The 72,089-nt window shown below is 37.8% G+C and overlaps 1 protein-coding gene, 2 long non-coding RNA genes and 2 pseudogenes across 3 annotated transcripts; 3 read left to right on the plus strand and 2 right to left on the minus strand.

The window, feature by feature from the left end:
• Positions 1-20,635: 20,635 nt before the first annotated feature.
• On the minus strand, positions 20,636-21,853 carry LOC113353630 (Werner syndrome ATP-dependent helicase homolog). The gene has a single exon (XM_026597169.1). The coding sequence runs from the start codon at positions 21,759-21,761 to the stop codon at positions 20,778-20,780; it is 984 nt and encodes a 327-aa protein (XP_026452954.1). The 5' UTR covers positions 21,762-21,853; the 3' UTR covers positions 20,636-20,777.
• A 4,450-nt stretch (positions 21,854-26,303) lies between these two features.
• Positions 26,304-36,100, plus strand: LOC113351488 (annotated as a pseudogene).
• An 11,793-nt stretch (positions 36,101-47,893) lies between these two features.
• Positions 47,894-51,481, plus strand: LOC113351489 (annotated as a pseudogene).
• Positions 49,355-50,898, plus strand: LOC113348184. Its single transcript, XR_003359531.1, has 3 exons — positions 49,355-49,509; positions 50,556-50,626; positions 50,707-50,898. It is a non-coding gene; the product is annotated as an uncharacterized LOC113348184 (long non-coding RNA).
• A 15,645-nt stretch (positions 51,482-67,126) lies between the features above and the next one.
• Positions 67,127-70,554, minus strand: LOC113353631. Its single transcript, XR_003361425.1, has 4 exons — positions 70,147-70,554; positions 69,328-69,658; positions 67,455-67,504; positions 67,127-67,366 (listed from the first exon to the last, which is right to left on the minus strand). It is a non-coding gene; the product is annotated as an uncharacterized LOC113353631 (long non-coding RNA).
• Between the last annotated feature and the right edge of the window lie 1,535 nt (positions 70,555-72,089).

Consider the following 72,089-nt stretch of genomic DNA (forward strand, 5'->3'; position numbering starts at 1 on the left):
AGAGTGTTGTCTCCGGAGGGCTTACCAGATGTATACCCACAAAACCTTTATACTCCAGACCCTAGCTATCTACACAGAACCTTGGAAGGCACTAAAGAATTTCCTTGGTTGGCATACTTATTGACTACAGGAGGAAGTACCCTGATGCAAAATTCCAATTGTGTACACGAGTTCGTACTCAAGCATACTAAAATTCATATAAAGTGACAGAGATCTACTCAGATAGTCGCATCCAAACTCAGAATCAAACAAATCACATGGATAGATTAAGAAGATGGATATAGAAAAACATATATGGTTTTGATGTTGACTAAGGTGAACGGTGTTTCTCATATCTGTCTGAAGGCCACTGCCATAATGAACCTATCCTAATGGAATGAGATATCGGTCTGACTAATATCAACACACTGGCATATACAAGGGTACCAGTGGTCGATAATCCTAACTCTAGGTCAACACAACTGGCATATACAAGGGTTCCAGTGGTCGACTTTATTGAATTTATTCCATTTGGTCTGATGGTCTGGTCTCAATTTTTTTAATCATCATCAACAACAAGGAGTTTACAATTATTGGATGGAAGCCTGGCAACAAGCTGTGCTCCAATCCCTTTATTGAGAACCACACCTATCCTATGAAAGAGAAAATCCCCGATAAAGACATTCTCATCATGACTAGCCATATAGTTTCGCAACCTATTCAGGAACTCCTCGGTATCACTCCCCAACCCACCTAAGGTTGTGAAGGCAAGAACTCCAAACCCCAGCTTCTGACCCTTGCATTTCTCCAAATACTTGGCCCTTTTTTTTATGGCTATCTCAATCACTCTATTTCACCCTAGCAATCGTAACAACTTGAATCGTGAGCCCCACCTAATCACTTAGAGAAACATATTTTAAAAATAAAAAAATAAAAATAGAAGTGAAAAGGACTCAATGAGACATGGAGAAACTACCATGTTATTTCTAACACCTGAGCTCTGTGCTTTTATGAATAGACTCTTTAGATGTTTCCATCTAATCACATTGGTCCCTCAACTCCTACAACCAAAATGCTTCCATCCACTTAGATTGGGTAGTGCCATCCTTAATAAGGATAAATTTCTAGGCTCTGGAGTTTATTTATTACAACGAAAAGGTAACAAAAAGTTCTACCCCACCCCGAAACTTAAATCTAACATTGTCCTCAATGTTTATAATTAAAGAACAGTACCAAAAATATAAGTAACATGAGGAAATAGTAAATACAGAAGTCGGAAAGATAGTACCTGGGTGAAGTGTAACCAAAAACCTACAAAAATAATATACAACATACAAAATCGCCTCGATGGTCAATCAAGGTAAACAGGGTCCTCCAGAGGGACCTCCTCAACGTCACCTGTAGTAAAAGGCTCTAAAAAGGGCTTCAATCGATGACGGTTAACCTTCGAAGAACTACTACCATCTGGTGTCTCAATCTCAACATCGCCATGAGAAAAAACAGTACGGACCACAAAAGGACCGGTCCATCGAGAGCGCAACTTCCCGGGGAATAGATGCAACCGAGTGTCATATAGAAGAACTTTTTGACCTGTAGAAAATGACTTTCGTAAAATATTCCTATCATGCACAAGTTTCATTTTGTTCTTATACTCCTTACCACTATCGTATGCATCTCTACGAATCTCGTCCAACTCATTGAGCTGGAGCTTTCTTTGAGCTCCTGCCTTGTCAAGTGAAAAGTTTAAGTTCTTAATATCCCAATAGGCTCGATGCTCTAACTCAACAGGCAGGTGACATGCCTTTCCAAACACTAAACGATAAGGTGACATTCCAATGGGTGTCTTAAACGCAGTACGGTAAGCCCATAAGGCATCAGTAAGCCTCGACGACCAGTCTTTCCTATTTGGATTAACTGTTTTCTCTAGAATACGTTTAATTTCCCTATTGGAAACCTCTACCTGACCACTAGTCTGAGGGTGATATGGGGTTGCTACTTTATGGGTAATACCGTATTGTTTCATTAAAAATGCAAACGGTCTATTACAAAAGTGTGAACCTCCATCACTAATTATAGCTCGCGGCGTACCAAAACGTGTAAGTATATTCTCTTTCAAAAACTGAACTATGACCCTATGGTCATTCGTTTTACACGGAACCGCCTCAACCCACTTAGACACATAGTCTACAGCGACATGTATGTAAAGATAACCAAACGAAATAGGAAATGGACTCATAAAATCCATGCCCCACACATCAAAGACCTCAATCACTAAAATAGGGTTCAAAGGCATCATATTTCTACGGGAAATGGTTCCTAACTTCTGGAAACGCTCACAAGAAACACAATGACTATGGGAATCTTTAAACAACGAAGGCCAGTAAAATCCACACTGCAAAATCTTAGCAACAGTCTTCTTAGCACTAAAATGACCCCCACATGCATGTCTATGACAAAATGAGATAATACTAGACTGGTCACTCTCAGATATACATCTCCTAATAATCTTGTCCGGACAATACTTATAAAAATAAGGATCGTCCCAAAAGAAATGCTTAACGTCGGCTAAAAACCTAGAACGATCTTGCTTACCCCAATGTTGAGGCATTCGAACAATAACAAGATAATTCACTATATTTGCATACCAAGGTGATTGGGAAACAGAGAACAATTGTTCATCAGGAAAACTAACCCTTATAGGAAGGGAATTATTAGGGGAACTAACAACTAGCCTAGACAAGTGGTCTGCTACTACATTCTCTGCACCCTTTTTGTCTCTAATGTCTGGACAAAATTCTTGTAACAAAAGGATCCATCTAATAAATCTAGGTTTGGTATCCTTCTTAGACAAAAGGTATTTCAAAGCAGCATGATCAGTATAGATTACGATCTTAGAACCTAATAAATACGATCTAAACTTATCCAAGGCAAACACGATGGCTAGAAATTCCTTCTCGGTAGTTGTATAGTTCATTTGGGCATCATTCAGAGTTTTGCTAGCATAGTAAATCACATGGAGTAATTTGTTTTCTCGCTGACCTAGCACAACGCCTATAGCATAATCTGAAGCATCACACATAATTTCAAAGGGTAGGTTCCAGTTAGGTGCCTGGACTATCGGGGCAGTAGTGAGTAAAGTTTTAAGCTTATCAAAAGCCTTTAAGCAAGCATCATCAAAGACAAACTTAACATCTTTTGCAAGCAAATTGCAAAGAGGTCTAGAAATCAAGCTAAAATCCTTAATGAATCGACGGTAAAAACCTGCATGCCCTAAGAATGACCTAATATCTTTACGGTTTTTGGGACCTGTAGAGTCTTAATAAGGTCAATTTTGGCTTTGTCTACCTCTATACCCTTTGAAGAAACGATGTGCCCTAAGACAATTCCTGATTCAACCATGAAATGGCATTTTTCCCAATTAAGCACTAAATTCTTTTCCTTACACCTAGTCAACACTAATGTCAAATGATGCAAGCACTCATCAAAAGATGAACCAAACTGAAAACATCCATAAAGACCTCTAAAAACCGTTCTACCATATCAGAAAATATGCTCATCATACAACGCTGAAAAGTCGCAGGGGCATTACATAACCCGAAAGGCATGCGTCTATACGCAAAGGTACCAAAGGGACAGGTAAAAGTGGTTTTCTCTTGGTCTTCTGGGGCAATAACGATCTGATTATAACCGGAGTAGCCATCTAAGAAGCAATAGTGACTATGTCCAGCTAATCGCTCTAGCATTTGGTCGATAAAAGGAAGGGAAAGTGATCCTTCCTTGTGACCTTGTTCAATTTCCTATAGTCAATACACACACGCCATCCCGTGGTCACTCGGGTTGGGATTAATTCATTATTATCATTCTGGACTACAGTGATACCTGATTTCTTGGGGACAACCTGAACAGGGCTGACCCACTTACTGTCTGAAATTGGGTAAATAATACCCGCATCTAACAACTTAAGCACCTCTTTTCGAACTACCTCTTTCATGTTAGGGTTCAGTCGACGTTGCATCTCCCTAGAAGGTTTGGAGTCTTCCTCTAAATGAATCTGATGCATACACACAGTAGGACTTATACCCTTAATGTCTGCTATAGTCCACCCTAAAGCTTCCTTATTGTCTTGAAGTACTTTTACTAGCCTACTTTCCTGATCACTATCCAAATCGGAAGCTACAATCACAGGTAAAGTCTCAGATGGGCCTAAAAACACATACTTTAGAGTATCGGGTAGTGGTTTAAGGTCCAACTTTGGGGGCTCTTCTAAAGAAGGAATTAGGGTAGTCTCAGAAACTGGTAACGGTTCGAACCTAGCTTTCCATCTATCAGTGTCTAACACAGGGGTAGAATCTAATAGAGCATTCACTTGTTCAATAGTGCTATCGTCATCAAAATCTAAACCAAAATGGGATAGACAACTTTCTAATGGGTCTTCAAATAAAATGTTTGGTAATGACTTCTGAACTAAGGCTTCTATCATGTTCACCTCTTCAACACATGTGTCATCTAGCTCATAAGGTAGCTTACTGACATTAAAAATGTTCATCTCTATAGTCATATTACCAAAAGATAAATTCATCACACCATTTCGACAGTTAATGATCGCATTCGACGTAGCTAAAAAGGGCGACCTAAAATCACAGGTATCTGGTTCTCTGGGTCAGGGACAGGTTGAGTATCTAGGACCACGAAATCCACTGGATAGATAAACTTGTCGACCTCAATAAGGACATCCTCAATAACACCTCGAGGAATTTTAACAGACCTATCAGCTAACTGCAGTGTTATCTGAGTAGGTTTCATTTCACCAAGTCCTAGCTGTAAGTACACATGGTACGGAAGTAGGTTCACACTGGCTCCTAAGTCAAGTAAAGCTTTTTCTACCCGGTTTACCTATTGTACAAGCAATGGTAGGGGAACCTGGGTCTTTGTACTTTGGAGTTGTAGTGTTTTGAATAATTGAACTTACGTGACTAGCTAAAAAGGCTTTCTTATGGACGCTAAGTTTTCGCTTTCGCGTACACATATCCTTAAGGAACTTGGCATAAGCAGGAATTTGCCTAATTGCATCTAATAAAGGAAGGTTTATGGTAACTTGCTTAAAAACCTCCAATATGTCATTAAAGTTCGATTCCTTCTTTGTTGGTACTAATAGCTGAGGAAATGGGGCTCTAGGCACAGAATCAGACCTCTCAGGAACTGAGTTGGCATCATCAGAAATTTTATCAGTTTCCTTAGCTAGTGGTCCTGAGGGGTGAACTACAGTATGTTCACTATCGGGCATGGTTACCTGATTGTCTACTATTCTACCACTCCTAAGGGTTCTAATAGCATTCAATTGATTCGATGGTTTTGTACCTACTTCATGAACTCCTCTAGGATTGGGATTAGTCTGACTAGGGAACCTACCATTATCTCTCTCACTTAAGGTCTTAGCTATTTGGCCGACTTGAAGTTCTAACTTAGCAAGGCTCTGAGCATTAGTTTGAAAATTCTGCTTGGTTTCCTGTTGAAAACTAACATGGCTCTGTGCTAACATTTCCTGAGTTTTTGCTAACATCTTAATAGATTCCTCTAAGCTAGTCGTTTTATTTTCTGGGCCTGATGTATTCCTAGTGTAGCCAAAACCTGGGGGAGCATTAGAATTATTAGACTGACCCTGACTCTGGCCCTTAGACCATGAAAAGTTCGGATGGTTCTCCAACCAGGATTATAGGTTTCTGAATATGGGTCAAACTTCTGACGATTATCAAACCTAGTGTTATTATATAGAGCATTGGCTTGCTCTTCATTATTCTGGCCTTCCCAAAAAGGCTCCAATCTACCACTAGTGTTACCCACTTCTAAAGCTTCTAACCTTTTCGCTATAGCAGCAATTTTGGCATCTGATTCATAGCCTCCTTCTACCCTATTAACGTTTCCTCTGCCGAGAAGAATTGTTTTCTGGGGTCCCCTACTACTTTCCCATTGTTGGGTCTTTTCGGCGACTTCATGCAAATATGTCATCGCGTCATCAACTGTTTGGTTCTCAAATCCACCAGTACACATAGATTCTACTGTGGTTGTGGTGGGATAATCTAAACCCTCATAAAGGATCTGAACTAACCTAACCTTCTCTAAACCATGATGAGGACATTGGGCTAATAAATCATTGAACCTTTCCAAATACCTATACAAAGTTTCTCCCTCTGTTGAGAAAACGTGCAGATTTGCGTCCTAATAGACGATGTTTTTGCCTAGGGAAAAACTTGTTCAAAAAGGCAGATGTAAGTTGTTCATACGTTTCGATTGACCCGGAAGCCAAACTATATAGCCACGATTTAGCTTTATCTTTCAGGGAAAAGGGGAATAACCTAAGTTTCAAAGCATCATCATCTAGGTTTCTAATCCTGAGGGTACTACAAATTTCCTCAAAGTCCCTAACATGGAAATAGGGGTTTTCATTTTCTTTCCCTAAAAAGATTGGGAGCAGCTGTAAGGTCCCAGGTTTAAGTTCATAAGTTGCTTCCGTCTCAGCTAACCTGATACATGAGGGACGAGTAGTCCTAGTTGGATTCAACAAAGCTTTCAAAGTTGCCATTTCTGGCGCTATCGGAGCAACAGGATTCTCTCCTCAGTCAAAGGACGTTCAAAAACAGACTCTTCAAAAGTCGGACTCTCTAGATTAAGGTAATCGAGACGCTTCGAACTACTAGGTTTCTCTTTAACAAATCTACCTAGTGCGTCTCTTTTACGTTCAGGCATACAATAGAATTTTCTAAATTGGAAGGGTAAGCAAACACAGATCAAGGCCGACTCAACCAAATCAAACCTATTGATTTCTAGCAAACAAAAAGCATGATGGCTCCACTTAGATTGTTTCTAGACCAGCTTCTAATCCTTCGAACGGGAATTCGTTACAATTTAAGCAAACCCCTCTGGAATCAATCCGAGTTAAAGTAAGTTGAATAGAGGCGAGGGAAGCTCGGTGGAGCTTTGATACCCAAGGCCTCACCGGTATTACAAGGCGGCGCAGTCACGCATTCAACTTACAGAAACCGTCAAGAACTTCAAAGTATGCTTAAAAGAGTAACCAATATTTTTCGAATGACTTTCCTGTTAAGCTCGTTACCCTATCGGTCTCGTTCTAGTCAAAATTTTAGGCTTAGGTTCGCGTAGGTTACGTGTTCCTAAAGCGGGCAAGAAGAGAACGGTGATGAAATCCGAACCCTTATCTTGTATGGCCAGGCCTTTCCCTTTACTAGAAAAATAAATGTCCATATTCAGTCCTTAACATATATGCATACGAAGGAGTCCAGTAACTCGCTGACAGGGGATTCACGAGTTTTTAGAATCTTACCTCCCGTTCCAGACGGGGAATGAATCGGTTGTAGTCGACTCGGGCCACTGAATCCGATGCCAAGTGTACGAACCCAAGGTGCAGAGACAATATCGTAATTGTCCTCCTTCTCTGCAAACAATTTATATTTAAAGTACCCTTCCGTAGGGTAATAAAAAAAATAATGTCCCAAAGTCCAAAAGTCCAAAAAGAAAAGAAAAATTACAAAAATAATAAACCCTAATACTTTTCTTTTTTTTTTTTTTTAAAAAAATAAAATAAATAAACAAACCCTAAACTAAAATTGTCTAAAATAAAATTGTCTTCTTTTCTGTTCTTTTTGCTTTAATCTTTATCTCCAAGTCTTTATGAAATCACCAAACTCTTTGGTTCAATTTTCTTTATGATCCAGAACCTGTAGACATAAGATAAATACCCAAAAACATAAAAAAGAACAAAAATAATAACAAAAATAAAATAAAAGAAATAATAATAAATCTAAAACCCTAAAAACAAGTCCGCGTCGGCGGGGACAAAAATTGATGTGATTTGTAGGTAGTGGTAAAAAGTGATTCGATTCTCGAACTTGTGAAGGATAACTTTAGACTTAAATTCAAAACTAAATAGAAAACTCTCTAATAATTATAACAAACACCGAAAAAATTGGTATCAATATTAAAAGAACACTGAGGCCAAGATTCCACTATTTTCCAAGTTCAAAGTGATGTGTCCAAATATTTATATTCATGCAATTTTCTCGTTTAATGTGATTCTAAAATATTGCAACTAATAGATTTTCAAAAGTAATAATTGTAAATACCAAGTATGAAGCATCAAGAGTATATAATCTAAGCATACTCCATCAAAATAGATCACAATCACTCAAATAAAAATCATATTCAATAATAGTTCAAGGCAAATAATCATAATAATAATTGCAATAAATTAAATAAAATAGATTGTACTACCGCTTTTTGTTGGAAAAATAGCTTCCTCTATCGCCTCAGCAATGGGGTTTATCTCCTCATATTAATCATGATCTCAAAGTAATTGTTTATGGCTCAAAAGATGATTAAAAAGATGAAAAGTGATAATACAGACGATTCACAACAGTTTGCTGGTGTTGCAGAATCACTGTTACAGGGAGAAATAATAGCTAAAGACCTAATGCAACATATGTGATGAACGACACATAGGTACTGTTGTGAAACAATGATAGTTTGCTGCGACAATTGCTTGTGCGTCAATGTTCTTCGTGTTCTTCCTCTTCAGCAGCAACAACAGAATATTGTATTTTTCCTGCAACTCGATCTCTGGAGCCCTCTAGTCTCCTCTAAACTTGTCCTAAGTTTTCGTACTAACCCCCAACTACTCGATTCCCTTCCTTGACTTCCCAACATCCCTTATATACACGACAAGACCAATCAAATCTCGAGAAAATCCAAATTTTCTTCAAACTAAAGTCACGGGATTTATATCCTCTTCTGTTTCTTCTCTATGCGGCTTCTCTGTTTTATCCAACCTCCTTCCCAAGATAGAATACCACCTGGATATAGAAAATATCTTCCTTTTCATCTACGAAATCTTCCAAAAATAACAGAGAATGATAACCTGAGAATATTCTGCCATGTTTCCTTCCGAGTGGCGTCTCATCCCTTCTTTATCGAATCCGATACGATTACCTGCCCTGTTTAATCCTAACAGGGTACTTCGAATCAATATGTATCAAAAACTCCGATGAAATCTCGTTGCAATTCTTCCCAGAAAATATCGCCATTTCCGATAAACTTTCTTACTCTGTTTTGTTAAGATTAGACAAAACCTTCCCCTTTTTACATGAACTTATATCTTACCAACCTTGAATCCACCTAACATGCCCAAAATGCTCCAAGTCCGTGTCAAAATCCATCAAAATCTCGTCCAACTTCGTTCTACGGAATCATGCAGACGGAGTGCAAATTTTCCCGCCAATTCTGTCTCTTCAAAAGCAAGGGATGGAGTGCCCCTAACTAGTACATGGGTGCGAATAGCTGTGAAGTGTAAATAGCAATTAGGGTGCCCCTTATTAGTGGAGTACCCCTTATTAATTGAAGTGCCCCTTATCCAAACTGAGAGTCCGAATAGTAATTTTCTCCCACGAGCGCAAATACCACTTTTCGAGCCAATTTTCCCGCAAAAGCTTATTTCTCCAAAAACACCTACAAAAACATAAAATACCAAAATAAGTACAAAAATGGGTACTAACAAAATAGAAAATCGAGATCAAAATAGACACATAAATGCGTCTAACAGTTTTACGGAAACACACTTCTGTCATAAATTGATCACAACCATCCATCTTCACCAGCCTAAACGGACGGTGTAGGTCTAGATTCAAGTGGTCCCAAAGGTGTTAACGTGATCACCATCGACCCACCTTTACATGGACCGTCCGGCCTATGCAAACCAGGGATCGATGCCTCGAAACGCACGCCCAAAGGGTGGTGGCTCACACGGTTTTCAAACCCTAAATTGCATCAGCGACAATGTGCAACTGTCGTAAATCATCTCATCCATCCAAATTTGCATGCATAGTTGGATGATGTAGATTTATTTCCAGCAAACTCGCAAAGCAGCATGACAATCACCAGCCACCTTTCTTCCACGGGGAGCGATCGACCAAATGATGGCTCTCCCATGCGGCCTTCAAACAATCACCCGAAGGTGGTCAGACATGATGCTATTTTAAGACGCTCAATCCGTAACTTATTCAATCAAGCTTTAAAACAACGATGCTTCATGCATATCGATTGTCTTGAGCTGCTTGCTTAAAAGCGGTGCATTACATGCATCTAACACATGCAATATGTTATGAATATCGACTCCATAAACAACTTAGTTGTTTCACCTAATACCACTGTATGCTATTCTTTGCGGCAAATCCAACGACTTGACCCACTTACTCGAGACATCATACATGTTGCAAACTGGGGGATACTTATTGGGGTATTGGTCTGGCGGTTTACAGCGTGCGGCGTGCAACGCGCCCAATACGAGAACGTGTCAGGAAATGATGAACGGTTAACAACGATGAGAGTAGTGTGTGAAGGTGTGACCACGTGATGATCACCACCTCTTACACAACCCCACTACTCCACTACTTAATCTTCTCCGCTTCCTACGATACCAGGGGTACGCTCAAATGACTTGTATAAATAGGTTTTTAACCTATTTCGACAACAAGAACACAAGTATCCAGAAAACACCAAGAACTGATAACTTACGTTCTACAAGCCAGTTCAACATTCTGATACAATTCGTAAACAACCACACCTTAATAATTCAACATTCTGATCTCAAACACCTTCTTCGCTTTCCTCCCTAAGATCAACCCCTTCTCCTTCACTTTGTGACCGAATTGAATCTGGAACGACCATTTCTTGGTTTAGGCCAGAGTCGTACAGATTGATCTCTCGAATCTAAAAGTACTCCCATGCAGTGCATTGTTTAGGATTTGAATTCGTTTCTCATCAACACACCGAAATTTACTAAAAACAGCGGAACCAGTTTTTACCCTCAAACAGATAGGCCACGAAATCTATTAAGTAGTTTGTTGGATATTTACTCCCAATAATTATCCGCGTTTTAAACCTTTGGTAGGAGATCTCTTACCACTAGATTTGCGGGTTATTACTTTAATGAGACAGTCTTTCCGAGTTAGGGGAGATAAGAAAAAGTATTTTCTAAGGAAAGTAGTAGTGTGTTCCCGCAGTTTCTCATATTGATTCTTGTACTCCACAAATGTAAATGTGAAGTGACAAAGAATAATCGATTTTCAGTATATACACTGATGTCTCTAAAGTGATGAGATCACACATACCAGGCGCAAACCTACCTGCAAGGTTACGAATCCTCAATAAGGGATAAACACCATTGACTAAGGTGTTTCAACTACACTTAGTGGAAGTGTGGTTGAGGCCGTGGCTCCCTAAAGGAAGTTGGAAAGACCACTTGGTTCGATCAATCTTCACCTAGAAAGGAAGTGGGTGAGTAAGGAACAACTTATTTGTATCATTAATGAAACCATCTCAGTTGATTGTCTCTGACTATGTCCATGAATCAATACTGGAGGACGCTCCGAAGTTTAATGATTTCAAAGAACAATGACATCTAAAATGGATTATGAGAATGTACAGGAGTCAATAGAAATATCACGCGAGCATATTATTGATTAATTTCGTATACACTTGCTTAAGGAAATAGAGCAAGATAAGATCGAACCAATCTCCTTGTTGCTTAATGTCAACAAAGAGCATATTTGTCCTATACAATCCAGGTAGAACTTGGTTCTTTGACAAATATACAGGTATTTGGTGTGGTAGTGCTAACCAACCAAGTGTAAATCCTATTGGACATACATGATTAATTTTTCACAAAGGATAATGAGAAGAAATCGGTCTTAAAATATAAAGACTCACCTTGTGGCGCGAGGTTTCTCACAAAGCCCTAGAATTGTTCTCTTGTAATGAACTTTATAGTGTTTCACTACTTAGTTAGCTTGGTAATTCCAAAAGGACTTGAAATGTAGCATATGTATGTGGTTGTTACGTATCTCTAAAAGAATCAAGAGATAGAAGATATTTACAAAACTACTAGATAGCATTTTGTTACCCAAATCAAGTGACTCTAAACCACATAGTGCATTTACAGTTAGATAGAATGCTCACTTATAGATAGAAGCAATCAGACGGATGTGGTATACCCTTCTAAGTGGATATTTGATTTGGAGGGGATAGACAAGTAAATTATTTTCCCTGCATATTCACAAGAAAGTTCCTGATTTGGAATTGTAGCTATCTATGTTGATGGTACAGACATGATGGGTACACTTGATGTAATAAGATACCTTAAAAGCTATTTGAAATCCGAATTTGAGATGAAAAATCTAGGGAAAGCTCGACCGAATACTGAGCTTGTGGTATATTATTCCACCAGTTTGCATATGTCTAAAGTTGTTAATAAAGACATGCATCCTGATATCACTCCTATGATTATTCGAGGTTGAAATGTAAGTAAGTGACCATTTCGTCTAAAGGAAGATGACGAAGATGTGTCGGGGATGAAATTCCCATATCTAAGTACAATATACACATTGTTGTACTTAGTATAATAATATACTCGATTAAATTTTACATCCTCAGGGAACTTGTTAGCTAGATATAGCTCAGCGCCAACGCAACGTCATCAAAATGGTACAGTGAATGTAATCATGTACTTAAAAGTAACCACTGACATGAGTTCGTTTTATCCCTGCAAAGACATAAAAGGAATGCTAAAGGAACTGCAATCCAAAGGTTGTTGATTATGAAGGAACAATAATCTCTTCTCCAACGAAAATAATCAGGGGGAGATATGGTAGACTATTTTCTAAGTTATTACTGGTATTCAGTTACGAAAAGTACATGACTAAAAGAACTATCTGAAACAACTCTGAAAGTAATCAGGGGGAGATGCCGACATCAGGGGGAGGATCCAAGGATATGACGTCGACATATTTTACTACAAAATTGAAGATGTGTTGTACTATTTTTCCCTTCGATCGAGAATAGTTTTTCCTAAAGGGTTTTGTTACTCGACAAGATTTTTAGCGAGACAAGACTAAAAACATCAAGTATGTTTAACGTTGAAGACATAAATATCGCGTTGATATTACCGAAAATATCTGAATGAAAGAAATGAAAAGTGCTAGTATGTTAAGCAAAGTAACTTCCAGAATCAACAACAGGGTCTTATAAACATTCAAGTCACCAAAGTAAAGTGTGATAAACTCCTTTTGACTGCATTAGTCTAATGAAAATTATATGACATCAGAGGGAGCATCTAATGGTGTGTTGAACTATTTTCCTTCACCGAGGTTTCTTTTTCCCACAGGGTTTTAATACTCGGCAAGGTTTTTAATGAGACAACAACAAACACCGGGAATTTAATTTCCCATCTAAGGCTATTGTCTTTCCCACGCGTATTTTCTTCCTTTCGAGTTGTGGAGCAACTAGTCAACGTCAACGAAGCAAAGTGATCATCTGCAACGTTTCACCTTTACTTGCATCTGTCACGTTGTACTCTTTTCCTTTCATCAAGGTTTTGTCCCACTTGGTTTTTCCTTGTCAAGGTTTTAATGAGGAAACATATTCAATTCCAACTATGCTCTAATTTTTCTTAATATTGTACTCATTTTCTTTAGTTCAGGATTTGTCCCTCTGGGTTTCCCTGGCGAAGTTTTAACGAGGCAATTAACTTAGAATAGTCGGTCCTTGGAGATCGTACAACATGTCAAGTACTACATGTAAAATATGAGATAACATGTGAAGTACTACATGTGAAGAGCTGTACTAAGGTTTTGTCCCATTGGATTTTTCCTTGTCAAAGTTTTAATTAGGAAATTGATTTCGGCACAAGTCATCAAGGAGAGAACGAAATTTCAAGAACTATATTCAAAGCACAATATGTGAAGCACTATGTATAAAGCTTTGTTATTGAACCACACAAGGGGGAGTGTTATAGGGCCTATGGCCCATGGATGTGCGGTCCATTAGATGACTAGGTTTTCCCTTTCCCATATATAAAGAAAATTGTATGTATGTAATCCATGATGCCTTTTTATCAATAAGAAGTTCTTCTCCTTCTCTATCTCTTGCTTTAACCCAATTGTTACTCCAAAAGACTCGAAATTCTTGTCTATGCTTAATAGTCTAATTAGTTATGCGACATCGTCTCAATGATAGAAAAGTGAATATAACTTGAGAAATAGGTGGTTCATTCTTCAGTTACCTTTTTATGATGAAGTTCTCCAAAATATTTGGTTGATCCCCGCCTTCAAACGGTAGAACGCAATGATGACTGTCGTGATCCATTGTTTCTCAACTACATTTCTATCATAGTCCATACTTAACTAATTATAGACCAGAAATCAAGATATAGTTTTGACAACTAAATTTGACAATAAGCTTGAGATAACAACACTTGTGAGTTCGACCGAGCAACGCTCTAATAGTAATGTAATACGATCCTCCGATAGTTGTTAGAGACGGAAACACTGTTGTGAATGATTTAACAGAATATAGTGAAACCGAGATAAATGCTGCAAAGCATAATTCTGACAGGTTAAATTCTATTATCCATGCCATAAGACAAGATCTTCAGCATCATGTGACATCATGCACTAAGTCAAAATATGATTGGGATATCTTAGATCCCGTATTCGAAGGAGATACCTCAGAGAAAGAAGCTAGGATTCAAAACCTAATTCTGACTGGGAAAGTATTCGTATGTATGATGAAAATTGTTTTGATGAGTTTAACCAAAAGGTGTCTGAAATTTTTAATGCATGTTATGTGTTAGGAAAGACTAGTCCCTAAAAGGACATTATGATAAAAATTCCCCGATCTTTACCGGACATATTAGAATCTAAGAAACCTGCCATCATGGAAGGAAATAACCTTACACCACTTTCCAAAAATACCTTAGTTGGAAAGTTAAAGATCTTTTATCATGAACTGCAATCCAAAGCCGGAAAGGATATTGCGTTCAAGGCACTGAAATACACTGTAACTCTTAAAGTGAAAGTGTCTGTGAACAATCTTCTTGATCCTGATTTTTAGGATGAGTATCTTGATAACTCAGTTTCATTGATCACAAGACAGTTTAGAGAACTTCTTAGGAAGAGAAATAAACGGGTCACTAGAGAAAAGCCTCATACGCCAGCTAAGCCACATAATCACATTTCTGTCATAAAAAGATACTCTAATGATACTTACAATGAGGATATGCCACCGTGCTTAAGTGTAAAGGGTTCGGTCACTTTTCCAATGAGTGCCCAAATCGAAAGAAATACAATGGAAACAAGAGTTTGGCTGCAACACTTGATGAAACATCTGAGCATTATGATTCTTAAGAGGATGAAGGGTCAAGTGTAGCACTCTTTGGTGAAATTATCAATTTTGAGCAATGTAGCAATACTCATATCAATCTTGATAATTTGGTTGATGATTCTTCATCAAAATCATTGGAGGATGTGATGGAATTTTCTTATACTAATGAAAACTTTGCTAATGTTTCAGGTACTCTTTGTTTAGATGCTAATGTTGTTCCTGAATCAATCTCCAAACCGACATGTCCTTATTTGTACCATTGAGGGTCATGGACTCACACAATGTTTCAAGTACAAACACAAACTAAGGTATGTCAACAAACTGCAACGGAGGGCTAGTCGTTTGGAAAATATGCTTAAACTTGTTCAAAAGTCAAATCTTGAGGTACACAAAGTTAACTCTTCTTCTCATGAAAGATTGATTGATTCAAAGGTTAAGGTAAGATCTCAAACGAAGAGAAGAGTCCGGGTTAAACGTTCCATAAAGAAGTATATTACAAATTCTGTGTAGGAACCTAGTGGTGAGCACTCTAATACTCACCTCAAGACAATTTAATTTTGTTGAAATATGCATCTTGTCTCATGTGCCTTTAAAAGAGATAAGAATTGTGCACATCAGGGCTCTGGATCAAATTTGAATATTATTACTTGGATGTCCATCATTTATTTGTTCATCTTAATATATGTCTCAAGTAAAAAATTTTGAAAATTTTGATCTATGTAGAAACTTAAGTAAGGATAAAGTGACATTTCATTCTTCTTAGGTTTTATGTATCTTTTCTAGTACGTGAACTTTTGCAGTTCTGAAGCTCTGCATGGTAGATATATTCTTCTTTAAGACTTACATCTCTTTCACAAGAAGTCTTGCTTGTTGAGCGATATATTTGTGTTTCACAAATCCATTTTATTCCTACGAATTATGGATACTCCAAGAACAACATGTTCTCGTGAAATCTATGCTCCAATTATTGTTGATATATAATCCATTTTTTTACTCTGTGATATCATCTAAATTAAAGTTGATATATAATCCGTTTAAGTATTGAAATGTCTTTTGATTGAATTCATTATGATCCCATAATTTTCGTACCTTTGCCAATTTTTATTGACAAAAAGAGGGAAAATTAATTAGTAGTTTCACACTACATATATATGGTTTACGGATCATCATGTAAGGGGGAGTGAATAAATATCTATAGGTTTCACCTATTATGCAAAAGATGTACCTATATATTAAAGGGGAGAAACATATCACCGTAGTTTTACTTTGAAGTTGTGATACAATTGAAATTTGGAGAAGATAATAATACTATGTTTCCATATACCGACGATTGAGAATATCTGTTTTCAAAGTTTTTACCGCTATGGATCTTCGAAAACAACAATGCTGACATGAACATGTTCAAAATCATTGCAAATTTATGTGACGAAGAATTCAAGGAGTTGAAGAGACAAAGAATCAAGCATGATGGATTCTGGAGTTTTGAAGCTTTATTTTTTAATCCATATGTATTGATAGTTTTGTCATTAAAATTGACAAAGTGGGAGATTGTTAGAGCATTGCTTGGTGGAACTCACAATTGTTTTTATCTCAAGCTTGTTGTCAAATTTAGTTGTCAAAACTATATCTTGATTCCAAGTCTACATTTAGTCAGGGATCGGATTAGGATATAAGTGCGTAATTGAGAATCGGATATCACTGCGTTCTACAGTTTGAAGGCGAAGATCAACAGGATCTTTGGATAACTTCAACATCAAAAGGTAAGTGAAGACTGAAACACATATATCTCAAGTTTTCACCTTTCTATCTTTGAGACACTATCGCATGACTAAATTCAGACAATACATGCATAATAGAAATTTCGAGTTAAGTTTAATATCTTCTCGAAATATGACTATATAAGCTTAAGAACATCTGTTCATACTTGATGAATTTGGTTTAGAACAATTTGTTATTTATAACCTAATTATGATTCAAGATTTAATTATTTGAAAATAGCCTGGAACAGTGATATGTTTCATTGATGTTATTCGGGAATGTTTCATATATTATTAGAGAGATATATAACTACTTTTAATCTGGATATAAGACAATATGCATACCATCTGTGTTTAAGGTTCTTAAATGTTTAGGATTGAAAATAGTAGTTCGGAATGTTTGGACTTCATGGTACACATACCATGTATGCATACCATCATTGAAAATCAAAATCCATGGATTTTAGTTCGCGTACCCGTTTGCATACTGCTCCAGGTCATGAAAATTCTTTTGCAAATCGGTATAAGTCCATATCCGTAGTACATGTACCCAATACGCGTACCGGCGTAACTATAGTTCATAAGCGACTTTTTGGTATGCATACCCGGTAGGCATACCATCAAAAGTATGTTGAATTGTACCTAGAGTCTAGACTCACCATTTACACGTGACATTGTTTCTCATAAGGATTTTACCACCTTCTCTAGGTTGATAAGTAATAAACCATTCTCTATAAGGACACATATGAAAGTACAACCGGAATCAAGAATCCACTCACTATTCAAGCTTTCGTGATAAACCGTAAGAATCGTACGATCATAACTTTCTTATTCAACATTTGATGCAGTGCCTTGGTTTGTATTTTATTTCAGTATTATTCCTTTCCCTTCTAACTTACAGTGAAAGCATATGAATTTACTTAGACTTATACCTTGATTTACTACTATCTAAACCACCCTTTTGCTTCGATCTTCCTCTTACAAACAATCAATCTCTCGAAACCTTTCTACCATCGATATCGACCTTCTTTAACTCCTTAGAGTTTAATGTCGCTTTAGTGTCTTCCATGGAAATTGTAGTTTTTCCATACATTACAATATCACCAAAGTTTTTATAAGATTGTGGTAAGGAACAAAGCAAGCCTAATACTTGTTCGTCATCTTCAATTTTCACATCAATATTTGCCAAATACATACAAGAGAGTTTAATTTACTTTTTCGCCATTATAGACCACTCCCACCCGGGTACTAATTTGTTAGATCAAGTAGTGCAATCCAGAACAAGCAATCAACATATGAAATAAATAAATAAAATCAATGTAAGTCACCCACACACAACACAAGATTTATAATGGTCGATCAAGATGGTCTACATCTACTTGCGAAGATGACGAAATGATGCCACTATGATCAAAACAAGATTACAAAGATTACACTCAAGAACCCTAGCCTCTTTTGTGCCTCACATTCTCTTAAGATCTAATTCTCTCACTACAAGAGGAAACTCGTTTTCATATTATCCTATGACAGGTTACAAGGGACATTATTGGATAGTTGGGCCAAAGAAATAAGCAAAGCCCAAATAAACTTTTAAACTCAGTATTCAAGCTTGGCTAAATTGGGGCCTATAACTACATGACAAAATAGGGTCACTAAGAAGTAATTCATAGAAACCCCTTAACCAATTATTTTTCAAATGGCTAATTTACCCCTGATTAATTAGTGCTTAATTCAGGTGATTAGTGGTAAAATATCTTGTTAGATGTGAAACTAATCTGTGTTAATGAATCATTTGAACATGAAAAATTTTGAAATTTTGAAATTTTTTAAAGAACACCAACTCAGAATCGGTATATGTTGTCATTAATATCAACTGATTGTAACCTCAAAAACATACAGAACTTGCTTATACCCAGAATCGGTTTATATAGACATGAAAATCAACCGATTATCCAGAATTGGTTTATATGGGCATGAACATAAACCGATTGTGGATAAATATATTTTTTTTATCTGTGAATTATGTGTTGTTAAACATCAAATAGAATTAAAATTCATTCTATACTCGAGTTAAGAATGAGTATGACTTCCTACTCGGTTTCAAATCGTTTAAGAAGTTGTACTCGTTTTCAATTCGATTATAAAGTTATACTCGTTTTAAATTGGAGTACAAAGTTATACTCATTTTAAAATTGGGTAAAATCATATAGTTTTCATTTTCATTTGTAATCGAAATGCAATCGAGTATGATTTCATCCTCATTTTATGATCGAGTTTAATTAAAAAAAATTTGGTTAACCAGAATCGGTTTACACGATACATATATAAAAACTGATTCCTGACATTGAATAACAGGAATCGGTTTATAAAAATGATCATGTAATCCGATTCTAAAAAAAAAATACACAGAAAAATTCCATACCAGAATCGGCTATGTGGGCATTAACGTAAACCGATTCTGGTTCAATTTCCTCCAACCAGAATGCCATCCAGGACAAACGGTCTTTGTGGGTATAAACAACAACCGTTTCTAAATGAAATCGGTTTACAAGTGCATTGACGTAGACCGATTGTTATAAACCCAAAAAACTTTGATTTAAAAATATTGGATTGTTTGAGTGATTACATGTTATTGAAACCTATTCTAGGGGATTGGGTTAAATAGAAAAATATATGATTCGAGTTAAACGAAAAATTACCCATTTTAGTGAATTTGGTGATTATCGATAATGTTTTCATTTGATTTTGAATTCTTAATTTTGATGGAAATGGAAATGATTTTGATTTGATTTAGTTCTTTTTTTTTGTTAGGATTTAATGAGGATAAATTAGTAGTATTGAAATTTTATAGAGGGTAAAATGGTATCTCATCAAACTTAGATACTCCTTATCATTCTCTATGGGGTGGATGAAAAAATTCATAAGCCCCAATTAATCACCATAAGCCCCAATTTAGCCAGGTATTCAAGGCATACATAGCAAGGGACCATTGTACTCTACAAGTACAAGATGTGTGTCACGGTGCGTGTAATGATTTGAGAATTGGCCGTGCCTAAAACTTTGAAGGATGCGCTGAAATTGGCCGAAGTACACCATTGTACTCTACAAGTACAAGATGTGTGTCACGGTGCGTGTAATGATTTGAGAATTGGCCGTGCCTAAAACTTTGAAGGATGCGCTGAAATTGGCCGAACTACACCATCGTACCAGAAACTTCTATTATTAGTCTTAATACTGAACCTGAAATTGGCCGTGCCTAAAACTTTAAAGGCGGCCATCAATCAAGGAGGAGGAGGAGACACTGCCATGACTCCAGGTTTATCGTTCCTAAATGGTTTCAATTGAAATCATAAAGAAGGACAAACCTGGAGTCATGGCAGTGTCTCCTCCCTTGATTGATGGCCGCAGAAACTTGACATAAAGTGGGTCGCAGAAATTTGAGACTCAGAGCCATATTTTTTCGTTGCACGTAATCTTGATTATTATCAGCTTTCGTCGCTGTTTTATGGAAAATTTTGTAAGGAAAATTATTGAGCTTAATTTGCAAAACAATGACAGTCTGTGGCTTGCAAAAATTATAAACACTGACAGTCTGTGGCCGGTTTCGCAGCGCTTAGGTTAGGTTGTCTGACTGACTTTGATGTCAGGGTAACATACAGTAATTTTGCCCCAATTTCAGTTGATTTTAAATTTCATAAGAGAAAAAAAAATTAAGCAAATTCAGATCTATATTTATTAATGGCCTCATTAAAACAGATGAAAAATTTTAGGATCTAAAGATTTGAGACGAATAAATCAAAAACCCTAATCTAATACCTAAACACGTTTATTACTTTTGGTTCCATTAGTCTTGGACGACCCATTAGCCTGCTTCTTGTCAGAAACCTGCTTAGTTTCTTCTTCCACATCCTTTTTGGGAGCGTTAAAATCCTTATAAAACCTCCTTTCGCCGCGTCGATCATCAGTATGTACTGGATTAGAACGACCCATCAAATTGACACATATTTTAAACGAAACATAAGCATCTAAACAAGCATATTCAACCTGATTATCAGTTAAGAAACCATTATCCCAGTGGCTCAACTGGATATCTCTTCTCTTCCGTAATTCTTGGCTGAGAACAGCGTTTGACAAATTCCTCAGCCCATCTTTGTATAGCCAACTTTCTCTATACTCTTTGACTGTAGTGGTGAGTTTAAAAGCAGCCAAACTGCCAAGTTCTTCGGTTCTAGCAACATTCAAACCATGATCAGTCCAAAGCTTGTGCGCATCTCCATCGATTCCAGCTCCAACAAAGGTAAACTTCTCATTACCAAGAAAATCAGCAAGCGAATCAGGAATGTGATCGCAACACAAGATCTGAAATATGAGACACCGTTTTAACGTACACAGTTGCAAAACAGCAACCGGGTTTCTTGTGCTATTATCTCTTATCCGTCTCCACTCGATATCAAGACCCACAACAAGATTATTCAATTTACTGGGGAAATCGCTGTAGATGCTGGCAATCCATCGATCCACCACAGAAGCTGTATGAGTAACAGTTGTTTGGATTTTATCTTTGTGAAAATACACGGTGTATTCATGATGTGTAGATTTAGTCTTATCAACAACTTTGATAGATGATAATGGTACATTATCACCACCGTTCTGGCTGTTGCTGCCATTAGTACTACTGTTGCTGCTCATCTGATCACTCCACTTCTTGGGATCAGCGATAGAAAGACCAGACAAGCCATTCTGAACTTTCTGAACTGATGAGCCATTCTGAACTTTCTGAACTGCTGATCCTCCTGCCATGGTTTAAGTTAAAAAAAACAGAATTTCTGAAGAATTAATGTAAATAAAACTGAATAAATCAGAGCCAAAGAGAGAGGCGAGAATTGAGAAAGTCTAGTGTATTGTATAGAGTTTGGTGTGTTGAAACGGTAGAAAGAGTAGGTTATTTATGTGCGCAAAAGACTTGGCGACCAAGCATTGTAACTTCCCAAATTAAGGAAAACAAAACCTAGTATAATTAGGAGTGATATTAGCGTTCAGTATTAAGACTAACAATAGAAGTTTCTGGTATCTTAGACCGATCGAACTTTCTGGAATACTTCATGGGTAAAATCGTCTTGGCAGGTGATTAGTGGCGTGGTAATTCTTTACGTGTTATTACTTTGTTTTAGGGACGTAAATTCGGGCAGGTCAGGCAGTCCGGCCCAAAAACTAAGACAGGCCGGGCATGCCAGGTTTAATATTTGCGAGTCCGTAAAAGAATGTGGAAATTGTATAAATACTTTCCTTTTCATGGATTTCACAAATACCCTTATCCATCAATAATCATACCCCTCATCTTCTAAAATGTAATCCATTTAATTTTGAATCATACAAATATCCTTTCAATATTAATAAAAATTTAGATGAAAGTCATTTCATTTATTATCTCACATGCTGGAAGTGGTGGTGATGGTGATGCCGGCGATGGAGGTGGTGGTGCCACCAGATTTGGGATCAACTTTTGTTGTTGATACCAGATTTGGATCAACTTTTGTTGTTGATACCAGATTTTGGTGTCAACTTGGGTTGTTGACACGTAATCGTGACCTAACTAATTTCCGAATTTTCAATTTTTGTAAAAACTTGGGTTGTTGACACCGGATATGATATCAACTTTGGTTGTTGACACCAAAATTTGGTGTCAACTTCGGTTGTTGATCCGAAAATCCGGATCAACTTCGATTGTTAATACAAAAATCTGAACCTATTGTTATCAACTTGGCGCCAACGGTGGTGGATTTGTAGGAGATGGTGGTCGCAATTGCGGTGGCGGTGATGACGATGAGTTGTGGTGGAGTTGTGATGGTGGAATGTTGGTGATGGTTGTGAAGTGGTGGTGGTGGTGGTGATGGTTGTGGAGTGGTGGTGGCAGTGAATTGCCGTCGGTGGAGTTGGAGGATTACTAAAATAGTTATGTGTTTGGTAAATTATTGTTTTTTGAAAAAGAATTTTTTTTTATGTGTAATAGATTACTAAAATAGTTTATTTTTCAAAGGATAAGCTTTATATATAAGAGGAGGGGTATCTATTCCATTATATAAAGGGAACTGTCCCTTGAATAGTAACTTGAAGCTGCACATTATTTTGGACTATTTTGCCCCTATATCACTCATTCAAAAAAATGTGTAAAAATAAAATTGAGGATATATTGGTAATTTAGTTTATTAACAGGAAAGAAAAAGTTGACTACGTTGAAAACGGACCCAGACAGAGTTGAATGAAGCCAATTCTTCTTACACGTGCATTTGCACGTGCCGAATATTCTAATATTTATAATGTGATAGGGGTATTTTTGAAGGGTTCCAAAACCAAGGGTATTTAATTAATATACCCTAAAAAAAATTCAGGCCGGACATGCCGGGTAAAAGTAGATCATTTGCTATCCAAAGTCCGCCCAAAGCGCGCTTTTTATACGGACAGGCCAGATCGGGTCGGACAGGCCATTGTTTTGAAAATATTTTTTTGTTAAAACTTTTTAAATTTTCAAATGGATGGTATTAAATTTATTTATTTTTAATACAATATCATTTTCTTTTTAACATTGCATATCATAAGTGATGGTATTATGTTATATTTAAATTACAATGACAAATTTCTTATTTTAGCTAATAATAAATACTCCCTCCGTCCTAGTTTACTTGCCAAAATAGGATTTTGCAAAAACTTGGAACAAATTCAAATTACTTCCACATACACCATCAATCTTTCAAATCATTTGTTTAATATACACGTTTTTGTATCCTAGTTTTTATTTCTTTCTTGATAATTAGATAATTTTAGTGGGAAATATAGTAATTTTTTGGTACACTTTTGTTAAAAAAAACTCAATTTTGGCAAGTAAAGTAGGACGGAGGGTGTAATTAATTAGAGTAGAATAAACTTTTTAAATAAGAAAATATATTACCATTAATGTTTTGAAAAGATTAATCTTAAGTAAAACCAACTATATATTTTACTTTTATAGATACACAATTGACAATTATAAAATGGTAAATTTTAAGTCTTTTTAAGAGGATACTAAATGACTGATGGTATAAAGAAGGCTTTCAGGTCGGGCACCAGGCCGGGTATCAGGCCGGGAATCATAATTAATTGCAAAGCCCAAGCCCGTCCAATAAATTAATACAGGCCAAGAAAGGCGGCCCGCGACGGGCCATAACAGGCTTTGGGCTACTTCGGGTACAGGCATGCCAAGTATTTTCGGGTATTATTTGCACCCCTACTTTGTTTAAAGGGTAATTTAAGACTAAAAGTTTAATTTTGTACAAGGAAATGGATTCCTCAAGGCCAAAAGAGAATTTCGAACCACTCATTTAAAGATACTACGATACTCTTCAAGGTTGGAAAGTAAAGTTGTTATAACAAGCGGGCTGGACAGCTTTAGTCCAATCAATTTTCCAAGCCTACCCAATGTATCAGATGTAGATGCTAGCCTTTCCAAAAGAAACTCTAGATAAGCTTGATAAAATTCAAAGAGATTCTTGGTGGAAGAAAGATAAGCCCAAAGGAAAATGTGGTTATATAAAAGCATGGAAGGGTGTAAACCGAAATCGCAAGGAGGATTAGGAATTAAAAATCCTCACAATTTCAATATAACCATGCTAATGAAGCTAGCTAAGGTCTTAATATTATAAAAGGAAATTTTGTCTGGAAAGTAAAAGATGGATCTAATACGAAGATCTAGGAAGGCAGTTATATCCCGAATACGGAGATAATAAATAAACCAAGCGATAGAGGTGATCCTATGCCTCAAAAAGTTCAAGAGCTAATAAATATAAACGGTTCCTGGGATATTGGGAAAACTTGACGAGTACTTTACACCAGAAATTAAGGAATTTTTATAGAAATTACCCCGAACAAAGATAAAAGAGATCGGATTAGATGGAGGCACCATATTTCTGGGAAGTTCACGATGATAGTTACTTACAACTATCTTATCAATAGAAATATTAATAATGAGGAGGATATTGATTTCCCATGGAAAAATCTTTGGAATACTATTCCTCGGATAAGACTATTTATTTGGAATTTGGTTCAAAAAGCAATTCTGACCAATAACAGACTAGCAGCTCACAACCCAGAAATCTCTCCTGAGTGTCCTTTATGTGATAATCAAATGTCGGAAACAGAATAATATCTTTTTAGAAAATTTCATTTCGCTAGATCGATTTGTTTGTCTGCAATTTGAACATGGTTAACTCACAGATTAACACGGATTCAATTGTTAAGTGGGTTGAAATTTGGATATACGATCCTAAATTCGCAAAATTATGTGAACAAATTGCAAAAATCATCTGGTTTTTATGGAAATATAGATGTGAATTAATTTTTAGAAAAACCAACCCAGATCCATATTCATTAATTCAACAAATTAAGAATTTCATACAGAATAACCATACAATGAAGAGAAAATCAACAAAGGTATTCAGTAAATGAAAGCAACTAAACCTGCTTGGAATAATCTCAAAATGGATTGAATAATTTTTACACATGCGTCGTTTAATAAGGAGAACTTATCCATGGGTTATGCCTCCATTCTATATTCGATCAAACAAGAAGCTTTTATGCACCTTTCTGCAGGTTCAGATTCGGCGTCCTCGGCTTTACATGCAGAAGAAAAATCCCTCTTAAATGCCTTAAAATGGCTAGAAGACAATATTCTCTCTAGTGTTGTTATTTCTACAGATTGTAAAGTTCTGGCGAATAGCATTTTAGAAAAAGGAACATATACTTCATGCGCAACAGAGAATACTATAGAAGAAACAAACTCTACTCTAGGAAGACTACCACAAGCTAAGGTAAAATTTATAAATAGAGAAGCTTCAGTGGAAAAATAAGCAAGGATCAAAAGACTACAAGACATGTGGAAACATTTGCATCAACAAGTGCAAAAGAAAGTATTATTTCTAACATTTTCGGAAAAAATGAAATTGTAGACCTTCTATATTATATTGCTTATTTAATATAATCTCTTTTTCTAAAAAAAAAAGAAAGAGATTCCTTAGGGCAGTTCCTATAGTAATAGGAAAATGATTCCTTAATGTATCCAGAAAATAATACTAGTAACAAGCTAAATAGGTTTCGTTGTTATTATAGGACAAGGATATATACCGAGTAGTATTAGTATACTTATTTAACCTATAAATGCAAGCTATTAACCCATCAACCACATCCCATACTCTGGTAAGCTATTAGTCAAAATTTCTCTCTGCGCTAGCATCATTTACACAATTTTATTCTCTTATGCTCATCTTTAATCAAAATCATCATTCAGTCCCCACTTTTTTTTTTTTTGAAGGAATGGTTTCATTAACGAAGAACTTGGTTTATGTTTTTCTGATGTTTTCCCTTCTCCCACTTACAATTGCTTCCCAAGACAACAAGGTATGCAAGTTTAACGCTATATACCAGTTTGGAGACTCCATCTCTGACGCTGGAAACTTGATTCGCGAAGGTCCTATTGGTTCAAGGTCTTATGCTGCTCGCTATCCTTATGGAGAGTCCTTCTTCCGTAGAGCCACTGGTCGTTTTTCCGATAGCCTTTTGATGATTAACTACTTCGTAAGTGTCAATCGCAGCCCCTTCTTTTAAGTTTCTTGCAGGTAATATTTTCAAACATTGTTGTTGGAGATTAGATACTACTAGTAAAATTGCATGATATTTTTTTCTCTTGTTTTTTTCTACAGCTACGGCTCATGGTCTTCCACTTCTGAACTCTTATTTGGAAAGTGGCGTTTTGTTTCATCAGGGAGTGAATTTTGTTGTAGCCAGAAGAACAACCCTTCCTCCCTCATTTTTCAGAGAAAGGAACATTCACGTTCCTTCCACTGATAGTCATCTTAATGAAAATTTTTATTGGTTTCAGAGACATCTCAACTCTTCCTGCCATACTGTTGGAAAAATTGTTGAAATATGCCTGCAAAACAATCAAAAAATACAAACAAAATTATGTTATGGCTGAGTCGCGGACTAGGTCGCTTTCTTTAAGAAGTGTCATGGATCTGCCCAATATTGTTCAAGCGGTTATTCAATGTCTCGTCGTCTCCAGGATAAAACAACCGAGTTCAATCTCTTACACAATCACTCTTGCACGATGAGAGGATGTGAAACTTCTACACTTCATTCTTGCTCAGAAACACATTTAGAAAAATCAAGGATGATCATACACTTGTTTTTCTTTCTAACACAAATTTATTTTTCTTTAAAACTCATGAACATAAAAGAAAACTTTCCATGATAAAAAGGCTTCTAAAACTCTTGTTATTCTTTTTCATAAAAATATGATTTTTAATAAACAAAGAAATAAATATAATCTTAAATGAAAAACATTATTAAGATGTTAATTAACATCATTAACTCATTCAAGAAAAAATGGTTTTTGACGTTAACTCAAAAAAAAATTAAGATGAAGAATAATTTTCATATTAAAACCATTTTAATGAGACACTAATTTATTGTTGAATAAATAATGTTTTTAAAACATATAGTATTCCCAACAATCCCCCACTTATATTTTTCAAAACATTTAGCAATAACGTACAGAGTTGTGCATAAGCAAAGGTGTCTCGCGACTTGAACCTTTACATAGTGTGTTAATAGGCTCTCTTAAAATCTGACCATAGAGTGAACATAAGTATTAAACTCTAGGAGATAAAAAGATTGCTTAACACACACGACTATACTAGTGTAAAGTCTAAATCCAGCAGATTACGGCCCTGTGATATCCCGGTTTTAATGAATGATCTAGAGAACTGCCCATATTCTCAAAGAAAGCGGCCACACTTTTACATTCGTATAGGTGAGTTTATCAGTACTCCTGAAAGTACCCCACTCTAAGTAGAGATATAAACATCATTAAGAGTTTAAAAATTAAAAATTAAAATTAAACTCAACCTCTACTCGATTCAGGATATCATGCAGTGGGATGAATTCTTCAAAAGCATAATTCTCGCATCTCCATATTATCTATGACTTGGTGTCCCATTTGAACCTGTATTTTGGGATCTCACTCCATAGGTAAAGGTTACCATTTTGAACCTACTTTTGAGATCTTGAGTTATAGGTTGGTAACCGCATCATAAATAACTCAATCTCAATGATTCTATCATTTATGACTTCGTCTAGTCCCTTTGAACCTATTTCTAGGTTGGGTATCCATCACAAAATGACTCAATCTTAATGGGCATCACCCTCATCCCTAAGATGTATTCACATCTTCTTATCAATCCTTTTGTCAAAGGACTAATAAAAATTCTTTTCAGACACTATATAAAATCAACTCTTATAGTTGTCATTACGTTCTCAATTCATGCAATAGCCGCGGTACCATCACATTGGATTAATATGTCTGTTACTTTATTTATTAGAGGATTGAATCGCTCCATCCCTTAAAGGATTCAACTAAAAGGATGTCTAATCATCTTCGCAATAGCCTTAAAGGATTTCGGTAACCATTTAGATAGTGTATGTCTAGGTTTAAGGTGTGTTTGAAACACCTCATAACTTTCTCAATATTTTACCAATTTTCCATACTCGGGTTGGTAAATTTAAATATAAAACCCCCATTGCGAAGTAATATATTAAACCTCCACTACAAAAAATACTTATACATAGTCAATCACTTAGCAAAGAAACATAATGAGCTACCATACTCATGTCTAGTGCAATCATACACAATCTCAAAAGCATTAGCACTAAACCAAATGGTTGAAAACTAATTTACAGTCAGACTATATATATTTTTATCTCTTTTAAAATTCTAATTTTATAGAAATTAAATAGATCCAAAGAAATAAAAAATTCATTTCAAAAACATACACCATCTTCACCCAAGTCTTTCATGTCAAATAGTAAACTAAGCATGTTCTCAATTTCATTTTCATCCTATAAGTTGGAATAAAAATTCAATAAATAACCTATGCATACAAAATAAAGAGTATTGTGCATTTCACTTTCATCAATTCTGAAATCATTCGAATGAATCATAAATTATTTTAAAGTTGTTTTCAGAATATAAATGATAACTTATCCAACTTATATGCTTTCTTGTATTGTAGAAACTACACAGTTTTCCATGCTTGGTTTACATATATTCTCATCTTTAACTTACACAAAAGTATATATTTCTACTTATGACTATAACAAATCATACACCATAGAAACAACATCAACAAAACAAGCATGTAAGTTAATTAGCGACATGAATGCAAGTGTCGACAAAATTTTGTTTGCTTGTCTAAAGATAATAGGTTCATGGATTTATTTTTCAAAAGATTAAATTTTTTTGAATGAGTAAAGTTACTTTTTTATGAGAAGTTATCTTCTAAATTATAAGCAACAAAATATCCATGACTACATTTTAGTCTCACTATACATATGTTTTTTTTTTAAGGATCGTTCATCTTCATTTTTCTAGTTCCTCTATTTTTAAATCAAAGCTGTTAAATCATACGATATGGAACCCCCACTATTTTTTTGACTCAAACAAGAATTTTAAAACAATATACAAAGTTCAAAAATAGTGAAAAGCTAATGAACCAATGATTTAAATCCAAGACGTTTTACACAATATAGAGGATAAAAATTCAAACAATTTTCATAAAGTCCATATCTCCTAATTCACGACTCAAACATCATATTTGATATCAAGACAAGTTACTCGAAGCATCTTTATAAAACTCTCAAATACTTTACTTCATCCAATATCATTGCAAGTTGTGTAAGATTTGAAAATGTACATGCTTTTATGAGTTAGGTAAGATTAAATACATGTTACTCAAAAAATTCACCAAGTTTATAAGAAAATATAACATGCTCATATTCATCAGTAATTCATTGATTTCTTAAAAGCATGACAAAAACTCATATTTCAAATATTCAAAATTCAATTCATGTTATGATAAATTTGTAATATTATATTCAAACATTTTATCCATAAATTATCATTTATAGTAGTGCAATGATCAAATTCAACAAATTTCAAATCTCAATCTTGTTAATAACAAGATAGGCGGAAACTAGAATTCTTTTTCATTTCGGAAGTATGAACATCTTTAATAAGATTGTTCTACCCAAAGTAAACTTTGAGATCGTACCAATACCGAATATCCTAGTGATGTGAGTATATCTCAACACCACTTTCTTTCAAACGAATTGGTTCAACTTTTGAACCATAACCTATCAAAACAAACATGGTGTAAAACACCAATATATACCAACCTCTCACCGTATCCACAATTGATACTAACTTATCTTTGAAAGCGTTGTTAATAACATTTGATATCCTTGCAATGCCGTGCAAGAATATCAAATAAATTCATATTCAATATTATGTTCATTTCTTGGTGAGAGTTAATATGCACATTAGTTTTGACTAGGTTTCTAATTATTTCGGTGTTGGGTTCGTATAAAATTCCATCTCATAAGTTCCAAACTTATATGAGTCACATGTTTATTGTCATACACAATAATTTTGAATATCTTGTTTCCTAAATTTATTCTAAGATTGAACAATCAATTTATTCAATATAGAATGTCATTATTTGATCACTACAATAACTGCAAATAGTTCATCAAACATACCTCAATTGCTTATAAACCATTGTACGTTCTTAGCGCACCAACCATTGTCCGTTCTTTGTGCAAGCAGTTATTCAATGTCGCGTCGTTCCCAGGATAAAACAGCCGAGTTCAACCTCTTACACAATCACTCTTGCACGATGAGAGGATGTGAAACTTCTACACTTCATTCTTGCTCAGAAACACATTTAGAAAAATGAAGGATGATCACACACTTGTTTTTATACACAAATTCATTTTTCTTTAAAACCCAAGAACGTAAAAGAAAACTCTCCATGATAAAAAGGCTTCTGAAACTCTTCTTATCCTTTTTCATCAAAATCTGATTTTTAATAACCAAAGAAATAAATATAATCTTAAATGAAAAACATTATTAAGATGTTAATTAACATCATTAACTCATTCAAGAAAAAAATGTTTTTGACATTAACTCAAAACAAATTTATTCTTTAAGATGAAGAATAATTTTCATATTCAAATCATTTTAATGAGACACTAATTTATTGTTGAATAAATAATATTTTTGAAACATATATTCCCAACACATACACTTACATGTAAAACCTAAGGAAACTTTCTTTTAGATTAATTTGAAATTTTTTTGTTATTTTTATGAGCGATGTAAAATCATGTATGTGTATTTTTAATTCTTGCAATAAACTAAAATTTCTTGTTTGTGAACAATTTGCAGAGTGTCGAAACAAACTTCAACACTCTCTTGTATTCATGGGAGAGATCGGTGGGAATGACTACAATTATGCGTTCTTCCAAAATAAACCCATGGAAGAAATCCATACTTACGTTCTCCGTGTTGTTGGAGCTATAACTCATGGTGTTAGGGTAAGTTCATTTGATCAATCTTATCTCTAATCTTATCAATCTTAGCTTCCAAGTATATGTAGATATGCAATTCTATATAGTATAGTTAAAATCATGTTTTTATATTTGAGCAGGAAGTCATCAAAGTTGGAGCTAGACACATAGATTTTCCGGGTAATTTCCCAGTCGGATGCATACCAATATATCTCTCTTCATTCCATAACCAAAACAGAAGAGCATATGATGATATCGGATGCTTAGTGGGTTTAAATGAGTTCGCGAAGTATCACAACAATTATTTAAAGGGTGCGCTACAAGGGCCGAGGCAAGAGTTTCCCAATGTTGTTATAGTTTATGGTGATTATTACAACACATTTCAATCGGTCCTTCGACGGCCTCGTTCCCTTGGTTTTGATCGGTCTTGAGTGTTGAGAGCATGTTATGGAGTCACTAGAGATCCTTATAAATTTGATGGAAGTCAGATATGTGGAGGTCTAGGAGTTCCAGTTTGTTCGGATCCTTCTCGACACATCAATTGGGATGGAGTCCATCTCACACGAGCATCTTATAGGCACATGGAAAGTTGTCTCATTAATGATTTCCGTTCAGCTAAAATCCAATGTTAAACTAGATATAATTGTTTGTAAGTGTTTTTACTTTAAATTTAATTTAAGTTAAAACAACACATTAGCTTAATTTTTCTTTAAATCTTTTTTTTTTTTGAACAATCAACATATTTCAATTCATTCAAATCAAAACAGTGATTACATGTTCGCCTACAAAAATAACAAAAACATCAAAATACAAGATAATCAAGACCCTAATACAAATAAGGACATCAATTACAAGTAGATCGTGAAGAAAAAGAGCAATAAACTGCAAAGGTATCCAATTTTTTTTTATGTATAAGGGAGAAATGATGGTATAGTCGGAAACGATTTTCGACCATTTAATCAGATTGTAGTCTTCTTCGATAAGAGATGCTCCTAAAACAAAGGAGTAATTTTCCCATGAATATGTCGATCCATAAAAACACGGATGCTGATTGAGAGCGATGTAGTGATGAACCGTCGATGTTTTTCAATCGAGATAAGCAAGCCACGAACAAGCCTTCAAAATTTGAAGAACTCTCCCCACAACGACGAAGAAAAATCGCCCCAAAGCGGCGAATAAATATGTCAAAAGACACCAGAAACGATGTAAAAACATCTTTTCTTTACCTACTACTAAAAACTTTGAAAGAAAAAAAGAATTCTTACTCAGATCTGGTCCTTTTGGACAAGATCTGAGCAAGGCAGCTCAAATTTTTTTTTCTTTTGAGAAAAAGAGGAGAAAGAGAAAGAAAGAGAGAGTAACTATAAATAAAAAAAAATTAAAAAAAAGAGGAGAAACGAAAAGTTCAAAAAACTCTTCCGAATAAATTATTAAATTATAAATTTATCTTTAGTAACTTATTATTTTGAGGGCCATTTATAGAATGGTCATACTTTTTGTAATTGGGTCACAAAATGGTCGCACTTTTGTAATTCGTTCACAGAACAATCATACTTCCATCCGATTTAACACTTTTGGATAAAACAGTGTTATCTTTTCCTAAAATTACCCTCCTTCAAAATACCCTTCCCATCTAACAAATTAGTTGAAGTCGTGGTGATGAAGCGGTGGTGGTGGTGGCGGAAGCTTAAGAATCTTCATTAAACCTCAAAGGGGAAGGGGTGAATCCTTTGGGTGAATGCGGTGTAACGAACCTGAATGTGGTATAACGAACCTGAACGTGGTGTAACGATCCTGAGTGCGGTGTAACGGTGTGTAACTGGCGGCCCCACCACTTACAAATAGCACCACCGTCAAAACAATTACAATGAAGACAAATTTTAAAATTGTGTAGGGAGGGATAAGTAGGGAGGACACATAGGTCATTTGGTTAACATATATATTTAACTGTGAGTCATCACTCAACTCTCTTTTTAAGAGAAGTGTGACCATTTTATTAATAGTTTGTAACAGTATGATGGTTTTGTGAATCAGATCCTAATACTAGGACTGTTTTGTATATTTTCCTTATTTTGATACCTTTTGGTGACTTATTGATGCAAGAATGAGTCACACTTTTTTTTTTTTGAAGGTAGGAATAAGGAAAAAAGAAAGAATTGAGATTTTTTTTTTGATATCCTAGACTAGTGGTCCCTAAAATACATACAAACTCCTTAAATTGGAGTGGATTTCAACAATTTACAGGGTTCGAACCCCTACCTCCGCAGTGCGAGGGAGCATGCTAACCACCAGACGACTTGGTGATTGGCAGGATTGGGATATGAAAAAAATAGCTTAGAACAAGCAAAGTTGGGCTTGGGAGCCAGCCCGGCAGGGTAGGCAGTTATGGGTTCGCTCTGCAACTGAACAACGGTAACTTACACTGATATCAAACCCGACGGACAATGGAATGAACATAAATACATTTCCAAAAATCGATGATTTTAATAGATTGGACGCCGGTGGATATTGTTACTCACCTCTAATTGTGACCTCTTGGGAACGAACACGACCATGGGCTTGGAGAATCATACCCAGAGCCATAACTGGTGCACTGTTAAAGCACATGCAGTAACAATTATACATCGTTAAAAAGTACAAACGAGCAAACCTCATGCTTCCCACCCAAAGCTTGGAAACAAGATTTCTGTGAAACTTGAATCACTCTTGTCTATGGAAACATGTGAAGAATTCTAAGATTCACAAACCCGCAATCCTAACAGGCACTTACAAAGTCCCAACAAATCGTTGGTTGGGAACTTGGGGATACGAAAGACTTGGTTTGCACTTTGCAGGATTAACTGGATTTCATTTTTCCGACACCGGTGCCTGAGACATAATGAAACGACACCTAACTACAGATTGATCGCGATCTAACTACATTTGGAAGTGCCGTTGACTAAAGTCAAATTGTTGTTGTGTGAGGACTTTTGTTGACTTAAACAACGAGACTTAAACAGACTGAAATTTTACATCAGTTTCTTAGTTCCCACACCAAGATATCGAAAAAAGCTGGTCCTTATCTATAAAGCCAAAGAATGAAGTTAATCTCCAACATTCTAGCAATTAAAATGATCAGAAATCTTGTGTGGATCGTACGCATCTATGAATGGCAAATTGTGTTAGTTAATTGAAGACTAATTATTTCCTAAGTTAGCCGTGACAGTTTCGGAAAAGGGGTTTCCTAAAACGGCTAGAATTCTTGGTGGCCAAGTTTGTAATCTATACAAATTGGTAATTAGGCCTTGTAGAATTGTGTGGAGAAATTGTGAGCGAATACAATTGTAGAGAGAAAGAGAGTTCTTTCTTGTATAGCTTTTAGGGCTAAAGTTAGGGTTTCGTTGTGATAGCATATTGGTGAGGAACAAGAGACAAAGTCGTCGTCTCGGGTAATTGTTGCAATGTAACCAAGGGTTTGCTGGGATTCACACGACGTTGTAATTGTTTTTCTTCATAGTGGATTTAAGTTGGTGCGACTCAAAGTGGACGTAGACAATATATACACATTGTATGTATTGGCCGAACCACTATAAATCTTGTGTCTTGTGAGTTGATTTATCTTTCTCGTATTATTATAGTTGCTTGTGCGTGGTTTACTTATTATTCATCATAATATCTCAAGATCCGTTATTTCGCAGTTGTCAGTGATTCCATAAGAAAATCCTGACAACTGGTATCAAAGCTCGGGTTAGAGGTTTAGGGTTTATCGTAGTACGATTGGAGTGAGAGTTATGGGTGATAATAACGGAAGTACGGTATCTAGGGTTAAAGTTATTAATGGGAAGAACTTTGTGTTTTGGAAGTCTGAGATGGAAGACTACCTATATGAGAAAGATCTTGCTGATCCATTGTGTGGAGTTGCGAAAAAGGGAGCACACAAAGACGATGAATAGACAACTCTTGATCGCAAGTGTATAGCCGTGATCCGTATATGTCTAACGGAGGAAGTCTACAATAGCGTACAAGAGGAAACTAGTACGAAGGATCTTATGGATAAACTTGAAAAGTTGTATCAAAATTCATCAACCTAGGGGAAGATTATGTTGTGTGAACAATTATTTGATCTGAAGATGCAAGAAGGCGAAGCGATTTCAGCACATCTTGAGAAGTTTAAATCAATTATTTCTCAGCTTTCAAAAGTTAGTATTACTTTTGATGATGAAGTTCAAGCTTTAAGGTTGTTGTCTTCATTACCAAAGAGTTGGGAAACCGCAAGAACAAGTATTAGTAATTCTGCAGGGAGCGAGAAGTTGAAGCTTGATGATGTGCAACAAAGGTTAATTACCGAAAAGTAAAGAAGAATAGAACAAGGTTATGGTTCTAGTACTTCAAGATCGGCCTTAAGTTTGCAGGAAAGAGATAGAGGAAGGAGTTTAAATAGGAACACCAACAACAAATCCATACGGAAGTCTAGAGGGAAATCTAGGGGAGATCTCAATCCCGGCCTAGAGGTGTTGTTGAGTGTTGGGCGTGCAAGAAAGTAGGACACGAGAAACGCGATTGTCCGGAAAAAAAAGGTGCTAATAATAGTGGAAACAAAGGTAATCAAGAAGAGGTCAACGTAGTTGCATCTGCGAAACCAGTGAAGGTCTTTGTTGATAGCAAGAAGGTGATACGGAAGGTTTTCTACTACTCTCTGAGGACAAGCAAGATGAGTCTTGGATTATAGACTCGGGAGATTCTTTCCATGCAACGGGTGATAAGAGTATTATGATTTCTTATAAATAAGGATACTATGGCCAAGTATTCTTAGGTGACGGTGAAGCATGCGACATCATTGGTTTGGGTGATGTGATCTTGAAATTCAACGGTTCAAGATGGAAATTGAAGGATGTACGACACGTTCCAAATTTGAAGAAGAACTTGGTGTCTGTGGGCCAAATTTGTGATGATGACTGTGAAGTTGTGCTTACGAAACACAATTGGAAAGTGAAGAAAGGATCTATGGTATTAGCTCATGGAGTTAGATTCGGTACTCTATACCGGACTTCAGATGAAACTACTTTAGCAGTGGTTAATACACTAACTTATGGCATAGAAGATTAGGGCACATGAGTGAGAAGAACATGAAGATTCTATGTTTGGGAGGATATCTACCTAAGGTGAAGTCTGTTGATATGAGTTTTTGTGAAGACTGTGTTCTTGGAAAGCAAAAACGGGTTAATTTCAGCAGAGGTGGCAGAGCCTTGAGAAGTGAGAAACTTGATTTTGTTCATACTGATGTATGGGGACCAATTGATGTTGCATCTCATAGCGGGTTCCAATATTATGTCACCTTTATTGATGATCACTCAAAGAAGGTGTGGCTTTACTTCATGAATAATAAGTTCGAGGTGTATGAAGTGTTTAGGAAGTGTAAAACTTTGGTTGAAACAGAAATTGGTCTGAAATTGAAGTGTCTAAGGCCAGACAACGGTGGTGAGTATGACAAAACATAATTCTTACAGTTATGTGCTACAAATGGAATTCGTTTGGAGAGGACAGTTCCAAGGACGCCACAAGAGAATATAGTAGCAGAACGAATGAATTGGACGTTGAATGCACGTGCTAGGTGCGTGAGGTTGCAGTATGGTTTGCCCGAGACCTTCTGGGCACATGCAACAGAGACCGCTGCTTATCTAATCAATAAGACACCTAGTAGTCCATTAGATATGAAGATACCAGAGGAGTTTTGGACTGGCAAAAAGGTAAAATTTTCATATTTGAAAGTTTTTGGTTGTGTTGGTTATGTTCATCTTAGTCCAGGTGAGAGGTATAAGATAAATGCTCAAGCAAAGAAGTGTATATTTCTTGGTTATGGAAATGACGCTTTTGGGTATAAACTTTGGGACTACGAGGGTCACAAAGGTATTAGAAGTAGAGACGTCACTTTTAATGAGAATGAGCTGTAGAAGGACAGGAATAAAATACAAGTTGAAGATGTCGTATCAAGCAACGTCGATAAGGAGTTGTACATCGATACTGATGATGTTTCTGGAAAAAAGTGTAGTACAAGAAGAACACGATGTTGTTGATGGCGTAGAAGTACAAGAAGGGACTTCTGCTGCAGTGGGAGTTATTCCTACAGTTCCACAAGAAGTACGAAGATCGTCAAGAACTCCGAAATCGAACCCAAGGTATGCTCTGAATTATCTATTACTTACGGATGGAGGTGAACCTGAAGATATTAAAGAATCACTAGCGTCTGATGATTCAGGCAAGTGGCAACTTGCTATGCAAGATGAGATAAATTCACTTGAGGAGAATGACACTTGGGTGTTAGTAAAATTACCAAGAGGTAAGAAGGCGTTGCATAACAAGTGGGTTTATCGGATGAAGTCTGGAGAAAATGGAGAAATTCTCTACAAGGCGAGGTTGGTTGTGAAAGGTTTCCAGCAAAAGCCTGGTGTTGATTACAACGAGATATTTTCTCCAGTTGTGAAGATGACTACTATACGAGTAGTGTTAAGTCTAGTGGATTCTGAAGATCTACACCTTGAACAGTTGGATGTAAATACAACTTTTTTTTCATGGTGACCTAGATAAAGAAATTTACATGAATCATCCAGAAGGATTCATAGTAAAAGGAAAGTAAGATATAGTGTGCAAGCTAAGAAGAGTTTGTATGGCTTAAAACAAGCCCCGAGACAGTGGTACAAGAAGTTTGATAACTTCATGCATAGAGGTGGTTACTCACGGTGCAATGAAGATCATTATTGTTACTTCAAAAGGTGCGGTTCTGAATACATCATATTATTACTGTATGTGGATGATATGTTGGTTGCCGGAACATCGCTACAAGAAGTTGAGAATTTGAAGAAACAACTAGCAAGTGAGTTTTCTATGAAAGATCTTGGTTAAGCAAAGCAGATTCTTGGTATGAGGATCATAAGAGACAGAGGTAAGGGTGTACTTATGCTTAGTCAGGCTGAATATATTGAACGAGTGTTGAAAAGGTTCAATATGGAGAATGCTAAACCAGTTAGTTCTCCACTTGGAAGTCAAATTTGTCTTTCAAGTATGCAGTGTGTGAAGACAGATGAAGAAAAGGAGTACATGGATAACGTACCATATTCTTCGTCTATTGGGAGTCTAATGCATGCTACGATGTGCATGAGGCCGGATATTGCACATGCAGTGGGAGTAGAGAGTAAATATGCAAGAAACCCAGCAAAACTACATTGGGAAGCTGTAATGTGGATTCTCAGGTATTTGAGAGGTAACAAAACCGTACCATTGTGTTATGGAAAAGGTGGTTATATCTTGAGGGGTTATGTGGATGCAGACTTCGCAGGTGATGTAGATAAAAGGCGAAGTACAACCGGTTATGTTTATACTATAGGGTCAGCTGCAGTGAGTTGGAACTCACGTTTACAGAAGTTGGTGACATTGTATACTACGGAAGCGGAGTACGTAGCAATAACAGAAGCGAGTAAGGATATGATTTGGTTACGAGGTTTGTTAGATGAGTTGGGAAAGCAACAACGATATAGTGTTTGGTTTAGCGACAGTCAAAGCGCTATACATTTAGCCAAGAACTCAGCCTATCATGCTAGGACGAAGCATATAGATATTCGTTATCATTTCATTCGGGATCTCTTAGAAGAAGGAGAGTTGAAGCTCGAGAAGATTCTTGGTTCGAAGAATCCGGCAGATATGTTTACCAAGGGAGTTACATCAGACAAGCTAAAGCTCTGCAAGGCTTTAGTTGGTCTTTCAGAATGAGGATATGGAAGGGGAGCCACACTGACATGAAGATGTTTTAGCACCGTCAAATCCAAAGTTGAAGAAAAGGAGAATTGAAGACAATAAATGAGTCTTCAAAGTGGGAGATTGTTAGTTGATTGAAGACTAATTATTTTCTAAGTTAGCCGTGACTGTTTTGGGAAAGGGGTTTCCTAAAACGGTTAGAATTCTTAGTGTCCAAGTTTGTAACCTCTATAATAGATAATTAGGCCTTGTAGAATTGTGTGGAGAAATTGTGAGTGAATACAATTGTAGAGAGAAAAGAGAGTTCTTTCTTGTATAGCTTTTAGGGCTAAAGGTAGGGTTTCGTTGTGATAGCATATTGGTGAGGAACAAGAGACAAGGTTATCATCTCGGGTAATTGTTGTGGTGTAACCAAGGGTTTGTTGGGATTCGCACGACGTTGTAATTGTTTTTCTTCATAGTGGATTTGAGTTGGTGCAGCTCAAAGTGAACGTAGACAATATATACACATTGTATGTATTGGTCGAACCACTATAAATCTTGTGTCTTGTGAGTTGATTTATCTTTCTCGTATTATTATAGTTTCTTGTGCTTGGTTTACTTATTATTCATCATAATATCTCAAGATCCGTTATTCCGCGGTTGTCAGCGATTCCATAAAAAAATTCTGACAAATTGGCCATGATTCGGATCAACAAAGCATGCCAGCAGAAATCAAAAAGAAATTAAATGTGTGTCTGGCATCATCACATGCTTATCCCCTGCAGCTGTTAGGAGGACATCTCAGAGGAGTAATTAAACATTTAGAGAGGTAAATGAATGTGCATGTCTCACATTCAAGAAGGTCGCCACTTTCTCGGCATCCTTGGCATGAGTCATATTTCTACAATTGAATGGAAGCACGGATATTAACACAATTTATTGTGACTTACAAACTTGGAAGTATAAAGAAACTGCTAACACATTCAGGGAAGGGAGAAACCTATATTCTAGCCCCACTCCCATCTCAGCATAAGCCTATTGTATAAAGAAACTGCTATACAACACGTAAATTTACTGATTATCACGAATTGAGTTGTGGAGTTCGATAAAAATGCAAATCTCTCTATCGTATAGCCGAAAGGAGAGACGTCGTCTAATCACAATTTTTTTTTTTAATAAGAAAGAAACTTCAATTAAAGATTTTAACGTAAGATTACATTTATTTCTTCTCTAATTAGAGATTGTAATCAGGAAGGAAAATTCTCACTCCAACATTGATCTATTCTGGTGGTTCTATCTCTCTTTGCTAAGCTATTTGCTACTTCATTTGAATCCACGTGCACAAAGGTGAATTTTCATTCTCTAAATCCTATTAATAAACTTCTGCAATCTTGAATAACATTATTATTAATACATCTGACTTTGCCTACAGTTCCATTTATTGCATCAACTACATTTAGACAGTCTCCTTCTAAATGCAATTTTCCCACAACTGAAGCTTTTGCCCACTTGATTGCTGCCAGTACTGCTAAGGACTCAGCTTGCTACTCATCTTGAGTTACCCCTGGGATTGATCGGGCGCTCCACATTGCCCTGCATAGGAAAATATTATCAGTCCAATACCCATATGTTTGTTTTCTTTTATAAAAGAGACATCAAAGTTTAACTTGTGGTAGCCACTTTCTGGCAAATGTCAGGGAATCACATTTCTACTCTGCCTAAAATTATTATGGCTTCTCCCTATCATGGGGATTGCATTCCATTCCCCTAACTCTTTAGTAACCTGGGCCACTAGCTTAGCAGCCTGCACTGTACCATTATCAAAACCACTATGCACCTCAGTTTCCAAATATGCCATATTGCAAAGCTAACAAACTGGACATATTTGTCTTGCTCAGATCTTGATGCATTAGTGGATTGAAACCAGCTAGCAATCCACTCCCGCAGATTAGCATTAGCTATATTCCCTGCAATATTAGCATCTAAAGGAAACCATAATTTTTTAGTAACTTCACACTCCATAAAAAAACGGTTAGCTATTTCAACATCATGCTGACATAAGAGACATTCACTAGGAATAGAGGAGATGAACCTACCAATCTTACCTCTCACAGGAACACGGTCATTAAGGAATTTCCATAAGAAATGTTTAACTTTTTGTGGGAAATTAAGTCTCCACAAAGCTTTCCCAGGGAAAGTGCTATTTCCAGAAACATTCAGATCTTGCAGAATACAGATATAAGCAGATTTGACAGTAAATTGTCCACTATGAGTTGGAGTCCACCCGAGAGTATCCTTACCAGATTGTGGAACTCTTATTCTACAGATTTCAGTTGCATTTTCATTCTCAAATAGACAATTTAAAGTATCTACCTTCCATTGTCCTGTTCCCTGAACCAAAAATTGATCAATAATTTTCATTCCATTAGAAACAAAATTACTACTTAGTAAAGTATCTCTAATTGTAACCCATTTGTCCTTCCAAATCTCTATGCAAGAGCCATCCCCTACTTCCTATCAGTAATGTTTCTTAATCAGTTCAAGACCCCTACAAATACCCTTCCAAACCCAAGAAACAGACTCAGTCCTAACAACATGAAGAAGATTAGAGTCTTAAAAATACTTATGACTCAGAATTTGAACCCAAAGTGCATCTGGTTCAGTTAGCATTCTCCAGTCTAATTTGGCCAGGAGGGCTATATTTAGGTATTCTGTCTTTCTTATATTGAGACCCCCAAGCTCAATGGGTTTAGAAACATTATCCCAACCCAAAATGTAACCTCCCTTAACATAACCTTTTTTTTTCCAAAAGAACTTTCTTTGAATAACATCTAACTTATTTGGTCATCTTTTTTGGCATGAGAAAAACAAATAAGTGGTGAGAAGCTAAGGTACCTAATGTTGACTTTATGAGCACAGTTCTTCCTGGTTGATTTATGTATTTGCCCTGTCAAGTATCTAGTCTATTTTCACAAGATTCTCCAAAGTGCTTGAAAGACTCCATTTTGTTTCTTTGCAGTAACAATGAAACTCCTAAGTACTTTTCAGCTAATCCTAAGTTTTTAATCTTAAGGATGGAAAGAATCTGAGTTTTTTTTCTAGGTTCAGTTTTAGGACTGAAAGCTATTCCTGACTTTTCAAAGTTTATAACCTGGCCAAAGTACTTACTGAATTTCTCTAGCATGGCCTATAAGTTCCTAACCCCCTTAATATTAGCCCTGGAAAACATAAGACAGTCATCAACAAAAAATAAATGACTCACTAAAGGACTGTTTTTAGTAACTTTAATACCTTGGAATCTTGGATGTCATTCTTCCTCTCTGTATCAATAAGCATTTTAGATAAAACATCCATACATATTATGAAAAAATAAGGGGACAAAGGGTCTCCCTGCCTGAGACCCCTTGTAGGATAATAAACTTCACCAGGCAGCCATTAAGCAAGATAGAAGTAGAAACTTTAGACACACATTTCTCTATAAGATTACACCAATGATCATGAAATCCAAGTTTTTTCAAAATGTAAATCAAAAATTTCCATTCAATTCTATCAAATGCCTTAGACATGTCTTGTTTGATAGCCATTAACCATGATTTGGTTCTATTTTTCCTCATACTGTCCACAAGATCATGACCAATAACAATGTTATCTGTTATTTGCTTAGAAGACAGGAAAGCTGCTTGATAGGGGCTAATAAATGTGTCCATGTGTTAGCATTTTTGTCAAATGGACCATAGAAACCGGTAGATTTACGTAGACAGTGTATGACCACTTTTTTGTCAAATGGACCCTAACGGTTTTATAAAAAGATTGCAAAATTTCAGTGTGCAATTTTGATAATGTCCGTTGGATCTCGCAACTTAAAAACACGGAATTGCTGAGATCCGTTCATCTAATATGGGATTTCGGTGTGTGAATTCTATATCGTTCAATCGATAAGATGACTTAAATACACGGATTTGATGAAAGCCGTTCATCTATAAAGGATCTCAATACAAAAATAGCCATGTTTTTATTTTCACCAAACCACCCACCGTCACCGGAAGAAACGCCATCACCACAAGCATAACCAGCGCTACCACCACCTCAGCCACATAATCTCTCTGTTTATCCACCATCAATACCAGTAGCACTGCACCACCATAACCACTACCAGCACCATCGTCGCAGCCGCCGTCATCACCGCCGCCACTACCAACACAAACAAATATCTTCTGAAAATGTAATCAAAGAACATATCCTTATGTATTTACATAGATTACATGAGATGAATCGAAAAATAGTAACAAAATCAAAACGATAAATTAGTAGATGGATCAAACTAAAATTATGTTCCAGATCCACACACAGAGAAGGGATCCAATCAAAAATTTAAAAATCAATACAAACCCAAAAAAAAAGGCCAAAAACATAGAGTAAATGAAATTTTGATCATCAAATCAAAACCGAATGAAGCTTGAAATCTAATACAGACTCTAATTAAATCCTACTACAACCCCAATCATGTTCCAGTTCCACCACCATTACCATTACCACTTTTACGTGTATTCACTTTGACAAAACCAGATCTTCTTTGATCTTCGTCGATAATTCTACGGCAATACCATCACCACTGTTACGGAAAAAACACCATAACCACGAAACACCGTCACCACTACCTCTTCTTCGTCTTTTAATTTCCTATTTGGAGATTTTGTTGTTTTTTTAAGAAAACAAATCTACCATACACCCCCAAATTAGATTCATTCTCAAACCCATCTTCTAATTCCATCAACTATCTTCACTGCATCAACACTCCAAAAGACAGCAAACCCTAAATTAAGACCCAGCAACTACCATCTCTGCAATTCAGTAGCAACGTCAACATAAATTGGTAGCAAACTCACTAGTACCCATCAGCTCAAGTATTGCAATTCGATTCAAAACTCTGCAACCCTTAAATCGAAGACTAATCACAGTAACTCATCATTACAAATCTGAAAATTCATTGTACTTTCTGAACAAATTAACATACTTTCTGAAGGCAGTGATCAGTGGAAATGGAATCATGACAAAGGTTTCTCGGTGGCTAATTGTTATACTTTTCTGGACATTGATGTCTACCTCTCTTTTCTGCATAAACAAGTCTGGAATTCTAAAGTCCCTCTAAAAGTCTCTTTTTTAGTTTGGACTCTTTGTCACAAAGGCGCCCCTACTTTAGACTTTCTATTCAGCATTGGGAAGGTGGATAATCCGAATTGTTTGTTTTGTTCGCTTTTTGTTAAATGAAACGATCATTTGTTCATTCATTGCAAAGAAGTCGCTAAAGTTTGGAACTATTTCTTAAATAGTTTTGGTATTAGTTGGAACTTTGCGTAAGGTGTGAAAGCTACTATCTGGGAATGGAGGAATAAGAAAGGAAGGAAAATACGTAGGAAACTTTGGGGTTTATTACCCTTTGCCATCTGGTGGACAATTTGGAGCGAAAAGAACAATCGTCTGTACTCTAACATGTATATGCATACAAATCAACTTATTATCGTTGTGAAGTGTACGCTTTTCAATTGGTCTTTGCACACTAAATTATTTGAGGGTCATTCTCTGTCAGCTCTCATTTATTATTGGGATATTGTAATTGGTATGAGCTAGCCTTGTTATCTCAATCTTTAAAGCTCACAACTTTGTGAGTTTTCATTTTTTTAATCTAATTTTTCCCTTTCTTCAAAAAAATAAATTCATTATACTTTTGAAAACTCATCATCCGAAAAGTAGACCAGAAAAAAATAGGAAAAATTAAGCGCATGCCCAAAAAAAATAATATTTTCATTGTCTAGCCCACAATTAATTTTAGGTACCGTGACACCCATAATTATTTCCTTGACACCCATAATTATATGAAATTATTAAAAATGTCTGCATGACGGATAATGCATCTGCATGATGGGTTATGCATCAGGGGTATAATTGGCAACGCAACTTGGATATAACATATCTAAAAATCCGCGCCTTGGAATTTTACAAATTTTATATCGTTGGAAATCTTTTTAAGAGAGCTACGCAACGAGTACAAATAACAATATCAAAAAAAAAATTTCACGAAAAAATCGGAGGTGATCATCATTTTAGGAAAAATTTCGAAAACTGACTACATAACCATTATGCAGCCACCAAAAAAGATGCATAACACATTCTGCAGACGCATAACGAATTATGCAACCATTTTCTCGACTGCATAACAAATTATGCATCTAGCAAGTTATGTAACCATTGTTTTGGTTGATTTTAGTGCGTACATAAAAAATTGATGCATAATGCAGTATGCATCCATATTTACGGATGCATATCAGGTTATGCATCTATTTTCTCGATGCATAAAAGATTGTGCAACAATTTCTCGATGCATAATGCATTATGCAGTCATATTTTCGGATGCATAACAGGTTATGCATCCATTTTCACGACTGCATAACATGTTATGTAGATATTATTGTAGGTGTATGACAAGTTATGCATCTTTATTCACATTTCCATTTTCTTTTAAATGCACGTCACACCCACACCAAACCCATTTGCACTTCCATCTCCTTTTCCTTGCCACTGCAACATAAATTCAATTTTTATTTATTTGTTGTGTCGAAAAACCTCAAAGTTCGGAACCAAATGGCTCTCCTGGACTATCCAATTTCTCTTATTCCCGATATGAACTTCAAAATGAATTTATGCGATACTATTATTACTAATCACCTTTGAAAATAAGTCGATCCTGTAGTGTTGTTTCTAGGATCCTCCAACCCGGACTTAAAGCTTTTTCAAGACTTATATCAATACGGGGCATGTTGGTCCCGTTGCTCACTACTTAATTTCACCATGATCAAAAATAACAAAAGCAAACAACAGCGGCATTACTAGATATATGAAGAAATCTGCAATTACATCTAAACTTTGGCAAATGCTAATTTGCTCTTCAGTTTTTAGCCATATTGATCAACAGTAGTAACATCATCAGAAATCTGATCCGCTACCGTCACCGTTAGTTTTTCCACGGTCAGTTTCTCCTTATATATGTCGTTGTTCCGATGATTCATCTTGGCACCAAAACCAAAACCAATTAGATTCAAGGTTTTATTGTACTCCTCAATTAGGTCCATCTTCAAACACTTTCAGTACAAATACTGTATATACTACTAGTGTTAATCAGGCGAAGAAGAAAAAACATACAGATTCAGTATTTTATCAAATTTATTTCGTTCTTCTACTAATAGATCCATGGTAGACGATGAACAACCACCACCAGAGCAACAACAACAAATCCCAATTCCGATTCCAATTCCAGATCCACATACCAGATTTGTTGAGAACTCAACAATTTACAGGGCATCAGTATCAACACCATCCCCAATTTCATCAACTTGGTACTCATCGTTAATCCCTAATCGTCGGAAAACAACACAAGAATCACCGTCTCGATCTGATTCAAACCCATCTGTTCTTCTCAATCTTAAATTCGAAATCAATTCCCAAAAACCCATGAATCTCTCCCTTTTTCTGAGTTTTAGGTGCCGCATTCTTCTCTTGGTTTCAGACAGTATAAGACTAACTATTCATATTGACTAATTTGATTTCTAGGGATGGATTTGCCGATGTATAATTTTACTCATTGGAAATTCACGGTATAGTGGAGAGGAAGAAGAAAAGGAATAGAAGATGAAGAAGAAGGAAAAAAAACACAGTAACAGAATTTTATAAACTAAGGGTTTGAGAATAATTTGTTCCTAAAAGATGGGTGCGCGCCTTCAGATTTCTGGGCGTGGATTTTACGGTGAGAAAAATCTGAAAAATGGAACTCCGTATAGTTTTCACAAAAAATATAATAAGTGGTGGTGGTTACGGTGTTCGTGCCTTATAACAGCTTTCTTAGCTTTAACTTAAGTTTTCAGAGCCTTAAGTCTGGCTGTCATGCGCACAAGCACCACACATAGAATACATGTCCGTGGTTAAAAAAAATGGTACACCGACTCATTACAGGTTCACCGTTAGGGTTTACGGCGAATATGGTGATTTCTCAATGAGATTCATTATACCAGCCTCTGTAATTTTTTGTAGTTTTTCTTGGGTAGCCGAATCCCCTTTCCGCTTCTCTTTTTTTGTTCGGTTGTAATCATTGGATTAAAGTACCCCTTTTAAGTGCCTTTTTTCAATGAAATTTCTACTTGACGGATCAAAAAAAAAACTACAGGAGAACTGTGAACAATTGTTGCTCAAAACTTCAAGTACATGTACAACAAACTTTTTGTATTAAATTTTTGTTTTTTATTTGAAGCACAACTTTTTTTTATTAAATGGTCAGTTTCTTATAAGCTACACCACGGTCCGCGAGTTATAACCCCAAAGGTGTCAATATCCATCCACAAAAAACCCATCAAAACAAAAATAACACAAAAACCCCAAAAAAACAAAAGTAACACAAAAACCCCAAAGAATTTGATGAAACCAATTTCGAAATTTGGGGTTTTTGTACCAATTTTGAAAAATTTGGGGGTTTTGTATCAATTTTGTTTAAGATAGAGTTTTAATGGATCCCAACATTTGAACGGGGTTTTTGTACCACAAGTTTGGTCACCTTGGATTTTTATGACTAGTTTTGTTTTTTTAATCTATATATATATACAAGCTATCATCTACACATAAACCACATCCCATGTACTCCCGTAAGCTATTAGTCTTACGTCCCTGCCTTGCAGCCCTCGCAGTTTTCTTCTCTTCTGCTCATCCTAATCAAAATCATCTTTCAGTAGCTCTTTTCCGAAGCAATGTTTTCGCTGATGAAGAACTTGGTTTATCTTTGTCTGATATTTTCCCTTCTCCCTCTTACAATCACTGCCCGAGATACAATTAGTGCACCAGATAACAAGGCCTTCAAGTTTGACGCTATATACCAGTTTGGAGACTCCATATCTGATACTGGAAACTTAATTCGCGAAGGTCCTGTTGGTGCAAGGTCTTATGCTGCTCGCTACCCTTATGGAGAGACATTCTTCCGTAGAGCCACTGGTCGTTGTTAGATGGTCTTTTAATGATTGACTTCTTCTGTAAGTATTAATCCCAGTGTCTTCTTTTAGGTTTCTTTATTTTTATTTCTCTGCTCGGCTTTTTTTTTTTTTTAATTTTCTTACACGTAATATTTAATAACTTTCAAACAGTGTCATTAGAAATTAGATACTAGTAATAGTACATGATTATTTTCATTTTTTTACTACAGCTATGGCTTTTGGTCTTCCATTTTTGAACCCATATTTAGAGAGTGGCGTTTCATTTCATCAGGGAGTCAATTTTGCCGTAGCCGGAAGTACAACACTTCCTCCCTCATTTTTCAGGGAGAGGAACATTCATGCCCCTTCTACTGATAGTCATCTTAATGTGCAATTGGATTGGTTTCACAAACATCTCAATTCCTCTTGCCATACACTTACTGGTAAAACCCAAGGAAACTCTCTTTTAGCTTAATTCAAAATTTCTTGTTATATAAAATAATGTATTTTGTACTTTTTATTCTTGTTATATACTAAATTTCTTGTTCAAAAACAATTTGTAGAGTGTTGAAACAAGCTTCAACATTCTCTTGTATTCATGGAGAGATCGGTGGGTGACTACAATTATACATTCTTCCAAAATAAACCCATGGAAGAAATCCACACTTACGTCCCCCATGTTGTCGGAGCTATAACCCACGGCGTTAGGGTAAGTCCATTTGATCAATCTTATGTCTAAATTTATCTTAGTTTCTAACTACGTGGATATGCAATTGTATATATTAGTAGTTAAAAAACAACATGTTTTTGCGCTTGAGCAGGAAGTCATCAGAGCTGGAGCTAGACACATAATTGTTCCTGGTAATTTCCCATTAAGATGCATATCGATATATCTCTCTTCATTCCATAGCCAAAATAGAAGATCATATGACGATATGGGATGCTTATCGGTTTAAATGAGTTTGCGAAGTATCACAATTAGAGCTGGCAATCCGAGCCAAAACCCGCGGGTTGGCCCGTCCCGTCCCGTGAAAACCCGCACCCGTCCCGGATCGTAACTAAACAAGACGGGCGCGGGTTGTATAATTAGTGGCTTGTGAAGAAACGGGTTGGCCCGTCCCGTCCCGTGAAACCCGCGGGTAACCCGGCTCAGTTCACTAGGCCGCGTGTCACACAAACACAATGACACGAAAACCACTAAAAAACGAAAACCCTCTTCACCAGAAAAAGAAAACAAAAACTCTCTAACCCTGCAACTCAGAAGCAATCTCTCGATCTCTAAATCTCTCAAAAGATAACCCATAATCAGAAAACCCTAACTCAGAAGCAATCTCTCAATCTATTCAGCAGAAACTCAAAGGATTAATCTCTCGAACTCAATCAGATCTCACCAAGGGGTAAGAATCTCTCATACTCTCAAATCTTAAGAATAATTTCTGTTCCAGTTTTCTGTTTTAGGGATTGTATAATTTTGAGTTTTTTTTTTCCTCTCAGAAATGTTTAGAACTTTAGATCTTAACATGCAACTTAAGTTTTGTTGCTTATATGATGAAATTTATATTGGGTCCTGTTTAATTTTGGGGATTTTTGATTTTAGATCTTTAATTTTGGTCTTTGATTTTCATGATGATTTTCATCATAATTTTGGTCTTTTTGATGATTTTGTCTCTGTAGCTCATTTATGCAAATCAACTCATTTGTTAACATGCTTTGATTGATGATAAGTACGCACAAATCAACTGAATTTTATTTCTTTGGTTGATGATAAGTATTTGAAATGATTTCTATTCATCTCATTTGTCTATATCCGAAATCCATGTTTAAATTGCATATGCATACACACAGAGAGATGTCCGTATTTCTTATGTGGATTTGAATTTTTAAAAATCCTGCAGATAATTTGAAATGCACATGAACTGTTTGATACTATTTCTGGTGGAAATAATGTTCCTGGACTAGTTTAGAGGAGTCCCGTCTCATTTCTAATTCCGTCCAGTTTTCTGTTTTGTGGCATAAATTAAGCCTTGTATGGTTTTACCCTCTCATAGTGTATGCATGACATATCTCCTATTTTACATGATCGTTTGTTGTTATGTGGATTTGATTGATTTTGACTTTCATAGTCAGAATTAGATAAACTACTTCTGCATATTGTGTATAAGTTGGATACTGTAAACCAGTAAGAGTGTCAATCGACGTACAGAGAACTGAAACCATGAAATATGTCTTGTCATTAATTATAATGTCTGCAAAAGAGAGCCAGACCCAAAGAGTAGTGACTGAGATGCTATATGGGTTTGAAGATTTCCTTTTTATTATTCACATGCTTTATTTAGTATTTGAAATAATAATAATATGCACAAGAGTTCATGTTCTGGATATGAAATGATGGTTTTGTGTTAGCTTTTGAGCCACATTGATAATTGAATTCTGTTTTTGCAAGGCATAACTGCAATAATGAAGACTAGCAAGGAAGCAGTAAAGAAGAAGCCGGTCAAGCAGTTGGAAATAAAGGTTAAGACTTGTCATCTCAATTGCAGTGTAAACAAATTTCCGTATAACTTCTCATTTTAACTAAGCTATGGTTGTTGCAGATGAAAAACAAAGAGAAGACTGATGAAGCATCCCTGATAAATAACAAGTCCAAAACTGATAATGCTGAAGCAGCTGAACCATCTTCTAATATAATTGCAAAGTAGTTTAGTTTTGCAATTTTGAGTTTTTGAATCGAAATCAAATGAATTAGATGAAATGATGAATGTTAAATTAAGTACTTAGGTTGGGAATGAGCTTTAGATGGCCTGAATGTGGCCGGAAATAGCCCAGAAATCGATTTCTGGCGAGTTGACTCAACAAAAACCAGCTAACCCGTGAGCTCCCGTGAACCCGCAAGCTTTACCCGGGACGGGCGCGGGTTGGAGAAATGACCACCCGTGAAGAATTTCAACCCGCAAGCTTAGGCTTGTATTAACCCGTAACCCGCGGGTTGGTCACAAACCAGCCCCGGCCCGCCCGTTTGCCAGCTCTAATCACAATAACTATTTAAATGGTGCGTTGCAAGGACTGAGGCAAGAGTTTCCCAATGTTGTCATAGTTTATGGTGATTATTACAACGCATTCCAATCGGTTATTCGTCGATCTCGTTCCCTTGGTTTTAATCAATCTTCGGTGTCAAGAGCATGTTGCGGAGTCGTTGGAGCTCCTTATAATTTTGACGGAAGTCGGATGTGTGGAAGTCAAGGAGTTCCTGTTTGTTCAAATCCTTCTCATCACATCCATTGGGATGGAGTCCATCTCACACAAGCAGCATACATGCATATGGCAAGTTGGCTCATTAATGATTTCCGTTCATCTAAAATCCAATCTTAAACAAGATTTGATCGTTTGCAAGTTTTTGCTTTAAATTTAATTTAAGTTGAAACGATACATTAGGTTCATTTTTCGTCGAATTAACATTAAATTCATCTTCGATAATTTATTGTTTTAACACCTTTTGGTAATTTATTGTTATTGTTGCAAGAATGAGTCAATTTTTTCTTCTTCTTTATTACTAGCATAGAATGGTGGTACGTAGATTGCTTCTTAAATCCTTTGTAAGTTATCTTATTTTAATACTCAGGCAAGAATGAGCGAGTGACTTCACTATAGTATATTGTGTAACCTCTCGGGAACAAACATGACCATGGGCTTGGAGAATCATACCCAAAGCCACAACTTGTGGACTGTTAAAGCACATGCCCAGTAACATCTTTAAAAGGTACAAACCGAGTGTTTTGATGCAAAACTCATACTTCCCATCAAAACCTTGGAAACAAGACTTCTGTGAAACTTGAATTACTTTGTGTACCGGAAACATGCAAAGAATTCTAAGATTTTACAAACTCACAATCAGGCACTTACACGGTTCCAACGAATCCTTGGGTGGGATATGTAAGACTTGGTTTGCAGGATTCACAGGATTTCATTTTTCCAAGATTGAATTTCACATCAGTTCCTTAATTCCCACACCAAGACATCAAAAAAGGGTGGTCCTTATCTGTATCTCTAAAGACAAAGCATGAATGAAGTCAATCTATAGAATTCTACTAATTAAAACATATCTTAGCATCATACACATTCAGGCGTGGCCATGATTTGGATCAACAAAGCATGCCAGCAATAATCAAAAAAATAAAATAAAATGCAAGTCTGGCATCGTATGCTGGGCCTCTCCAGCTGTTAGGAGGAGATCATAGAGGAAGCAAACATTTAGAGTGGTAATGAATGTGCATGTCTCACATTCAAGAAGGTCCTCACTTTCTCCGCAGCCTTGACATGAGTCAGCTTTCTACAATTGGAATGGAAGCACAGATATTAATTCAACTGCTTAAAAACTTGGAAGTCTAAAGAAACTGCCAACACATTTAGGCAGACAGAAACCTATATGCTACCGACTCCACTTCCATCTCAGCATAAACATTGTGAACACATAAATCACCAAGTCATCCACGTGTTCACGAACAATACTCGCATACAGTCTAATTCTAGAATTGTATGATGTATGTATAAGGGGATGATTATATCGATTTATCGACTCGAAGCCTTCGAGCTTGTCATTGTCTAGTCGAATATTATCATAAATAATGTTCGTATAAAGGAATAAACAGAGAATCGAGTATAAATGTAAAGCACATGAAGTTAAACGCTGAATGTAAAGTGCTAAAATGTAAATAAGACAGATTTACGTGGTTCAACACTAAGGCCTACATCCACGGGGATGGTGTTTCACTATGTATTGAATGATTAGAAAGATAGTCGAATGACTTTAGAGCGTACATAGGTCTGCGGAAGTAGGGGGATTCCTTACTCTTCTTATTTCTCTCTCCTATATTCTCCTATAATTGCTCTGGATTTGTCGACCTCTTCTCTCTTAGTGGATAGGGGTATTTATAGGGTTGGAACGTGGGTCCTACTTCTGAGGTGCCGTTGTAATCTTATCTTCTTGTGCTTTGTGCCCATTACGCAGAGGTCTTCGGCATATGCTGCGGCCTGAGCTTGAATACGAAGGGTTATCCTCGCCTCTTCCACGAGCTGATTGACACGTGTATATCTCTTTGGTATTTAATGCGGGTAGATGGATGTCTGCTCGTGTCAGGCAAGTGTCTCTTTGTCTAGTCACATCTGTGTCAGTCAAACGTTCTCTCAGCCGTTGATCTGGGATCTTCCTCGGGATTGGGTGTATTAACACCCAAGGGGTATTATCTGGTGCTCCTCTGAGCCATCATACCTCTGTGATCCTCTGTCCCTGACCGTCGGATCTGCTGACCGGTGGCATCTTCTGATGAGATGCTTGCTATCATGTTTTGATATTTTGTTTTGCATGCCTTCCACGTGTTTCTTTCTGTACACGTGGTGGATGATGAAAGGTGTACATACAATTTGCCCCTCTTCTTCTGACTTGGGCGTATTTTGCAATTTAGAAGAAGAAAGGTCGTCCTACACGTTTCCCACTTTGCATTAACTTTCCCCATAACTGCTCCTTGGTACGAGGAACAGTTATTGTCTTCTCTAGCTTCATAAATAGGAAAGAGAATGTGAAAAAAAACTTTTATCCTCTTCTTGTCAGTGTTCATCCTCTTCTTGTTTTCTATTCTTATTCTTTAGTCATTTATTATCGTCATTCTTGTGAGGAAGATAACAACATTCAATTTTCTGCCTCTTTCACTCTCGATTGTTGTTGCCCCTGTATCGTAGACAACTAGCTTTTGATATCTCCGATCCTCCTTTCTTCGACTGTGGTTGGTGCTTGTCGTCCTCTTCTATACAGGTATGGGGTTTTTCATTAGCTGCTAATCATTAATTTATCTATGTATCTACCCGTTTGTTTCCTGCTGCTGTATTGTTGGTTTTGTGATGAAGAACACACATGTCAAAGCATATATGTTTACCCCTGTTCTTTGTTACAAAGTTTGTGAGTCTGTATCTAAGTATTATCCCTGGAGTTGGATGGAGTATTTCTGGTTATTTTTAGTTCTTAGGGTTTTTAATGTTTATCCGGATGAACCATCAATTATGGGTTTTTTGATCTTTAGTGATCTCCTCGTATTCTTCTCTAAACTGTTTTTGTGTTTCCTTGTAGATATGTATGATCGTCCACGGGCTCCTTACCAAACCCCGCCGTCTAGTCCGCCAAGATCCCCTCCGCGTCGAGATTCTGACAGATCTCCACTTGGGGAAGGTCCTTACAAGTCTTCGCAATCGGATCCTCGGGGTCATAGGATTTCATCTTCCTCTGGTGCGAAGGTTGTGCCTACTAAGAAAGGGGAGGCCCTTCTCGTCCTCGTGAAGATTCTAGGAGTACGCAGGCTCCTCCTCGTGATGACTCTAGGAGTACGCGGGCTCCTACTCCTCGTACTGAAACACTGGATGTTCCGCCCCTTCGTTCAATGGCTCCTCCTTCAGTGCCTCCGCAGAAATATTTGCCGCCTCCTCCCGCGGTTTCTTTCAAAGGGAAGTACTCCAAGGGTACTATGTCGAGATCTGATCCGTCTAAAAATCTTCCTTCTAAAAGGAAAGCTTCGGAATTGAGTCCTACTTCTGATTCCGCAGACGAAGAAGAAACTGTCCCGTGATACGCAGCATTTCAGTTGGTAAGAAGAAAGTCACTTTCAAGCATATTGATCTTGATATGTTCAAGGAAAACATGAACTTCAATCTTTTGAGTTTCGCTTCTATGCCCCTGACGATGATATCACTTACGATCTCCTTGCTAAGTATCAGTTTGACGAGTTTCATCTGTTGACTACGGTTGGAGCCTTCGAGGCGGGTCTCATGTTGCCCCTATATAAGTCGGGTGACTACTTTTATTATGACGTTTTGGTTAGTCGCAAAGGCTCTTCCGCGAACACTCATAATCGTTCCGTGTCACAACTATCTGGGAATTATCTTCGTTCACTGAAGGAATGTTACATGCGAAGCAAGGGAGAGACTATGATGACCTGCTATGTTCCAAATCCTGCTGAGAGAGCGTGGTACACTCCTCAGAATTTTAACAGTTCTTTTGGGGATTATGTAAACAGTAGAAACCGTAAGCCGTGGAGTGTTAGTCTTCGTAATATTGATGCTCCCCGTGGTGAAATTCGTCTTTTGAGTAAGGTGAGTGATGCCAAGCTGAAGTATGTTCCTGGTACTGAGGGATCTGCTAAACGGAAACTCTTTCCTGCTCGTGAAAGGATTAAGCGTGACCATGCATGAGGTAGTTGGTACTTGGGCTTATGGTTGGATTCCGGGTCCGCGCGGTTGGCGTCCTTCTGAAAACAGCAAGCCTCGTGAAACACCTCCTGCTCGTTATGGAGATTTCTGTCCTTGGCTTCCGAATTTCGCGGGAATGAATTTTCCCTACGCTCTTGATGTCGTTGATGGAGATGAGGAGGAGGGTTCTGGTGCTACCCATCCAACGAAGAGTGCTGCTGCTGCCAAGGTATCGTTTCTTCTTATATTCTCTATTCTATTTGCCCCTTTTTCCTTGCTTGAAATAATTTTCATTTTTGAAGTGAGGGAAAAAATGAGCCTTTGTGGGGATGTGTACTGGTTTGTAGGTGTCGAAGAAGAAGAAACTTGGACCCAAACAATCTTCTACTGTGGTTACCGGTGAGGCTGAGGTTTATGAGGAGGTTACGAGTCCTGTAAACGAAGGGTATGCTGAGAATGAAGAAATGTCCGATGGAGAAGAGCGTACCGACACTTCTCACCCTGATGACGAAGGTAGTAATGGTGAAGAAGAAGTTGCCGCGGGTGGTGATGGTGAAGAAGGAATTGTCGCGTGTGGTGATGGTGAGTCTGAGGGAAATATTACCGTTGGTGGTACTGGCGAGGGTGGATTTTCCCCTGTTGGCATTAATATTGTTGGTGTGGGTACTCTGCCCGTTATTTCCCCTGAATTTTCTTTCGGTAGGATATATTCCGCGGGGGAATCCTTTGATGTGAATGCTGCCATGGGTCTTGCCGAAGACTTCTCATTGCTTTCCCCAAATGATGATTGGGATGTGCTTGGGAATATTGGTAAAGAAGATGCCACCGGTCAGCAGGCTGAAAACGCCGGTGATCATACTGAGGATGGTGATGTCGAGACTTGCGCGAGTGAGGGGAGAACAGCCAAAGGGAAGTCTGCGGTTGAATCTTCTTCAGAGGATTTCCGTTACTCGCTAATGCCTGAAGGCGAAGATGCCATTTTGGCTTGGCTTAAGAAGAAAAGTCAGATGTTTGTCCCCAACCCTGCCCCAGTGGTCCTCAGTGAGAAGAATTCTGACGCTTATACTCGTCAGATGATGCAAGTGTCTTCTGAAGTCTGCGTTGCTGAGATGTGGGAGAAGAATCTGAGAGCTTCAGAAGCTAACCTAGTGGTTGGCCCTCCCTCCTATGTTGCTGATATGATGGCCATAGATGATGGGTATCAATACGGTTATCCCCAGCAGCGTGTCTTAGAGGTAAGTCCTTGTACTGATTCCCTCATGATATACGAACATTGTTTTCTTCGCGATATTCGATCCCTTGGGTATAATAATGTTTGTCGTTTGTGACATAGATGATGAGGAGCGAACATTGTAACCATGTTCTATACCAATTCTTTAAAGAAAAGTCTTTAAAGTTGGAGGCTAAGCTTCGTCATAGAGAAGAAGAACTATCTGCGGCCGAGATGGAAATAAGTGAACTGAAGGGTCGCCTGAAGGAAAAGGAGCGGCTGGGTAATGCCGAGGAGAGCCTCTGTTCGGAACTTGCTATAGTGTGCAACGAATTGGAGCAAGCTCGCAGAAATGTATCGTCCCTCACAGGTTCGTATTTTTTTATTGGTCTTTTACTCCTCGTGATTCCCTAATTGTACTCTGGTGTTCTGTCTCAGTATCCCCACCCTATATTCAGTGGGTGGAGTCCCCGAGCTCATATGGCTTCGGAAAGAAAGGGAACGACAAAAATCTCGCATTGCAGAGTTGGTGGGTAAGTTGAAAAGCGAAGCCGTAAAGTGGAATGCTCGTGCTGATGAGCACAACGCCTTAGCAGCTGAGTGGCGTGAGAAGTGAACACTGATGGTTGATATGCAAAATAATTACAATCATGACCGTTGTCTGTTTAATGGTACGCTGCTATGGACGCGTGACAACCTGCGTGATGCTCGAGGACATGCTTCGGACTTAGAGGCTAGAGTGCGCTTTTTGGAAGGAGAGTTACAACAGGCTCGTTCTTTCTTAGGCCCCGGGTTTAGGGATAATATGCTGCATCTTTCCGAGGAAAGAGATAATGCTAGGGCTGAGGTTGGTGCTCTTAGTAAAGCCCTAGCAGCGTCTCGAGCTGATGTTGCTCGCCAAGTGGAATCTAAAAGAGATCTTGAAGTGAATGTGTATCGACTCCATAAAAGGATGGGGGAGATGAATGACGAAGTAAACCATCTTCGTCACTTGGATTCAATGAAGCAGGTAGACTTAGACGCGAGTCAATTTGCTCTTACGAAACTTCACACGGATTATAAGAAACTATCCGACGAATATGACTTTCTTGATGAGGCTCGGGATGCAGTTGTTAATGAGTATGAAGAGGCTTCGGCTAATGTTGAAGTTATAACCTCGTTTTATCGAGTGTGATTCTGTTATTTCTTCGTTTTAACCCCTTGGTATTTCTTGTTTTCAGCACTCGAGGGACAGCTTCACGCAGCAAATGATGAGCTTAAAAAAACTCAATCTGCCTTAGTGCAGCAGGAAGGACAAGACAATTATTTCAAAGGGTTGGCTGAGTCTCGTGAGGAAGCAGCGGAGATTGCCTCCAAAGTGGCGGAACGCCTATCTGCATTGTTGTCTCATGCCAACCAGCGGACCGTTGTTATCACTTATAAAGCTCGATGTCAGTTGGATGAGGAGACCAACAAAGTCCTAGATAAGATTGAACTTGATCTTAAAGTCGAACATGGTCTTGTCAAGAATTATCCGCGTCGTCCTCTTCCCGCGCCCTTGCCTGGTTCGTCTGGGCCTTCTTCAGGTGGTACGTACCTTCATCTGCAGAGACAACCTTGTTGATGGAGTTGTATCGTCCAAGTAGATTTCTTTTATTAGTCATAGAAAGTTGATCCTTATTGATTATATAATTTCGGACCATTTTTCGATGTGATTCCTGCTTTATCTTATTTGCTGAACTTGTAATCAACTCTTTATGAAATGGATCATCCTTTTGGTATACCTGCGTTATCAATTCATCTTTATTTTAAGTATTGTGAAGGTAAATACCTTCGTGATCGTCTTGAGACCTGTCACCCCGCTGGCGAATCCTGGGCCAGAGGATTCCCAAACGGTGGGGGCCGAGGCAGCGTTCTAGGATATGGAATGCTTATTTGAAATATTTACATGCACCCATTCCGTCGACCCGCTGCCTTAAAATTGGTTGGGTATCTCTTTTTGCTGGGTGCCTTCCCCCTGGTCTTACACTCATAGACACTTATAGGGGAGCCCTGAGAGATTGTAGATTAACTACTTTCCCCAATATTGTTAATTTATTATGTAATGTACATGTGTTCACCCAGCGGGCCTTTTGACCATTTCGTTTGCTTGAAGATTTCCCAAAAAGTTTGTTTGATTGATAGGTTGAGGCCTGCTACTCCTCGTCCAGAGAAAGAAAGATGTAAAGCGGTTACGCTGCCTTCTTCTTCTGGTATTCTTCACGCAAATGCAAAGCTGCGCTGTTCCTATGGGTAGTACGGTTTGAGCCATTTAGCATTCCAAGGGTGACGGAGGACCTCTCCTTTCAGATTGCGAAGATAGTAGGAACCGTTTCCCGCAATATCGTGTATTATAAAAGGTCCTCCCCATGTAGGTGCTAACTTTCCCCATTTCTTCTCTCGTTGATACTGCGGGATTGTTCTTAGCACATACTGCCCTTCTACAAAACTTCGAAGCTTAACCTTTTTGTTGTACTCTCTCGCTAGTCTCCGTTGATAATTTTCCATCTTTTGCAATGTTGTTTCCCTCCTTTCTTCCAGGTCGTCCAGTCTCTCTAATATAATGTCTGTTGTGAGATTTTTCTCCATGCTTCGGTCTTTGTGGTTGGCATGAGGATCTCTGTTGGGATGACTGCTTCAGCTCCATAAGTGAGGAGAAATGGGGACTCCCCAGTGGCAGATCTTCGTGTTGTCCTGTATGCCCATAATGCATTGTGTAGCTGTTCACACCATCGCCCCTTGTGTTCGTCTAATTGCTTTTTGAGGATAAGGGAGAGGGTCTTGTTAGTAGCTTCCGCTTGTCCGTTGCTTTGAGGGTATATGGGGGTGGACTTGTTTTTCCTTATTTTGAAAGTGAGCATGTCTATGTTTTTCCCCTGTAATTGTTTACCATTATAGGACACGATTTCCGCTGGTATGCCGAAGCTGCAAATAATGTTTTGGAATATGAAAGTAAACACGTCCACGCCTCTGATCCTGGCTAAGGCTTTGGCTTCCACCCATTTACTGAAATAGTCTGTGACTACTATCAAAAATCGTCTTTTCCCTGATCCTTCGATGAAAGGCCCAACGATATCTATGCCCCATTTTTCAAATGACCACGGGCTATCCACAGAATTCAACGTTGTTGCTGGTGCGTGTATCTTTTTGGCGAAACACTGACATTCTTCACATCGTCGGGACATTCTTGCAGCATCTTGTATCATTGTGGGCCAGTAATATCCTTGCGTTTTTGCTTTGTCGGCTAGTGATCTCATGCCGCTATGATTCCCTGCGTCACCATAATGGATGTCGTTTAGAATTCGATGCCCCTCTTTCCTGGATAAGAAACGTAGTAACGGTCCGAGGAAAGATTTCTTGTACAGGATCCCATCCCGAAGATCATATCTTCCTATTTTGGAGAGTATTTTCCTGGTTTGTTTGTGATCCGCGGGTAAGGTTCCATCTTTGAGAAACGCATGGATCATCATTCTCCAATCATCTTCGTTGTTGAAATCTTCGTCTTGATTTGCTCTTGACAGGATATCTTCTTCGTCAAAATCGTCATGGATGTCTTCTCCCACCTGATCTTCGATATTTTCTTCCACTGTATCTTGATTTGTAGCAAAGGAAAATTGTGATGCAATCGAAGGCTCGTATACCCTTGTTATTTTGATAGCTTCGATACTCTTGTCCTTCAGCATGGATGATATATATGCTAGGGCATCCGCGTGCCTGAGATCCCTTCTGCATAAGTGCCGGAACTTGATGTTCGGAATTTGTGATGCCAATGTTTGGACCAAGGCCATGTAAGCTGAGAGGGTGTCGTCGTACACATTGTATTCGAGCCCTATTTGCCGTATGACAAGCTGCGAATCACTTGTCAGTCTTACATCAGTTACCCCCATCTCTATTATTAAGCGGAGGGCATGTACGACTGCCTCGTATTCGACGATGTTGTTAGTATGCTCTTTGAATTCTAACCTGAGTGCCTGTACGATCCTTTCTCCAGTTGGGGTGGTGATGACAATGCCTATTCCTGCCCCTTCCTTATTTTTGGAACCATCAACGAAGACTTCCCATTGTCTTTGACTCGCGGGTTCGAGGACATCAACTGGATCCTTGCTTTCCTCGTCGGCTTCTGGTATTCCCCTAATCTCTTCATCGTTGTCCAGGGGGAGGTCTGCTAAGAAATCCGCCAAAACTTGGGATTTTTGGGAATGTTGAATTTCATGAATGATGTTGAATTGGTCCAGGTGGGTGTTCCACTTGGCTATTCTACCTACTTTTCCCGCGCTTTTGAGGACTGCTTCCAGTGGTGCTTTGCATGGGACGCGGATGAAGTGAGTTAGGAAATAGGTTCTCAGCTTTTGAGTAGCCCATACTAATGCCAGGATGAGTTGTTCGATCTTCGTGTAATTCCTTTCCGCAGAATTGAGGGTCTTGCTGACATAATAGATAGGTTTCTATCTTCGTATTGGTTTTGACCAACACTGCGCTAACTGCGTCTTTGTCGCTGCTATGTAATGCCAAAACCTCATCAGGATCAGGCTTCTGCAGGATTGGAATTGAAGCCAGGTGTTCCTTGATTCTTTGGAAGGCTTCTTCGCATTCTGCGGTCCATTCAAACTTACTCCCTTTTTTGAGAATATTGAAAAAATGTTTGCATTTGTCCGAGGATCGGGCAATAAATCTGCCCAAGGATGCTAAGGACCCATTGAGCTTTTGCACTTCTTTTAAATTCTTCGGAGATGGCATTTCCACTATGGCCTGAATCTTCGCGGGGTCTACCTCAATACCCCTTTTTGTTACCAGATATCCGAGGAATTTCCCTGAGGTGACACCGAAGGTGCATTTTTCTGGATTTACTTTCATGTGATGTTTCCATTGCTTCGAAAATATCTCTCAGGTCCTGGTGGTGATCTTTGCGCAGCCTACTTTTGACGAGCATGTCATCAACGTAGACTTCTAGGGTACTACCAATCCATGGCCTGAAGATAGCATCGACCATTCTGGTAAGTTGCCCCTGCGTTTCGAAGTCCAAAGGCATTCTAGTGTAGCAATAAAGGCCATGCGGGGTGTAGAATGCTGTGTGTAGTTGATCTTCTTCTGCCAGGGCTACTTGGTTGTAACCAGAATATCCGTCCATGAATGACAGCTCTTCGTACCCTTCCACTGCTTCAACCAGTTGATCTATGCTCGGTAGGGGATAGCTGTCTTTGGACATGCCTTGTTGAGGTTAGTAAAGTCGATGCATATCCTAACCCCTCCATTTTCTTAGGAACGACCCATGTTGGAGATCCATGTAGGGTATTTGACTTCCTTGATGAAGCCTGCTTCTAGTAGTTTCCGAAGTTCTTTTTTACTGCCTTATGATACTCTGGTGCAACTTTTCTTATTTTCTGCCTGAAAGGTGGCGTGCCTGGTTTGATGCGCAGCTCGTGTTGGATTATTTTCGGATCAATCCCCGGCATGTCTCCTAACTTCCAGGCGAATACATCCGCGTATTCTTTAAGTAATTTGGTTAAGGAATCTTCTCTTTTTCGTCCATTATGGTCCCTACTTTGATCATCTTCGGGTTTTCTTCCGTTCCTATGTTGATTTCTTTTACGGGCTCCACTGGTGTGAACACCGGCTTCGGGTCCCCAAGGACTGGGACGTTCTTTAATTGCTATTTGGTATGTTTCCGTCCTTCGTTGGCTGCTGAAGTGCTTGCTTCTGTGTTAAGGACATTATCATCCTTTGTCAAGCCCTTCCCTGCGGTTTTCTTGAGGAACAGGTCTATGGCCTGTTCTTTCGCAGCTTCTTTATTTTTGATCCTTCGGGTTTTTCGCTGCTTTTCCTGTTCGTTGTTGATACGATCCTGAGTGTTCTGGCACTCTTTTGCAGAGACCCGATCTCCCTTGATTTCCATTACTCCCTCGGGTGTAGGGAAACTGAGATATTGGTAGTAAGTTGCTGCCACTCCCTTGAGTTTATGTACCCACTTTCGTCCAATAATGGCGTTATAGGGGGATGGGGCTTCTACCACTTTGAATCGTGTTTCTACTTTCATGGGCCCGGCGTTCACCTGCAACACGATGTCTCCCAATGGCTTTGTGGGCGCTCCGTTGAACCCGTAGATGGTGTAATAAGAGGTCATCAGCTGTTCATCATGGAGCTTCATCCGTTTGAAGGCGTCGTAGAATAAACGTTCACTGAGCTTCCCCCGTCGATGAGGATCTTTTTGAGGTTACATCCGGCCACTGGTAGTGTGAGGACCAAGGGATCGTTATGGTCTTCCATATCTTCTTCGATATCTTCAGTATCGAAGATGATAGGTGCGTCCATCCATTCTTCGTGCTCGTCCACCTCTACGCCATCAATCTTATATAATTCGCAGTGGTCTTAGGAACACGAGATGGTGTTGATTGTGCGGTTTCCCTATGGAAGTTGGACTTGCTTGGTTCGTTTGGATCTTTCCTCGGTGAGCTCCTTTCGTATGTATTAATTGAGTTCGCCAGCATCAATCAATTTTTGGATCATTATTTTGAGGTTTTTGCATTTCTCGGTCTGGTGTCCATTGAAGCAATGATACTCACAGTAATCTTTAGACTTCTCGGTCCTTGGGGGCTGTTTTCCCTTAGACCACGGCCACTCCAAATTTTCCCTTCCTTTGATCTCTCGCAAGATCCGAGCGTAGCTAGCATTGAGCTTCGTGTAAACCTGATCTTCGAATTTTCGATCGTCTTTTCGTCGTTCATCTCTTCGTTCCTTCTTATCTTCGTGCGGTCGTTCCACTGAGTTATTTCTTTTGGCCTCGCTGGTTTGTTCTGCGGAATTGGTACGGTGAGACCTCTGCGTTTGTGCCCTCGGGTTCTCACGATGGATTTCTTCAAGACGAGCATACTTCTCAATAATTATTCGAAGATCTCCTTCTGTCTTAGGTACGCTTCCGTGGATCTCAACAAATAGTGGACTCATTCGGTCTAATCCCCGCTTGTAGCAGTAGATGCTTACTACGGGATCCACACTCTCTATGGCTTGGCAGATCTTGTGTTATCTGTTGGTGTATTCCCTCGTGTTCTCCTTGTAACCAATTTCCAGAGAAAAAAGTTTATCCATTCCGGTGTTGATAGCTTTGTTGTACATGTAGGTTCTCAAGAATTTCTCTGAGAATTGATCGTAGGAGTTGATGGAATCAGGTGTCAGGTTGTCAAACCAAGACAAAGCCGATCCCTTCAGACTTGATGGGAAATACCTACATAGGACGGCGTCGTTTTGACTCCATCGGGATAAGATACGATTATAATACCGGATATGTGTCGCGGGATCACTGGATCCGTCATAGCATTCAAAAGTTGGGACAGGGCACTTTAACGGAATGTGAGTATTTGCCAGGCGATGAGTTAGGGGCGTGGAGTTAGCTTCTTTCATCACCTCTTCAAGCCTTCCTCCGCCTTGTCTGGCTTTTAACTGCCTGATCTCAGCCATCATCTCATCACGCAGCTCCTCCATTGAGCGGTAATATCCCACGTTCTCATGCTCAGTTGAGCGTTTCTTTCTTCGAACTTCACTGTCATAATAGTCTAAGTCTTCGGCGGCATATTCCGGATCGGATGCACTGCTTCCCCTAGCGGCGTTTGTTAGGATGATTCTTCGGTCTCGATTAGGCTCTGGTGCTTTAGAATTTGCTTCGTCCAGTTGTTGTCTAGTCTTCGTGCTTTGGGCAATCCTATCTTTCAAGTATTGGTTCTCCCTGGCCAGAAGAGCTACAGCATCTGCGTAGACATGCTGGCTCTTTTTCAATTCTTCGAGCTCTACCATCAGTCGGTGGGACTGGTTTGATCCCTGATTGGAAGTTCTGGCTTGTGCCCCTACGGACATAGTTCCCCCTTCGTCTATTGTGTGTATTAAGGGTGCAGAGGATCATCTTCAATTGTTGGTATCTCCAAGTTTGGTCCCCTTGGTTGAGCTTCCACCCGCGGTTAGGGCTGTCAATGGATGTTAACGTAACGGATATTATCTCTTCCGCTGCCGCTGCCATTAAAAATTAGCGGATATCCGTTATCCATTAAGTTCCGGCGGAAATAGGAAAATCAAAAACGTTGCCGTTACGTTGGATTTACCGGATAACAGATATTTATCCGGTAAATCCAACGTAACGGCAACGTTTTTGATTTTCCTATTTCCGTTACCATCCGGTACAAACAGAAAATATGCTAAAAACACATATCAGCTATTAAATCCAACAAAACAGGTTCTAAATCCATGCCACACACACACAAAAACATACATACAAATATTCAGATGTTCTAGGCTTCTAGCAAAAGAAAAAATCATGTTTTTTGAAAAGAAAAAGACATCTCCATGACTCCATCTCCATTTTCGACGATACACAAACACAACACAAGTGAAAAAATTTACACGTGCAGTACGCACGTTAGCGGATAACGAAACTAAACCTAACGGAAATGCACGGTTCCACTACCGTTACGTTAAGAAGGGATTATCCGTTAACTTATCAGTATCGGATATCCGTTTACCGCTATGTCGGACGGTAGAGGTAACGACTAACGAATTATCAGTATCGGCTAACGGAAAATCGTTATCCATTGACAGGCCTACCCGCAGTGCCAAAACCACTGGTATGGTTTGATTCTGACCGTTGGTTGACGGCATTCCGAAGACTGGTGGATGTGCAGGCCGATGTGTCATAAATTCTGCCACCCCTTCTCTTTGTTGATGGATTTGGTTTGAAACCAAAGTCTTGTTAGCTTCTGTAGCCTGGAGGGCCGCAAAAGTTGCGTTGTTCTTTGTGGCTGCTTCTTTGAGAGCCGCGGCTGCAATGGAGTTAGTGTTCATAGACGAGGTGATTTCCGCAGCATCCTGTCTCTGAGTAGCTGTTTTAGCTTTGTCTCCTTTCTGCTTGCTTCGGGTCATGACCGGGGTAATCCTCGGTGTCTCCTTTGATGAGGCTTTGGTTTTTCCTGCCTCTAGTATCTTTTCCATTTTAGTTTTTTTTCTGCATATGGGAATAAATAAAGAGAACCAAAGATATCCACGAGGATCGGGTTAGTGCCATTCGTACCCGCAAAATTATTGGAATAAAAGGAAATGAGCTGCCCAAGGGCCTTAATAAAGGAGAAACATAAAGACTCCATAGGTCTAGTTTTCGCAATACAAATCCTCTAATAAACAATCATGGACCTTGTTTTCAGACTACTTTTAAAAAGGAAAACTCTTGAAAAGGCAGATCCATCGCGAGAACTCATGAATCTGGATTATTAAGTCTTAGTTTTAAAAGAAAAACGCCTCACGTGCAAATCTGTGATAGATAGCCGTGGATGTGTCTGCTTTGAAATGGTGTTTGTGAAAATGAAGACCATGAACCCAGAATAAAAAAGGTTTTGAAAGCACGCTGAATCCAAAATAAAAAAGGTTTTGAAAGCACGCTGAACCCAGAATAGGGCACAACCATAATGCGCGTTTAAGGTGAAATCACAGGATAAGATAAATCTTTTATCGGGACAAAGTCCCTGTTTCTAGCGCCAGATTGTGAACACATAAATCACGAAGCCATCCACGTGTTCACAAACAATACTCGCATACAGTCTAATTCTAGAATTGTACGTTGTATGTGTAAAGGGGATGATTATATCGATTCATCGACTCGAAGCCTCCAAGCTTGTCATTGTCTAGTCGAATATTATCATAAATAATGTTCGTATAAATGAATAAACAGAGAATCGAGTATAAATGTAAACCACATGAAGTTCAACGCTGAATGTAAAGTGCTAAAATGTAAATAAGACAGATTTACGTGGTTCAACACTAAGGCCTACATCCACGGGGCTGGTGTTTCACTATGTATTGAATGATTACAAAGATAGTCGAATGACTTTAGAGCGTATATAGGTCTGCGGAAGTAGGGGGATTTCTTACTCTTCTTATTTCTCTCTCCTATATTCTCCTATAATTGCTCTGGATTTGTCGACCTCTTCTCTCTTAGTGGAGAGGGGTATTTATAGGGTTGGAACGTGGGTCCTACTTCTGAGGTGCCGTTGTAATCTTATCTTCTTGTGCTTTGTGCCCATTACGCAGAGGTCTTTGGCATATGCTGCGGCCTGAGCTTGAATACGAAGGGTTATCCTCGCCTCTTCCACGAGCTGATTGACACGTGTATATTTCTTTGGTATTTAATGCAGGTAGATGGATGTCTGCTCGTGTCAGGCAAGTGTCTCTTTGTCTGGTCACATCTGTGTCAGTCAAACTTCCTCTCAGCCGTTGATCTGAGATCTTCCTCGGGATTGGGTGTATTAACACCCAAGGGGTATTATCTGGTGCTCCTCTGAGCCATCATACCTCTGTGATCCTCTGTCCCTGAACGTCGATCTGCTGACTGGTGGCATCTTCTGATGAGATGCTTGCTATCATGTTTTGATATCTTGTTTTGCATGCCTTCCACGTGTCTCTTTCTATACACGTGGTGGATGATGAAAGGTGTACATACAAACATATTGTATAAAGAAACTGCTAAATAAAATCGAGAATGCTATACAGCACGCAAATATAATGAAGTGAGTTGTGGAGTTCGGTAAAAAAATGCAAAGCTCTCTATCTTATTACCTAAAGGAGAGAGGTCACCAAATAACAAAGGAATTTACAGACCATTGAAACATTGCAACACAAGCTTTTAATAAAAGATAAAACAGTTACTTACCTGTTTGCTGTTTCAACTAGCTCTCCGACAAATATCTCGGCGATCCGCGATACAACAATTGTCATTGGTACCGAGGTCTTTGGAGTATAAATCTACTGATGATGCTTGCTAAGAGCTGAACGACACATAGAATCAGTAGTTGTCCCAAGGCCTAGTTAAATCCAAAATCAAAATGATATGATATTTGAAAATGATACGCACACCTTTTTCATGGTAGCTTTCTGAACCCTGACCTTCTGGACTCATATCTACCCTGGACAGAAGAAATACAATATTATCAACAAATATATACGCATCATGCCATAACATCCAACTCTTGACAGGTTTACCATTGTTTTCTATCGGAGATGCTAATTTAGCTATAGAACTCTTCAAGTATACACAGCAAACATTTCGTAGTAAACTATCAGCTTCTTAAAAACTACACCACAAATTTTGACTCAGAAAGGCGACAATAAGATTTACACGTGAATACATCCTCTGCTGCTCTATACTACTCGTATAAAAGCAAAACAGAAAAAGATTTACACATGAACCCACTCATAAAAAAACTCCGCAAAAACACAAAATAGATTCATCCATACTCTAATCACAGAAAGTTAATCAAGTTCCAAAACTAAATCATCATAAAGTAAAAACAGTCTTTGTTTATGCTGACCCAATTATTGTCTCATGAGGCAGAAGATACTACTAGCTTGGAAAAACAAACAAAATCCACACACTAACAAATTGGAAGCGGGAAATAAATGCAGAATTGGCTACAGGATAAGAGCAAATGTGCAATGTGATGTGTGATATACGGTACACCAAATGGTGGAAGTTGCATCAGTCATTACTCTCTCTTTTTAGAAAACCCAAGTTTGCATTTAGAAAGGTGAATCATGTCCATAAGTACGCGCTGAAAACGAAGTCATGTCCATAAGTATCACAAACTATATCAGCCTCTTTCAAGGGCTATAGTCATATGTAATATGCCTTCATGCAACACAAACCCCTCGCCACATCCGCAGTGGTGAACCAAATCTATATGCAAGTAGCACTTCATTTACAGATACCTCACAGGATCATAATTTAATTTCGTAGTCAGCTGTAATTTAACCTAGCAGTAAGGTCACCTCGTTCCTAAGCCTATCCCTGAGAGCGGTACATCATGTGTGTCAGCTAGAATCCGCACAAAGATTACATCATTAAAAGGAAATCTCAGCGACTGTCATAAATTATTTCACATCTATCAATCAATACAGCTGAACAATAATGACAATAATTAATCACCCCCTCCCCTCATGTAAAACAAAATTTAACTCAGCAAATAAGTTTACCTGCGCCAACTACCCACTGGAATTTATTTTTCCAGGAGTTCTTCTTCCTATTATCTTACACAAATAAGAGATAACCATTTACCTACAAAAATCCAACAGTAAACTCCTAAAATGCGAGTGAGCTCAACCACATTTCAAAATCCATGATTAGAATCGCTCAGGATCTTCCGAAGGACGTATTACTTATTTTCGGTATTATGGTTTTCTTGTTTGCTGTTAAGTCAGTATTCTACTAAATCGGTAGCGTACCTAATTAAATGATCCAACCCCTAATACAGAAAAGGTAAAACTAAAAACTAATCTGACGTAACAAGAACAACCAACTTCCTCTTGATTCTCGAACCAGAAGATAAATCCGTCTGATTTTCAAATTAATCAAAAGTATTTACACAAACAACAATAAAACTTGTTCTTTATCTTCTCTCTACAAATTTGTTATCTCCCTAACATCATCATCAGGGTGGGAAACGTTCTCAAAGATTACATAATATGGTCATACTTTAACCTTTCCGCTAACCTTGAGATTATGTGCAGTGATGTTTACATATAACAAATCATAGTGATTCATTATTATTATCAGAGTTCAAAGATGGTTCCTTGAAAACCTTCGTGTAGGCTATTACTGATTGGATGTTGGACTTAGGTTTACAAAGTGAATTTATATGGGTAAACAAACTAAGTTAGTTATTCTCGGACATCTAGAGCTTGAAAACTACACTAAGAAAAATAAAATAGTAAGAATCAACAATAAGCTTACTTGTTTATGTTTTTGATAGCTGGGGGAGAACATGTCTTCTAGCTCTTCTTCTTCTTCTTTGCCCTGCGCTTGCGGTTTTTGCTACGAGATGCTTGATTTTTTTTCAAGTCACCCCTACTCCCCATTTCTGCCAAACCTAAGTCTCCGATCTTCCCATGCACTCTCCTTACTCTAACTTACCAGCTTAAGTAAATTTCAAACTTCCAATTTGTATCCTACACTCCCCATCTTCTAGTTGTCTCTGAGTCGAGCATATCAGCATCTTGATAATCTTTTGGACTTTCCTCCTCGTAAATAGGTTTTAATAAATTCGCACCCCCCTCCATGAAACCTACACAATAGTAGAAATATATCTTAGTCACAGGCTTTACATGTATACTACCTTAACAAAAATGCGAAACATATCATAAAATTGTTCCGAAGTACACAAAAAAACTCAAATTTAGAAATGATGTGGTGTAACGAGGGAAAAGAAAATCAACAGATTCTACTTCTATTAGAACTCTAATACTAAGCCGTAATAAAAATGATCCAATCATACAAACAATAAGACACTTGTAGCATGACTCAGACTACAAAAAGATCCTTAAAATTCTTACCTACAAAATTATGTCAAAGGATTAGACCTAGAAGAATCAACATTCAATAGTAGCTGGAATTCAGAAAGAAATTTGAAACAATCGAATCCAAAAAGTGGAGGATTATCAAGCTAAAAACCGACTTTCACCATTCTTCTATACAAAACCCTCCTCTTCATTTATGATCATACACATTACAATTATAAATAAAACATGGTCATTTTGTAAATTAGGGTTTCACCTGAGATATTGTAACCTCAAGATCCTGACACGCCATAAGATAAAATCACTAGAAGGAAATCGAGCATGAAGTTTTCAATCCAGATCCATCATAACTTCAATCGCATTTTGTTGTATTTTCTCTGGTAATACCTCCGATAAGCATTCCAGTTTGAAGTTGAATTCATTCTGGAAATCTAGTTTGTTTACTGATTCTGGAAAAAAAGAAAAGAAAAAGAAGAAGAAGAGGTGGAGAAGTGGATGATGGAAGGGAGAAAATTGCAGCGGGAAAGTAGGTAAACGGAATGAGGCATGAAGCGTTGGAGATTGGGAGATCATTTGAGAGTTGCTGCAAGTTAGGTTTGCAACAGTGTGGTCTGCCTCACTTTTGTGTCCCATTTTTCATTTTTCAACATTCATCGTTTCCTCGATCGGTGGAATAAAATGGAATTGCAAAATGAGTAATTCTAGACGCACCAGGATAAATTGGATGATTTATCTAGAAAGGAGATCCAACGGTGGAGAGGAAAATGACTCTACTGTTATTTTTCTTTTTTTTTTTTTTTTTTTTTACGAAGGATTAGGAGTAAGAACTCCCAATTTCACGTAATGTGCGAATCAATAAAATATCTCGTAATAGAAATATCTGAAAGAAATACATAAACATGGACAAAGTATTAAATACATGTATTCCATTGAGGAACTCGATGATGTCAGAGGGATGGTGTGAAATTTCAAATTCCACCATTTGACTCTTCGTTCTTTAGTGAGAACAATGTTTTTTTTCTTTTGGAAGAGATGCTTAATAAAAGATTAATTTGTACATAAAATAGAAAGCAATTACATCTAGTAGGATCTTTATGTGAGCGCAGATCTACGTCACGCTAGTGAAATCGCCCTCGAATAGATGCTTGAAACGATTATACCAATCAACAGAAACGCCTTAAGGCTATATGAAAATGAATAATCACTAAAGTGGGATTAGATTTTATTCTAGTTCTAGATAATAATAATCATTATATTTACAAACCCTAAATTATGCCTAGATCGTTAAATAGATTTAGTGAAGACCCTGGCAGAAACTAAACTGGAATAAAACTTAGATGCAAAGAAAGATTATTATTTGGTTTGTGGAAGGAAAAAAAAACGGTCATGCACATACTAGATTATTACTAGCACCGTTGATGTTACTATAATATTAAGATTGGGAAGGCTGAGAGAGTACCCCTCTTTCATATGGGGATAAAGTTCCGGATATTCTCCGGATGTATATATTATTTTTATTGGCATATTTAGAAATTTGAGCAGCTAAGGCCTATTCATATCAACATGTTAAACAACATAGTTTGCTATTTTTGCACCCACTAAGTGTATGGAAAAATGGCAAACGTAAGTGTCTTAATGTCGAATACTATTTAGGCATACGCAACAGAATCTCTAGCGAGTGATGAGGACTCCATCACTCGATGGTCAAAAAACTGCTCGATGGTCTAGACAACGCTAGCACTAATATTTCTATCGCTCGCTGGTTTGATCATCGCTCAGCAGTTCCTGATCCGACGGCCATAAATTCCCCCGATAAATACTCAACTTCAAAATCATTTCAACTCACACCAAAATTTCTAAATCTCTCTCGAATTTCTTAATCTCTCACTATTCTTCTCATTTAAAACAAGATAAACTAATTACAGCTTTTCTACACTTCTTAATTTCTTGTAATATGAATTCTCAATCTCAATCTCAGGGAAAAGGTAAAGGTAAAAATAGTAACAAAGTTCGGGGTCCAAATCACATTGTCTCTCAAGCTGAATATACTGTCATAATTATGTTTTTTTTTAATCTAAAATTGTATCGGGTGCACAACAACGTTGGTAACACCATATGAGATAACATATTTATGAAATATCAAGAACAAACCATGAATATCAATGATCGAGATGCGACTGGGTTTTCACAGCTCTTCAT

This window comes from Papaver somniferum, chromosome 2 (assembly GCF_003573695.1).
Source record: "Papaver somniferum cultivar HN1 chromosome 2, ASM357369v1, whole genome shotgun sequence".
Lineage (NCBI taxonomy): Eukaryota > Viridiplantae > Streptophyta > Magnoliopsida > Ranunculales > Papaveraceae > Papaver > Papaver somniferum.

What these genes read in the sequence shown, in the direction of transcription:
- LOC113353630 (XM_026597169.1), bottom strand. Translation starts at nt 21,761, where the DNA reads ATGGCAGGAGGATCAGCAGTTCAGAAAGTTCAGAATGGCTCATCAGTT.